The sequence below is a fragment of the Rutidosis leptorrhynchoides genome, chromosome 11, assembly GCF_046630445.1.
Source record: "Rutidosis leptorrhynchoides isolate AG116_Rl617_1_P2 chromosome 11, CSIRO_AGI_Rlap_v1, whole genome shotgun sequence".
Lineage (NCBI taxonomy): Eukaryota > Viridiplantae > Streptophyta > Magnoliopsida > Asterales > Asteraceae > Rutidosis > Rutidosis leptorrhynchoides.
Window position 1 is genome coordinate 9877682 of NC_092343.1, and position 72089 is coordinate 9949770.

Here is a 72089-nt window from a genome sequence, read left to right on the forward strand (position 1 = left end):
CAATCTCAATTAATATATATAAACATGGAAAAGTTAGGGTCACTACATAACAAGCCCCATCCAAAGTACCGGATGCTTTAGTACTTCGAAATTTATATCATGTCCGAAGGAGGATCCCGGAATGATGGGGATATTCTTATATGCATATTGTGAATGTCGGTTACCAGGTGTTCACCATATGAATGATTTTTATTTCTATGTATGGGATGCGTATTGAAATATGAAATCTTGTGGTCTATTATTATGATTTGATATATATAGGTTAAACCTATAACTCACCAACATTTTTGTTGACGTTTTAAGCATGTTTATTCTCAGGTGATTACTAAGAGCTTTTGCTGTCGCATACTTAAATAAGGACGAGATTTGGAGTCCATGCTTGTATGATATTGTGTAAAAACTGCATTCAAGAAACTTATTTTGTTGTAACATATTTGTATTGTAAACTATTATGTAATGGTCGTGTGTAAACAGGATATTTTAGATCGTCATTATTTGATAATCTACGTAAAGCTTTTTAAACCTTTATTGATGAAATAAAGGTTATGGTTTGTTTTAAAATGAATGCAGTCTTTGAAAAACGTCTCATATAGAGGTCAAAACCTCGCAACGAAATCAATTAATATGGAACGTTTTTAATCAATAAGAACGGGACATTTCAGTTGGTATCCGAGCGTTGGTCTTAGAGAACCAGAATTTTACATTAGTGTGTCTTATCGTGTTTGTTAGGATGCATTAGTGAGTCTGGACTTCGACCGTGTTTACTTGAAAAATGATTGCTTAACAAATTTTGTTGGAAACTATATATTTTTAACATGTGAATATTATGTGATATATTAATCTCTTAACGCGTTTGATATTATGTGATAGATGTCTACCTCTAGAACAAGTTCCATTGACTCACCTAATAATAATGATGAGTCAAATGTATATTGGAATGATTCGTGGACTGATTCACAAGTTCCCGAAGAGGAACCGGAAGAAGAGTCGGAACCGGAAGAAGAATCGGAACCGGAAGAAGAATCGGAACCGGATGAAGAAATAGAACCGGTGGGGGAAATAATAAAACGGTTAAGTAAAAGAAAATCCTCAACCAACCGACCAAGGTTAATTATGGTCAATGGTGTTTCTGCCAAGGAAGCAAAATATTGGGAGGATTACCAATTCTCCGATGAATCGGATTCCGACGAGAATTCCGATGATGTTATAGAAATTACCCCAACTGAATTTAAAAAGGCAAAAGAAAATAATAAGGGAAAGGGCATAAAAATAGAGAAATCTAATTCCAACCCCGATGACCTTTATATGTATCGTCAACCCCCGAAGTCCTTAAGTTGTAACAATGACCCGGGAACCTCTAAACCACCAGGTTTTTCTAAACCAATGTGGAAAACGACAGCTCGTATTAGGGGAACATCATATATCCCTAGAAACTTGGCAAAACGAACCAAAACCGAAGAAGAAGAAACAAGCGAGTCGGAATAAGATAGTTGTATTCGTGTGGTGTAATATATGTAATATAGTGTGCTTATGCTTTATGATATATGTAAAAATTGCTTGTATTAATAAGTATTTTTTTTATGAATCTAACTCTTGTCTATTTTACAGTATAAAAACATAAAATGGATAGACAACCCAATATTTTAAGAGACCTACCCGGAGACATGATTGATGAAATCTTGTCTAGAGTCGGTCAGAATTCTTCGGCACAACTATTTAAGGCAAGATCAGTTTGTAAGACATTCGAAGAACGTTCCAAGAATGCCTTGGTTTATAAAAGGCTTTCTTTCGAAAGATGGGGGATATCACATTGGGAAATCCATAAGTTACGATGTGTTTACTTTGAAGCATATATTGCGGGGAACCCAAATGCTATTTTACGCAATGGGTTAAGAAATTATTTTGACTCAATATATCTGAATATTGGACTTCATGATTTAGAAAAAGCGGCTAACATGCAACATAAAGAAGCATGTTATGCTTACGGATTAGTAATGTTCGCTTCTCACCAAAGTGAGAACAAGAACATCGGGCTACAACTATTAAACAAAATGTTCCCACAAGTGACGGAGTCGGTAATTGGGGTAAGAAATGAGGTTTTTAGATTGTTACGGGACTGTTGGACATTACGTAACCCTCATCCCTTTGACGACGTTACAACACGATGTCTTATCAATGGCCATAACGGTTATGTTCCACAAGACCAAGGATGGGAAGTAATCCTAGTAAAACCAGAATGCATGACTTGTTTCTGGACGTATGAATTACGTGTCTTTATTGCCTTTGCTGAACGACTTGTGTACTAGCTAGAATTATCTTCACAACCATCTTGTATCAAATTTATTGTGTGCTATATTTCATGCTATATGTAAAATAAGCGGTATTGTAAGTTTGTAAAATATTGTGTAAAAGTTTGAACGCGAAATATTATTATAATCAGTTTTTCATATAGAATTGTAGTAGTTGAATTGTATATTAGCTACTAAGTATGAACTTAACGGGTAGGTACTACCCGAATTTAAACTTATAAAATGCTAATATGAAGAAAAAGCTTTTATAAATGAGTTCATATTATGCTACGAAATACTATTAACTACTCTTAATATTCTGTATGATTAACTTGTTCCATTTGACTATTTTGAAGGAAATGGCACCGACTACTCGACACACCGTGAATATGAATGAAGAGGAATTCCGTACTTTTCTAGCTTCAAACATAGCCGCAGTACAGGCTGCGCTACATACCAACAATAACCTTGGATCTAGCAGTACAGGAAATCGTGTAGGATGCACCTACAAAGAATTCACTGCCTGCAAACCTTTGGAATTTGATGGAACCGAAGGACCGAACGGATTGAAACGGTGGACCGAGAAGGTCGAATCGGTGTTTGCCATAAGTAAGTGTACTGAAGAGGACAAAGTGAAGTACGCTACGCATACCTTCACAGGTTCTGCGTTAACATGGTGGAATACCTATCTAGAGCAAGTGGGACAAGATGATGCGTACGCACTACCGTGGTCAGCATTCAAGCACTTGATGAACGAGAAGTACCATCCCAGAACCGAGGTCAATAAGCTCAAGACAGAACTTAGAGGGTTACGAACCCAAGGATTTGATATTACCACGTACGAAAGACGATTCACAGAATTGTGCCTATTGTGTCCGGGAGCATTCGAAGATGAGGAAGAGAAGATTGACGCGTTTGTGAAAGGATTACCGGAAAGAATCCAAGAAGATATAAGTTCACACGAGCCCGCCTCCATACAACAGGCATGTAGAATGGCTCACAAACTAGTGAACCAGATTGAGGAAAGAATTAAAGAACAGACGGCTGAAGAGGCCAATGTGAAGCAAGTCAAAAGAAAGTGGGAGGAAAACGGTGATAAGAATCACCAATACAACAACAACAGCAATTACAATAATAATCGCAACAATTATCCCAACAATCGCAACATCAATCGCAACTACAACAAACGGCCCAACAAAAACAACAACAACAACAACAGTAGCAACTACAACAATCATCCCAACAACAATAATAACCGCAACAACAACAACAATCAGAAGCAGCTATGCCAAAGGTGTGAAAAGTATCAATCGGGGTTCTGCACCAAATTTTGCAACAAGTGTAAAAGAAATGGTCATAGCGCGGCGAAGTGTGAGGTCTACGGACCAGGGGTTAATAGAACGAAAGGAACAAATGGTGTCGGAACGAGTAATGGCGGAGCAAGTAGTGTCGGAGCAAGTTATGCCAATGTAGTTTGTTATAAATATGGAAAACCGGGCCACATTATTAGAAATTGCCCAAACCAGGAGAACACGAATGGACAAGGCCGCGGCAGAGTTTTCAATATTAATGCGGCAGAGGCACAGGAAGACCCGGAGCTTGTTACGGGTACGTTTCTTATTGACAATAAATCTGCTTACGTTTTATTTGATTCGGGTACGGATAGAAGCTATATGAGTAGAGATTTTTTTACTAAATTAAGTTGTCCATTGACGCCTTTGGATAGTAAATTTTTACTCGAATTAGCAAATGGTAAATTAATTTCAGCAGATAATATATGTCGGAATCGAGAAATTAAACTGGTTAGCGAAACATTTAAGATTGATTTGATACCAATAGAGTTAGGGAGTTTTGATGTGATAATCGATATGGACTGGTTGAAAGAAGTGAAAGCAGAGATCGTTTGTTACAAAAATGCAATTCGCATTATACGAGAAAAAGGAAAACCCTTAATGGTGTACAGAGAAAAGGGCAACACGAAGCTACATCTTATTAGTAATTTGAAGGCACAAAAACTAATAAGAAAAGGTTGCTATGCTGTTCTAGCACACGTCGAGAAAGTACAAACTGAAGAAAAGAGCATCAATGATGTTCCCATTGCAAAAGAATTTCCCGATGTATTTTCGAAAGAATTACCGGGATTACCCCCACATCGATCCGTTGAATTTCAAATAGATCTTGTACCAGGAGCTGCACCAATAGCTCGTGCTCCTTACAGACTCGCACCCAGCGAGATGAAAAAACTGCAAAGCCAATTACAAGAACTTTTAGAGCGTGGTTTCATTCGACCAAGCACATCACCGTGGGGAGCTCCTGTTTTGTTTGTCAAGAAGAAAGATGATACATTCAGGTTGTGTATCGACTACCGAGAGTTGAACAAACTTACCATCAAGAACCGCTACCCACTACCGAGAATCGATGACTTATTTGATCAACTACAAGGCTCGTCTGTTTATTCAAAGATTGACTTACGTTCTGGGTATCATCAAATGCGGGTGAAAGAAGATGATATTCCAAAGACTGCTTTCAGAACACGTTACGGTCATTACGAATTTATGGTCATGCCGTTTAGTTTAACTAATGCACCAGCTGTGTTCATGGACCTTATGAACCGAGTGTGTGGACCATACCTTGACAAGTTTGTCATTGTTTTCATTGATGACATACTTATTTACTCAAAGAATGACCAAGAACACGGTGAACATTTGAGAAAGGTGTTAGAAGTATTGAGGAAGGAAGAATTGTACGCTAAGTTTTCAAAGTGTGCATTTTGGTTGGAAGAAGTTCAATTCCTCGGTCACATAGTGAACAAAGAAGGTATTAAGGTGGATCCGGCAAAGATAGAAACTGTTGAAAAGTGGGAAACCCCGAAAACTCCGAAACACATACGCCAGTTTTTAGGACTAGCTGGTTACTACAGAAGGTTCATCCAAGAGTTTTCCAGAATAGCAAAACCCTTGACTGCATTAACGCATAAAGGGAAGAAATTTGAATGGAATGATGAACAAGAGAAAGCGTTTCAGTTATTGAAGAAAAAGCTAACTACGGCACCTATATTGTCATTGCCTGAAGGGAATGATGATTTTGTGATTTATTGTGACGCATCAAAGCAAGGTCTCGGTTGTGTATTAATGCAACGAACGAAGGTGATTGCTTATGCGTCTAGACAATTGAAGATTCACGAACAAAATTATACGACGCATGATTTGGAATTAGGTGCGGTTGTTTTTGCATTAAAGACTTGGAGGCACTACTTATATGGGGTCAAAAGTATTATATATACCGACCACAAAAGTCTTCAACACATATTTAATCAGAAACAACTGAATATGAGGCAGCGTAGGTGGATTGAATTATTGAATGATTACGACTTTGAGATTCGTTACCATCCGGGGAAGGCAAATGTGGTAGCCGATGCCTTGAGCAGGAAGGACAGAGAACCCATTCGAGTAAAATCTATGAATATAATGATTCATAATAACCTTACTACTCAAATAAAGGAGGCGCAACAAGGAGTTTTAAAAAAGGGAAATTTAAAGGATGAAATACCCAAAGGATCGGAGAAGCATCTTAATATTCGGGAAGACGGAACCCGGTATAGGGCTGAAAGGATTTGGGTACCAAAATTTGGAGATATGAGAGAAATGGTACTTAGAGAAGCTCATAAAACCAGATACTCAATACATCCTGGAACGGGGAAGATGTACAAGGATCTCAAGAAACATTTTTGGTGGCCGGGTATGAAAGCCGATGTTGCTAAATACGTAGGAGAATGTTTGACGTGTTCTAAGGTCAAAGCTGAGCATCAGAAACCATCAGGTCTACTTCAACAACCCGAAATCCCGGAATGGAAATGGGAAAACATTACCATGGATTTCATCACTAAATTGCCAAGGACTGCAAGTGGTTTTGATACTATTTGGGTAATAGTTGATCGTCTCACCAAATCAGCACACTTCCTGCCAATAAGAGAAGATGACAAGATGGAGAAATTAGCACGACTGTATTTGAAGGAAGTCATCTCCAGACATGGAATACCAATCTCTATTATCTCTGATAGGGATGACAGATTTATTTCAAGATTCTGGCAGACATTACAGCAAGCATTAGGAACTCGTCTAGACATGAGTACTGCTTATCATCCACAAACTGATGGGCAGAGCGAAAGGACGATACAAACGCTTGAAGACATGCTACGAGCATGTCTTATTGATTTCAGAAACAGTTGGGATCGACATCTACCGTTAGCAGAATTTTCCTACAACAACAGCTACCATTCAAGCATTGAGATGGCGCTGTTTGAAGCACTTTATGGTAGAAAGTGCAGGTCTCCGATTTGTTGGAGTGAAGTGGGGGATAGACAGATTACGGGTCCGGAGATTATACAAGAAACTACCGAGAAGATCATCCAAATTCAACAACGGTTGAAAACCGCCCAAAGTTGACAAAAGAGCTACGCTGACATTAAAAGAAAAGATATAGAATTTGAAATTGGAGAGATGGTCATGCTTAAAGTTGCACCTTGGAAAGGCGTTGTTCGATTTGGTAAATGAGGGAAATTAAATCCAAGGTATATTGGACCATTCAAGATTATTGATCGTGTCGGACCAGTAGCTTACCGACTTGAGTTACCTCAACAACTCGCGGCTGTACATAACACTTTCCACGTCTCGAATTTGAAGAAATGTTTTGCTAAAGAAGAACTCACTATTCCGTTAGATGAAATCCAAATCAACGAAAAACTTCAATTCATCGAAGAACCCGTCGAAATAATGGATCGTGAGGTTAAAAGACTTAAGCAAAACAAGATACCAATTGTTAAGGTTCGATGGAATGCTCGTAGAGGACCCGAGTTCACCTGGGAGCGTGAAGATCGGATGAAGAAGAAATACCCGCATCTATTTCCAGAAGATTCGTCAACACCTTCAACAGCTTAAAATTTCGGGACGAAATTTATTTAACGGGTAGGTACTGTAGTGACCCGAACTTTTCCATGTTTATATATATTAATTGAGATTGATATTTACATGATTAAATGTTTCCAACATGTTAAGCAATCAAACTTGTTAAGACTTGATTAATTGAAATATGTTTCATATAGACAATTGACCACCCAAGTTGACCGGTGATTCATGAACGTTAAAACTTGTAAAAACTATATGATGACATATATATGGATATATATATAGTTAACATGATACTATGATAAGTAAACATATTATTAAGTATATTAACAATGAACTACATATGTAAAAACAAGACTACTAACTTAATGATTTTTAAACGAGACATATATGTAACGATTATCGTTGTAAAGACATTTAATGTATATATATCATATTAAGAGATATTCATACATGATAATATCATGATAATATAATAATTTAAAATCTCATTTGATATTATAAACATTGGGTTAACAACATTTAACAAGATCGTTAACCTAAAGGTTTCAAAACAACACTTACATGTAACAACTAACGATGACTTAACGACTCAGTTAAAATGTATATACATGTAGTGTTTTAATATGTATTTATACACTTTTGAAAGACTTCAATACACTTATCAAAATACTTCTACTTAACAAAAATGCTTACAATTACATCCTCGTTCAGTTTCATCAACAATTCTACTCGTATGCACCCGTATTCGTACTCGTACAATACACAGCTTTTTGATGTATGTACTATTGGTATATACACTCCAATGATCAGCTCTTAGCAGCCCATGTGAGTTACTTAACACATGTGGGAACCATCATTTGGCAACTAGCATGAAATATCTCATAAAATTACAAAAATATGAGTAATCATTCATGACTTATTTACATAAAAACAAAATTACATATCCTTTATATCTAATCCATACACCAACGACCAAAAACACCTACAAACACTTTTATTCTTCAATTTTCTTCATCTAATTTATCTCTCTCAAGTTCTATCTTCAAGTTCTAAGTGTTCTTCATATATTCTACAAGTTCTAGTTACATAAAATCAAGAATACTTTCAAGTTTGCTAGCTCACTTCCAATCTTGTAAGGTGATCATCCAACCTCAAGAAATCTTTGTTTCTTACAGTAGGTTATCATTCTAATACAAGGTAATAATCATATTCAAACTTTGGTTCAATTTCTATAACTATAACAATCTTATTTCAAGTGATGATCTTACTTGAACTTGTTTTCGTGTCATGATTCTGCTTCAAGAACTTCAAGCCATCCAAGGATCCGTTGAAGCTAGATCCATTTTTCTCTTTTCCAGTAGGTTTATCCAAGGAACTTAAGGTAGTAATGATGTTCATAACATCATTCGATTCATACATATAAAGCTATCTTATTCGAAGGTTTAAACTTGTAATCACTAGAACATAGTTTAGTTAATTCTAAACTTGTTCGCAAACAAAAGTTAATCCTTCTAACTTGACTTTTAAAATCAACTAAACACATGTTCTATATCTATATGATATGCTAACTTAATGATTTAAAACCTGGAAACACGAAAAATACCGTAAAACCGGATTTACGCCGTCGTAGTAACACCGCGGGCTGTTTTGGGTTAGTTAATTAAAAACTATGATAAACTTTGATTTAAAAGTTGTTATTATGAGAAAATGATTTTTATTATGAACATGAAACTATATCCAAAAATTATGGTTAAACTCAAAGTGGAAGTATGTTTTCTAAAATGGTCATCTAGACGTCGTTCTTTCGACTGAAATGACTACCTTTACAAAAACGACTTGTAACTTATTTTTCCAACTATAAACCTATACTTTTTCTGTTTAGATTCATAAAATAGAGTTCAATATGAAACCATAGCAATTTGATTCACTCAAAACGGATTTAAAATGAAGAAGTTATGGGTAAAACAAGATTGGATAATTTTTCTCATTTTAGCTACGTGAAAATTGGTAACAAATCTATTCCAACCATAACTTAATCAACTTGTATTGTATATTATGTAATCTTGAGATACCATAGACACGTATACAATATTTCGACCTATCATGTCGACACATCTATATATATTTCGGAACAACCATAGACACTCTATATGTGAATGTTGGAGTTAGCTATACAGGGTTGAGGTTGATTCCAAAATATATATAGTTTGAGTTGTGATCAATACTGAGATACGTATACACTGGGTTGTGGATTGATTCAAGATAATATTTATCGATTTATTTCTGTACATCTAACTGTGGACAACTAGTTGCAGGTTACTAACGAGGACAGCTGACTTAATAAACTTAAAACATCAAAATATATTAAAAGTGTTGTAAATATATTTTGAACATACTTTGATATATATGTATATATTGTTATAGGTTCGTGAATCAACCAGTGGCCAAGTCTTACTTCCCGACGAAGTAAAAATCTGTGAAAGTGAGTAATAGTCCCACTTTTAAAATCTAATATTTTTGGGATGAGAATACATGCAGGTTTTATAAATGATTTACAAAATAGACACAAGTACGTGAAACTACATTCTATGGTTGAATTATCAAAATCGAATATGCCCCTTTTTATTAAGTCTGGTAATCTAAGAATTAGGGAACAGACACCCTAATTGACGCGAATCCTAAAGATAGATCTATTGGGCCCAACAAGCCCCATCCAAAGTACCGGATGCTTTAGTACTTCGAAATTTATATCATGTCCGAAGGAGGATCCCGGAATGATGGGGATATTCTTATATGCATATTGTGAATGTCAGTTACCAGGTGTTCACCATATGAATGATTTTTATCTCTATGTATGGGATGCGTATTGAAATATGAAATCTTGTGGTCTATTATTATGATTTGATATATATAGGTTAAACCTATAACTCACCAACATTTTGTTGACGTTTTAAGCATGTTTATTCTCAGGTGATTATTAAGAGCTTCCGCTGTCGCATACTTAAATAAGGACGAGATTTGGAGTCCATGCTTGTATGATATTGTGTAAAAAACTGCATTCAAGAAACTTATTTTGTTGTAACATATTTGTATTGTAAACCATTATGTAATGGTCGTGTGTAAACAGGATATTTTAGATTGTCATTATTTGATAATCTACGTAAAGCTTTTTAAACCTTTATTGATGAAATAAAGGTTATGGTTTGTTTTAAAATGAATGCAGTCTTTGAAAAACGTCTCATATAGAGGTCAATACCTCGCAACGAAATCAATTAATATGGAACGTTTTTAATCAATAAGAACGGGACATTTCACTTTTTACCCTTTGGCTATTCCCGACAATTCACGAACAATGGTTTGTAAATAATTATGTGTTAATATTAATTGATTATATTATTATTAATACTAATATAAATACTAATATTAATATTATTAGTATTATTATCATTACTAAAATTATTAAAATTACTATAAATACAACTTATTATTACTACCATTACTATTATTGATAATATTGAGTGTATTGTTATCATTAATTACCTATATGCATTTATTATTAATATTAATTATGAAATAAATAATTGCACACGACATAAACTGTTATACATCACTATCGGATTGCATTTTCAAACTCTATCCGTGATTTTATGTCTTTATGAGCTATAAATGAGATAAATAAAGTAGTCATCAATGATTACTCTATCATAATTCATTTACAATTATATTACAGCTATAAATCATGTACTAAATAATATATGGATATATTAATATAAAGTATTACATCCGTGACCATCAATTGTTCCTTTCCTTTTCTTTTTGTTTTCATTTGAGACTTTTCTTAAATACAACTCTAGGATCCTTATGATTAAAAAACAAATATATATCCTTCTTCCTTTACTAAATCCCTTCAAATGATCGGCTTACTTCTGTTTCTTTTGTCCGATCAAACCCATCAAACCTTTGATCACCACTCCTTGTTAACAACTAACCTCCATCACCCTACTTGACACCTCCTCAGAACCACCTTTAATCATCATCGTGAGCTCAACCATCACCATGATTAGCCATCACTTTCATTGAACCAACATGCTATCATTTGAACCCTTCGGTGTTACTGTTGTTTCTGTTAGAAGACCAACCTCCTCGGATCACTATTCAACCAACACCTTTGAGCTCTCTAAAATTCGATCATCATTTGGTTTTGGCTAACCGAGACCACCAATAAAACAAATCAACCCATCACAAAAACCATGAACAAAACTACCTGCAATTACAGCTATCGGCGGCTGTAATACTACTGCTATTATTCTTTGTTCGACTAACAACCATTGCGAAATCACTGCAACAATTGCTGTGATATTCTTTTTTCCTTCTCTCTCATTATTTTTTTTAAGTTGTGGCAATAATGGAAGTATAGGATATTACTCCGTATTATATATCACACGATTAAGAATTCAGCCAAGTGATTTTCATGTGGGACGGTTTAAAAGAGATTATGGCCAACATATAACCCTACAATCTTTTGTTTGTTGTTGCTCCTTTGATATCTCGGGATTTAGTGATTCAAAATACTTCATACCCCAACTCACACTCAATAAAAAAAATATATATATATATGGCCGATATATTAATCTTGATTGCCAACCACTTAGAAAGTATTGATATAAAAATGTGAGTGATGTGTTCTTTGTTTTCGTGACCCACCCAAGGGGTATCCAAGAAATCTTGTCACCTTTTCTTTGAAATTCCTTTTGAACCGATGAGATACATCTATTTATTTATTTTTTTTATTTTTTTTATATAGCCGTGTTTGTCTTTCAGTTAGTGGGTTTATGAATTTTCGGGCTTATAAATGAAACGGATTAAAAATGATGAATATTTGATGGGTTGGTGATCGATTAAAAATGAAGAAGAAAGAGGCACTGATATAAACACGGTTTATATAGATACAAGTCGTGGGTTAAAATAGAAATGAAAGGGTAGCAGACTGGTTAGGCGTGATTTGATTTAAGCAGGAGGTACCGGGTTCGATCCCCGGCTGAGGCATTTTTTTTTATCCGATTATTTTGAAGTACAATAAAATTTGGCCACTAATTCAGTTTCCTTATCTGGGCCGAAGAGTACTAGGCTGAGATGTTGGGTCGAACGAATTTCGGGTTAAAAGAAATTACACGGTGATTTAAAATAGAAAACATTAAATAGTCCAATGGTCAGGGGTGGTGACAAATAACGAGAGGTCGCGAGTTCGAGCCTGGGCTGAGGTGTTATTTTTTTAAGCCATTCTAAACACTTTTGAGGTAGCAATTTATTTCTATTATTAATATTATTATTATTATTATTATTATTATTATTATTATTATTATTATTATTATTATTATTATTATTAGTATATTCATCATTATGGTTATTAAGATAAATATTAGTGTTATTATTATTATTATTAGTAAAATCATTATTGTTATAGCTATTATTGTTAGTAATCATTATCACTAAAATTATCATTTTCAGTAAGGTTACCATTGTTATTATTATTATCATTATTAAAAGTATTATTAAAATTTTCATTTTTTTATCATTATTATTTTATTTTCACTAATTTTATTATTATTAACATTAATATTATTATTTTTACATTAGTATTATTATTGTCATTTTTATTATTACTAGTATCGTTGTTATGTTTATAAAAACCATATGATTATTATTATCAATATTACTACTAATATTTTTAACATTACTACAATAAGAAGTAGACATATAAAGATATACTTAACTTAACTGTTTTACAATAATTATATGTGTGAGTTTCATTTGCTCACTTTTTACTCATTACATTTTTGGGCTGAGAATACATGCAAATGCTTTATTAACTGTTTTACAATATTTATATGCGTGAGTTTCATTTGCTCCCTTTTTACTCATTACATTTTTGGGCTGAGAATACATGCAAATGCTTTATTAACTATTTTACAATATTTATATGCGTGAGTTTCATTTGCTCTCTTTTTAAATGCTTTTGCAATATATATTTTTGGGACTGAGAATACATGCGCTGCTTTTATAACTGTTTTACGAAATAGACACAAGTACTTAAAACTACATTCTATGGCTGGATTATTAAATCAAATATGCCCCTTTTTTAGTCTGGTAATCTAAGAATTAGGGAACAGATACCCTAATTGACGCGAATCCTAAAGATAGATCTATCGAGCCCAACAAGCCCCATCCAAAGTACCGGATGCTTTAGTACTTTGAAATTTATATCATGTCCGAAGGAGGATCCCGGAATGATGGGGATATTCTTATATGCATATTGTGAATGTCGGTTACCAGGTGTTCAATCCATATGAATGATATTTTTTATCTCTATGCATGGGACGTATATTTATGAGAAATAAAAATCTTGTGGTCTATTAAAATGATGGAAATGATTATTTATGTTAAACTAATGAACTCACCAACCTTTTGCTTGACACTTGAAAGCATGTTTATTCTCAGGTATTAAAGAAATCTTCCGCTGTGCATTTGCTCATATTACATGGAGTCGTTCATGGCATATAGAGGTCAGAACTTTGCAATGGGACCAACTGTTGAAGACTTCGTCCAGATGGATTAGGACGGGTCACTACATGTGGTATCAGAGCGGTGGTCTTAGCGAACCAGGTCTTGCATTAGTGTGTCTAACTGATAGTCGTTAGGATGCATTAGTGAGTCTGGACTTCGACCGTGTCTGCATGTCAAAAGTTTTGCTTATCATTTTTGTCGGAAATCATCTGCTTATCATCCTTAGGAAATTACCTGCTCATTATTCTTAGTTTAGACACGTTTTACTGCATTGACTGCATGAATAGTGTATAGACAAAATTCGTATCTTAGCATATCTGTTACTGTAGACCTTGCCTGATATCTCTCGAAAATTTCTCCGTAATTTAAGGGATCCTGGTAATATATATATCGATGCATATTATGCATTGAGAATACATCCAACTATCAATTGCTGTCACTAAACTCTTCATACAAAAAAAAATCTGTGATCGCGTAAGATGGCCTCTACGAATCGACCACGTTCCTCCGACTCCGAAGACAGCGTGACAGGAGCACACCAACCAATCAACTACCGTGATTACTGGATAAAATGGGGGTGGGTTCGCAACATACTCACCCTATGGAGAAGGGAAGAAGGTACTCCATATCATGAACCGAATCTACCACCTAACCTTGGAATACTCGACCCGCTCACCGGTGAACCTGTTCGCAACACCGTTTATACCCTTTTTGCAAGAATTTTTCGTCTTGAGGCTACCATTAACGGTACTAGAGAAGATATCCAACCTCTACCTCACACTGATAACCAACCAGGGTTAGTAGAAGAAGTTAAAGAACTCCGAGCTCGAGTGTTAACTTTAGAAAGCACGGTATACAATTTGCAAGCACCGGTAGTATCACCAACACCAGTAACATCACCAGCCTCAGCACCAACAGCACTAGTACCACCAACAACAACATTCGTGTCACCAGCTTCGACATCTCATTCTGTACCTCGAGTATAATCATCGTTCTACGTATCGTTCTACATCGATTATCTTCGTTCTTCATGGCGATTAAGTAATCTCTAAATGTTTTAGAGATTATGTATTCTTGTTCTAACGGTAAACCAAATGAGTTTAATATCATATTAACTCAATGAATCCATAATTACATCTGAAGAAAATATATATGTAAATATATTTTCATAAAGATTGTAATTAAAAATTCTTTTGTACAAACTGTTAATGGTAAAAATATTTTAACGGGTAGGTAATACCCGAGGAATATTTAGATTTCACATTAATAAGTTACACTGTACATTCTTCAAATCTGATTCAACATTCATTTACTATCCTACTTACATCTACAAAGATACGAATCCGTTCACCGCAGAATAACCATTTTCTTTCAATTTCATATTTGGATTTTGACCTATCAAAATCCAACAAGTGGCATAATGAAGAAATAATAGACAAAATAAAAATTGATTAGAAACAGACTAATTAACAATATGAAATTTTGTTAAGAATTCACGCTAACTGTTCCTAGCTAATTGTTCCTAGCTAACTAATTAATTCCATATTACATTTTATTTATTGCAATTTATTTATCGTAATTTATTTATCGCAATTTAAATTCTCGCAATTTTATTTATCGTCATTTAATTTCTGTTATTTACTTTACGCACTTTATTTATCATCATTTAATTTTCGTTATTTATTTTTACGCACTGTAAATATCGGGACATGTGTACAAGGTTTTGACATATCATATCGACGCATCTATATATATTATTTGGAATAACCATAGACACTCTATATGCAGTAATGATCGAGTTCTCTATACAGGGTTGAGGTTGATTCTATAATAATATATATAATTTGAGTTGTGATCGAGTCTGAGACATGTACACGGGTCACGATACGTATTAATTAATTCAAATATTACATATTAAACTATATATGAATTATTGAACTGCTAACTGTGGACTATCAACTGAGAACTACCAACATTGGACAATTAAAATAAATTAAAACATTGATTATGACATATGAAACTAAACATCTCTTCAAGTATGCCACTTGATTTCATCTTAAATCTCATTTATTTCTTGACGATTACAATCTGCGTTCAAACCTTTCATAATTCTTGAAAACATCTCAATCGAGATGATGAACCAACCGCACTTCATCTACGGAAGAAAAGATTTATACATATAGTTATGCACCTGAAGACTCTCGAAAACTGAGTAAACGTTTAACACGTATCTGTGCTAGCTCCTTTGGCATTGTTATTTCCGAAAATAACAATGCAAATCCTTTTCAAATTATCCAATTTTGACACAGCTCCAGCAAATCAACTTCGACTTTTCACTCGGATTAGCTTATTATAACCCTGATATATAGGTTGTCTTTCGTCATCGATACCAGGAAACCTTTTATATTCCGCCACATTAGCAGTAAACTTACCAGCAACGTCATTACTCATTGGCTTAAGTCTCTTTGAAGAACCATTATATTTGTTCATTAAAAACCTTATCATATATTCGTCTGCATCTTGTAACGAGTACTGCCATACCAATTACCGGGAATCAGCAATCAGTATTTTGAATCTCGCAACAATTCTACAACAACAGTTATAGGTATACATATAACCTTTATCTCTTAGAATTATAACCTTTCATTCTGAAATTTTGAAAAGCACCCAGTCTACGAATCAATACTCGAAATGTTGAAAAGGCTGATTGAAGCAGTAAAAACTGTAAACGATCTTAACAGCCAGAAGTTTAATAATAAGGAATAGTATTTTGGAAAAGCTCAGAAAAGTTGGAGCTGGAAAAGCGGATTATGCGAAACTATGAAGGAAGCCGTGGACAAATCACAAAGAATAAGTTTGACTTCAAAGAATCAAAATAATTCAATGCCTGCTGAAGTCTTTAGCGAATATCTTGCTCCTTACTCTAAACCCTTGCGAACAATAGCCTTCATCATCCTCTGATCTTAGATATTCCAAGATATCATCATATCTTTCATTATAAATATCCTCCATATTTCTGAAGATATTTTCATAACTATTCTTATTTGAAATAATTAATCTCTTCATGATATCAGTGTTACATCATATAGAAACTGTTAGTTTCTATATTCTGTAAATTTTCGAGCTTAAAATATGAATGTTATTGAAGTAATGTTGGGAACTGATGCATGAGTTAGTATAATATAATGACACTTGATCAACGTGATTATATTACAGTAAGTCATGTTGAGTTCTAATGGAACGTGATGATTCACAGATCATAACGTCATCATGTGCCATGTTACATAACTCTGTCATTCTGCTTAACTTCTGAACATATCAAGAAAGTATATTCTTGATAGTTCTATTCTCAGTGATTCTGGTAATTTGACAAATCAAATCGTGCTAATACATTAGTTCTTATTTAGAACACGATGTTTATCCAAAATTCTATACTTACGAATTCTGGACCGTTACTCGCTTTATTAGAGGTCGGGAGGATAATAAAAAGGCAAAGAGCTCCAAAATATAAGAGAAAATATAAAGCCCAATAACAACACGGAGGTTACAAACCATGGATATTAATACAAATATCAATATAAAGACACGGTAGAATTTAGAATAGTATCATCTCAAGGCAATATAGAAGTAACCAAATCTTTCTGGTGGAAGATTGAATAGAAGGATGATAGAAATGATAATTAGGAAAATATCAAGGATTAGAACTGGATTAAGCATTTTCACAATCCTTTGGATGTAAGAACTAAGAAAGAAAGTATTGGAATGGTGAAAATAATGGAACGGAAGAAGTTCATTTATAGTGGAAATACCTGACAGAGCAATCGAGACAAATGATCGCATTTAATTAAAAAGATCTTAATTTCCATAAATCCCGAAGAATCAGATCTTATAGATTTCATAGATTTTCTTTTAAATCTCTTGAATTCCGGAATTCAATCAAGAAAACGTCAAAAGTTAAGAAGTATCTTATTTTCTAAATTCAACCCTGACTCTGTCAAAAGTTAAGATGAATCCTTACTTTCCTATTTCACTCTTTGGTGATAGCTTCATTCGTACTCTTCGAATAATCGAATTATTTTATCCATATTAGTCAATGATGATAAAACTCAATTTATCAACTCATATTCGTCATGAACACATTTTTATTGTTAGCCATGACCACCTCACTCAAATTTCGGGACGAAATTTCTTTAACGGGTAGGTACTGTGACGACCCGGGAATTTCCGACCAAATTTAAACTTATTCTTTATATGTTTCGACAAGATAAGCAAAGTCTGTAATGTTGAAGTCTCAAAAACTTTAAACTGTTTTCATGTACACTTTTTACCCTTTGGCTATTCCCGACGATTCACGAACAATGGTTTGTAAATAATTATGTGTTAATATTAATTGATTATATTATTATTAATACTAATATAAATACTAATATTAATATTATTAGTATTATTATCATTACTAAAATTATTAAAATTACTATAAATACAACTTATTATTACTACCATTACTATTATTGATAATATTGAGTGTATTGTTATCATTAATTACCTATATGCATTTATTATTAATATTAATTATGAAATAAATAATTGCACACGACATAGACTGTTATACATCACTATCGGATTGCGTTTTCAAACTCTATCCGTGATTTTATGTCTTTATGAGCTATAAATGAGATAAATAAAGTAGTCAGTTATGATTACATAAAGGTGATTAAGAAGCCTCAATATTTACGGCTAAAATTAAGGAGCCAACCCATTCCCATTACATTATCAATGATTACTCTATCATAATTCATTTACAATTATATTACAGCTATAAATCATGTACTAAATAATATATGGATATATTAATATAAAGTATTACATCCGTGACCATCAATTGTTCCTTTCCTTTTCTTTTTGTTTTCATTTGAGACTTTTCTTAAATACAACTCTAGGATCCTTATGATAAAAAAACAAATATATATCCTTCTTCCTTTACTAAATCCCTTCAAATGATCAGCTCACTTCTGTTTCTTTTGTCCGATCAAACCCATCAAACCTTTGATCACCACTCCTTGTTAACAACTAACCTCCATCACCCTACTTGACACCTCCTCAGAACCACCTTTAATCATCATCGTGAGCTCAACCATCACCATGATTAGCCATCACTTTCATTGAACCAACATGCTATCGTTTGAACCCTTCGGTGTTACTGTTGTTTCTGTTAGAAGACCAACCTCCTCGGATCACTATTCAAACAACACCTTTGAGCTCTCTAAAATTCGATCATCATTTGGTTTTGGCTAACCGAGACCACCAACAAAACAAATCAACCCATCACAAAAACCATGAACAAAACTACCTGCAATTACAGCTATTGGCGGCTGTAATACTACTGCTATTATTCTTTGTTCGACTAACAACCATTGCGAAATCACTGCAACAATTGCTGTGATATTTTTTTTTTCCTTCTCTCTCGTTGTTTTTTTTAAGTTGTGGCAATAATGGAAGTATAGGATATTACTCCGTATTATATATCACACGATTAAGAATTCAGCCAAGTGATTTTCATGTGGGACGGTTTAAAAGAGATTATGGCCGACATATAACCCTACAATCTTTTGTTTGTTGTTGCTCCTTTGATATCTCGGGATTTAGTGATTCAAAATACTTCATACCCCAACTCACACTCAATAAAAAAATATATATATGGCCGATATATTAATCTTGATTGCCAACCACTTAGAAAGTATTGATATAAAAATGTGAGTGCTGTGTTCTTTGTTTTCGTGACCCACCCAAGGGGTATCCAAGAAATCTTGTCACCTTTTCTTTGAAATTCCTTTTGAACCGATGAGATACATCTATTTATTTATTTTTTTATTTTTTTTATATAGCCGTGTTTGTCTTTCAGTTAGTGGGTTTATGAATTTTCGGGCTTATAAATGAAACGGATTAAAAATGATGAATATTTGATGGGTTGGTGATCGATTAAAAATGAAGAAGAAAGTGGCACTGATATAAACACGGTTTATATAGATACAAGTCATGGGTTAAAACAGAAATGAAAGGGTAGCAGACTGATTAGGCGTGATTTGATTTAAGCAGGAGGTACCGGGTTCGATCCCCGGTTGAGGCATTTTTTTTTATCCGATTATTTTGAAGTACAATAAAATTTGGCCACTAATTCAGTTTCCTTATCTGGGCCGAAGAGTACTAGGCTGAGATGTTGAGTCGAACGAATTTCGGGTTAAAAGAAATTACACGGTGATTTAAAATAGAAAACATTAAATAGTCCAATGGTTAGGGGTGGTGACAAATAACGAGAGGCCGCGAGTTCGAGCCTGGGCTGAGGTGTTATTTTTTTAAGCCATTCTAAACACTTTTGAGGTAGCAATTTATTTCTATTATTATTATTATTATTATTATTATTATTATTATTATTATTATTATTATTATTATTATTATTAGTATATTCATCATTATGGTTATTAAGATAAATATTAGTATTATTTTTATTATTATTATTATTAGTAAAATCATTATTGTTATAGCTATTATTGTTAGTAATCATTATCACTAAAATTATCATTTTCAGTAAGGTTACCATTGTTATTATTATTATCATTATTAAAAGTATTATTAAAATTTTCATTTTTTTTATCATTATTATTTTATTTTCACTAATTTTATTATTATTAACATTAATATTATTATTTTTACATTAGTATTATTATTGTCATTTTTATTATTACTAGTATCGTTGTTATGTTTATAAAAACCATATGATTATTATTATCAATATTACTACTAATATTTTTAACATTACTACAATAAGAAGTAGACATATAAAGATATACTTAACTAAACTATATTAATATTTTTATTTCATTTAAAGTATAAATATATCTGATGTGTTAAGACGTAACCTTTAAAATGTAGACAATATGCTTAATAATTAACACATAATACAGGCAACTAAAACCCGATCATGTAGTAACTAGCAAGTAAATTGACCAGTTCGATCCACAGGGAGAAGTTTGTTTTAAGGACTTCAAAAACAGTTAATTATTCTAAGAAAAAAGGGAGTTTTAATTGTAGAATTGTTAAGTAACAAACGAAAAATAAAATGAGATAAATAACAAGGATGAGAACCCGGTGTTTACTTCAATGCTTGATAAATGATAAGGATTGTTCTTTTATACTTAAACCCGTTATTTTGTAGTTACAAGTAAATGGTTCATATCAATCTCACAATATCTATAAACCGAGAACTATAAACTTAGTAAATTCACATAAACCTTGTCATTAGTTCTTCTTTACCTATGTTTAATCAATAAGACTCTTCCTTGGTTGAATTCACATAAAACCTAGTTTATTAAGATCACTCTAAATAAACTACACTATTGTAAAATCTAGTTACCATTCAATTACCATCCTACACTCACATGTAGATGTCTAAATCACTAGGTGTTGAAGTACTAGCCATGAACATTGATAAACTCACATAAACCAATTCATAACTTGTATAATTTAACTACAGTAAATGGATACTTACAACAACAGATCTATGGAAGAACATAATTGATTTAGATTGATTAGATTAATTAGACCCAACTCGGTTAAACTCACGTAAAACCTAAATTACTACAATCACTTGAGGTAAATTCATGACTATGTAGTTCTAGTACTTATTCAATTACCGATCTAAACATATAGCAAAGTCGTCAATTAAGTATATGTTTACCCGTCTAGATTACTAAAAGTATTGAAGCATAGATTGTGTTCCTAGTGTCACATGTAGTTAACAATCTATGTAATCGAAGGAAAGTACCAAACTAGCATAACTATGGTTCTTTTGGTTGGACATGGTATTTTACTCAATCAAACATCATAGTAACTTAAATAACATTAAAAGATAGAACAATCCCAAACCATAAATCTTACATTAAAGTAAACACACAAGGCTTTAGCCAATCATAATAATGAAGGTTACAATAATAGAAATGAAACAATAGGAATTCATAATCGTATCACTAAAATAATTGAAACCGAGAGTACCTATCGTAGCATATGATCTGTTCTTAAATCTTGATGCTAAAAAGGGTGAAGAACCCTTTAGAATGACTGGGGGAAGCCCCCTTCTCGGACTAGAACTGATCTATATTGTGGTGTATGTTTAGAATGAGTTTAGACCCTTTAAATAGCAAGAAAAGTAGGTATTTCAGCCTCCAATGCGCCGCATCTCTTTGTGATGCGCCGCATCACCTTCTTACTTACCACCCAGCTCACGTACAGGTCATTTTCCAGCTCATTTTTGACGTTTTATGCCCAGATGCGCCGCATCTGACCTTACTGATGCGCCGTATGCCTCTGAAACGCCGCATTTAATGCTTTCGGGACTTTTTTGGCCTCAGATGCGCCGCATCTAAAGCAGATGCGCCGCATCTGGTACTATTTATAGGTAATTTTCCAATATGATATTGTATAGCTCTGAGTTACGGACGTCTGGGCTCCGGATTCACCCTTTTTCGAGTTCGTATGACCGAGTTATGGCCAAAACGGTGCAGGTGCGCAGAATCTTCTAAAATCAGCGATATTTTCCATAAATCTTCACTTCAACACTCGCAATGGATTATACACACATTTTAACTTATTATAATACACAAGTACAATAATTACATACAAAATGATACAAAATCGGATCGAAATAACGACAACAAATATGTATAATTTTGGCGTTATCAAATCCCCACACTTAAACCTTGCTTGTCCTCAAGCAAGACTTACAAAAACTAAAATATATTACAATGAATACACACATTTCTGAAAACACACACGAATCACACTCACACTTTTTATTTATTTCACAATGTAACACACGCACGCGTTTTGAGTATACACACACCTTTGGAGTACACAAGCGAATTGAAATCACACCAAAGTCGAAAGGTGGGTTTTAAAGTCCCACATTTCTTGAAAATTTGGATCCTTAGGGAAATTAGGACCTTTGTGAAAAACTTTTATGTTTTGAAAATTAGTCATGTTAGTTTTTACACTAATCAAGTTTTCCGGTTTTAACCTCAAAGTCCGGTTGAGGGTTACTGAAAACCGAAGCCTCAGTCGGCGCTTAGCAAGCTACTCTCCCCCATGATTGAAGTATCATGGAACTTGAAACCGGATGTCCTAAAAATGGTTTTACACAATATAGTTCATAAAATAGCATAAGTTTTAGAAGAAACTATTTCGTGTCCAAATATCATCGGTGAACCATGAGTTTGCACACCTCAATTTGTTATGGCATATGTATGTTGACCGCGGTCAACATAGATGTAGTTGATCTTTACAGAGATCATCCATCTGGGGATTATATTTATTAGTCTTAAAAGCTAATTTGCAATGTGCCCCCCATTGTACGAGACAGATCCATCTCATGGTTAGGATAAGTCTGACCACCAAAAACCCTGTTTGATGCTGAGGTGAGGTGGATTTCCAGCCGATGATAGAGATGACTTTTCAAGATTTTTCATCAACCTACAGCTGTTCTGGACTACATCTTCTAACATAAGTTAGCAAGTGCGTCATTTTGGAAGACTTGACTTCCTTGATTCAATGAGTATTGGATTTGATTTCCGATTCAACAAAGTACTATAGAATCCTTGCGCGAAGTATGTGATATAGCGTGTTGATCATTTCCTTAGTTGGCTATTTCTTGAGTCTTGTATACAAAATAAATTCATGCAAATGAATTTATAAAGTTAAAAATTTTCACATTTTAAGCCATTTTAAACCATATATTTTTTTTGTAAAACCCACATTTTAAGCCATTTTAAGCCATTTTAAACCATGTTTTTGTAAAACCCGAAAGAATTTACTCCTTCCCCACACTTAAGATCATGTAATGCCCTCATTACATGAAATCAGAAAAATTGTAAAATTCGAGAGGGCAGATAATATGAAAGAGATTTAATACTTTCTAGGCTTTAAGCCGAAGATCACGGGATGATGGCGCTGAATTGGCTGTCACGATAAGAACATCATCCATTCCTTAAACGCTATCACAATCCAATCATCATGCAAGTATTTTGCTGAACTTCATGCCAGTCTTTGAAAATTGCAGCACATAGCACAATACTCATTTTATATGGTGCATATTTATTAATGAGTTGTGCACCTAACTTGACCCCTTCTTTTAATACCTAATGGGGTCATTCTTCCCCACACTTATCAGACGACATGTAAAATCAGTGGAAAAAGTTCCACGAATAAGTAACGTGAGCCAGTCATTAACCCCTCGGGTGGTATACAGTATATCATATAATTCCTTTTTCAATTTCTTGAAAAAGGAATACCTAACCCGAGAGTCAACACATGACTCTCTCCAAAGTGCGGCTTGCAGCAAAAATTTTATTCTTTCAGGTGGATCATGTCCAAATGGATCATCTTTTAATATATTCCAAGTGCTAACCTCGTGAGGATATACAAATTCCACATGAGAAGGTGACTCCTCAAATGGTTCCACTATATTAGAATCCTCATCGTCGATGATCTTTGATGACTCTATTTCTTCGACCTCGGTAGTTAAAACATCATCATCATCACTATCCCATGAATACCAACCTATCGCCCGCAATTCCCCCTCATCAATTCCTGGATTAAGCATTGCAAATGTGGACATAACTGGAGTGGTAGGTGGTATAATAATGGTAGGCTCAACACTCTCCACCTCGGGTATCTGTGTATTACCCCTCGAATCAACTAGTGAATTAGTCGGAAAAGTGTCTGACTCCCTTTCTTCAATTTGCTGGAGTAGACAGCTCATGGTCCTCTGTAAACGCTCAATGGATTCTTGTTGGCCCGCTAGTGTTTCTTGCAAATTTTGGCTCCGTTCAGTCTCGTTTCTCATGAAGTCTAAAATTACATCTTCTAAATTTGACTGACTCTCCTCTCCTTGTTGAATTTGAAAGTGTTGTTGAGATGAATCCCAGGATAAGTTACCATCTTCATAATAATCCCATGGTTGGTCCATAGGGGTATAATGATACATAAGATTATCATCACACTCCTCAGGCATATAGTAACCTCCATAAGTCTCACAAATACCTTTTGGTTCAACCCTAGCTTCCCAAGAACCCATATACCAATCATCATTCATACCCATGAAAACCGATGATTCACCTGATTGTTGGACATCATACATGGCTTCCGAAATCATATAATCATACCCAGCCATATTATACCTGTAACCTAGCTGCAATCACACTACAAAAGAAAAACAAAACAAACAAAAGCAAAAATAAAGCAGGTAACTTTCGTGAAAATAATTTCCCACGAAAGGATCGAATAACTAAAAGTCTATTAAAATCTTTTAAACAAAACCACTCCCCGGCAGCGGCGCCAAAAAGTTGATGTGTTAAGACGTAACCTTTAAAATGTAGACAATATGCTTAATAATTAACACATAATACAGGCAACTAAAACCCGATCATGTAGTAACTAGCAAGTAAATTGACCAGTTCGATCCACAGGGAGAAATTTGTTTTAAGGACTTCAAAAACAGTTAATTATTCTAAGAAAAAAGGGAGTTTTAATTGTAGAATTGTTAAGTAACAAACGGAAAATAAAATGAGATAAATAACAAGGATGAGAAGGCGGTGTTTACTTCAATGCTTGATAAATGATAAGGATTGTTCTTTTATACTTAAACCCGTTATTTTGTAGTTACAAGTAAATGGTTCATATCAATCTCACAATATCTATAAACCGAGAACTATAAACTTAGTAAATTCACATAAACCTTGTCATTAGTTCTTCTTTACCTATGTTTAATCAATAAGACTCTTCCTTGGTTGAATTCACATAAAACCTAGTTTATTAAGATCACTCTAAATAAACTACACTATTGTAAAATCTAGTTACCATTCAATTACCATCCTACACTCACATGTAGATGTCTAAATCACTAGGTGTTGAAGTACTAGCAATGAACATTGATAAACTCACATAAACCAATTCATAACTTGTATAATTGAACTAGAGTAAATGGATACTTACAACAACAGATCTATGGAAGAACATAATTGATTTAGATTGATTAGATTAATTAGACCCAACTCGGTTAAACTCACGTAAAACCTAAATTACTACAATCACTTGAGGTAAATTCATGACTATGTAGTTCTAGTACTTATTCAATTACCGATCTAAACATATAGCAAAGTCGTCAATTAAGTATATGTTTACCCGTCTAGATTACTAAAAGTATTGAAGCATAGATTGTGTTCCTAGTGTCACATGTAGTTAACAATCTATGTAATCGAAGGAAAGTACCAAACTAGCATAACTATGGTTCTTTTGGTTGGACATGGTAATGTACTCAATCAAACATCATAGTAACTTAAATAACATTAAAAGATAGAACAATCCCAAACCATAAATCTTACATTAAAGTAAACACACAAGGCTTTAGCCAATCATAATAATGAAGGTTACAATAATAGAAATGAAACAATAGGAATTCATAATCGTATCACTAAAATAATTGAAACCGAGAGTACCTATCGTAGCATATGATCCGTTCTTAAATCTTGATGCTAAAAAGGGTGAAGAACCCTTTAGAATGGCTGGGGGAAGCCCCCTTCTCGGACTAGAACTGATCTATATTGTGGTGTATGTTTAGAATGAGTTTAGACCCTTTAAATAGCAAGAAAAGTAGGTATTTCAGCCTCCAATGCGCCGCATCTCTTTGTGATGCGCCGCATCACCTTCTTACTTACCACCCAGCTCACGTACAGGTCATTTTCCAGCTCATTTTTGACGTTTTATGCCCAGATGCACCGCATCTAAAAGAGATGCGCCGCATCTGACCTTACTGATGCGCCGTATGCCTCTGAGACTTTTTTGGCCTCAGATGCGCCGTATATAAAGCAGATGCGCCGCATCTGGTACTATTTATAGGTAATTTTCCAATATGATGTTGTATAGCTCTGAGTTACGGACGTCTAGGCTCCGGATTCACCCTTTTTCGAGTTCGTATGACCGAGTTATGGCCAAAACGGTGCAGGTGCGCAGAATCTTCTAAAATCAGCGATATTTTCCATAAGTCTTCACTTCAACACTCGCAATGGATTATACACACATTTTAACTTATTATAATACACAAGTATAACAATTACATACAAAATGATACAAAATTGGATCGAAATAACGACAACAAATATGTATAATTTTGGCGTTATCAATATCTAATTAAGTTATCAATAAAACACATAATATAAAATAACAAATAAAATCACTAATAATATATTTTTGTCTGATTACCATTACACGTATTAATATACAAGATTGAATATAGGTTCGTGAATCCAAGGCCAACCCTGCATTGTGCATTTGTTCAATATCGTCATATGTATTTTTACTACAAAATACAGTATGGTGAGTTTCATTTGCTCCCTTTTACTCTTTACATTTTTGGGCTGAGAATACATGCAAATGCTTTATTAACTGTTTTACAATAATTATATGTGTGAGTTTCATTTGCTCCCTTTTTACTCATTACATTTTTGAGCTGAGAATACATGCAAATGCTTTATTAACTGTTTTACAATATTTATATGCGTGAGTTTCATTTGCTCCCTTTTTACTCATTACATTTTTGGGCTGAGAATACATGCAAATGCTTTATTAACTATTTTACAATATTTATATGCGTGAGTTTCATTTGCTCTCTTTTTAAATGCTTTTGCAATATATATATTTTTGGGACTGAGAATACATGCGCTGCTTTTATAACTGTTTTACGAAATAGACACAAGTACTTAAAACTACATTCTATGGCTGGATTATTAAATCGAATATGCCCCCTTTTAGTCTGGTAATCTAAGAATTAGGGAACAGACACCCTAATTGACGCGAATCCTAAAGATAGATCTATCGGGCCCAACAAGCCCCATCCAAAGTACCGGATGCTTTAGTACTTCGAAATTTATATCATGTCCGAAGGAGGATCCCAGAATGATGGGGATATTCTTATATGCATATTGTGAATGTCGGTTACCAGGTGTTCAATCTATATGAATGATATTTTTTATCTCTATGCATGGGACGTATATTTATGAGAAATAAAAATTTTGTGGTCTATTAAAATGATGGAAATGATTATTTATGTTAAACTAATGAACTCACCAACCTTTTGGTTGACACTTGAAAGCATGTTTATTCTCAGATATTAAAGAAATCTTCCGCTGTGCATTTGCTCATATTACATGGAGTCGTTCATGGCATATAGAGGTCAGAACTTCGAAATGGGACCAACTGTTGAAGACTTCGTCCAGATGGATTAGGACGGGTCACTACACAAGCTCCATCGTACCTGATTGCAACAACATTAACAGAAGGAGAAAAGGAAAATCGAATCTTCTACCGCCAAAATCTGGCCACAATCCCCTCGAAAATACCGACATTCACAACTCACTGAAAAAGTTGGAAACTTCAGGTAAGAAATATGAGTATGTCTTTATGTTTAAAGTTTGTGTCTTTATTATTATACTAAATAAATGTTAATAATGTTATGTGATGTGAAGTGGGTATTATATATGAATTGTTTGATTTGATGAAACAGGTCTAGTATCCAAAACAAATAAACTTTCACTGTTAAGAGTCAGAGTCAGGTTAGGTCTAGCTGCAAGAGTTTTTGACTCCAACTTCTTTGAGGTTTTGGGTATAATTCTGTGTTCTTTCAACACCTATTTATAATTCTGAAAATAATGATTATAAATAAAACTTATTGTTACTCTTTCTTCACATTAATAGATTACATGCATTTAGCAATGCAAAATACAAAATAAAATAAAAAATTAAAAAAAACCTTTGCATGTGAAGCAATCTTATACCATACGAAAGAACTTATCTCTAGCTCAATATTTACCCTTAATATGAGCTACTACAACATCATTCATATAGAGTACTAAATCAATCATTCACACAAATAACTTTTTAATAAATGATTAATGATTAATACAGTGCCTTCATTGCTTTTGATTATGTATAGGGTTATTAATATTACATCATATTTCATATTGATTAATTAAAATATTTAAAAATTGTTTGTTTTTGGACTAATCTGATGTGTGTAGTGTTTCTTAAGCAACACCTCTACTTTATTCACCACCCTTATATTCAATTCAATAGATTTGCGAAGCTTTTTTGGTTATTAAAAATAAAATCAATTATGAATTCTGACGTATTGCATTGTAGGGGGGTTTACTATTTATCATCATCATAAAAAACAAAAAACCCAACCGGTGTTATATCGACAAAAAATAAAATTATGGGTGGTGAAGAGTTGCCGGTTGACAGCATATACAACATCTTGTCTAGATTGCCTCTAAATTCTTTGGCTCGTTTTCAATGTGTAAGCAAGGTATGGTGCAAGTATATTAACGATCCGTACCTTGAAATCATGCATGCCAAACGAGCTATGAAAGATCCCACGATTCTGATCATGTTCCAATTAAATTATGTTATTGCAAATCTAAAATTTTGGCGTAATGCATCTACATCTACATCACTCAGTATGTTGGTAACTAAAGAAGAAAAAAATAGTAGTACTCAAGTGGTGATCACAACAAAGAATAATAATCCACCATATATGGAGTTTCCTTCTAAAGACTCGGATTCAAGATTTATGGTAGAAGATAGTATAATTTTAGGTTCGTGCAAGGGTTTGATGATATCATCACAAGACCCTCCTCGCAAAAACAACAACAACAACAACAACAAAACCGTTTTACTTGTGATCAATCCTTTAAAGAAAGAATGTTATAAGCTGCCACCCATCAAAATTTGGTCATGTACATCAGTGTTTTATGAACGCGAAGTATGCGGGCTTGGTTTTGATGATTCTACCAATACTTACAAAATGGTGTGTGTTGTGCTTCGAAATCAAAACAAGATTAGGTCGTATGTTGACGACGATGATGATGTGGTGAAGGACGATTTATGCACCATGGTGCATGTATTGGGTGGTGGCACGGGTGACTCGTCATCATCATGGCGGGAGATACCCCAAGTTCCACCTTATCCCATAAGTGGTGAAGCTGTATTTGCTAATGGATGTTTGCACTGGTTGGTTAGTTATCAACTTAAATATTGGCCGTCCGGTGTACCAAGGAAAGTAATATGTTTTGACATGACGAAACAGGAATTTGGGTTGATAGATCCTCCTAGGACACTTGCTGTTTGGGCTAAGGAGCATTTGGTTGATCTAGATGGTCAACTTGGACTTGTGTACGATGATGTCTCGGGCCGCAAACACTGCATTGAGGTGTGGTTACTGAATCCTGAAACAAAATGTTGGGTCATCCATTGCCGGTTCAACAAAAAACCGCCTTTTCCTCGTAATCAATTTATGAAGGTTATAGGATATTGGAACAAGGATGCAGGCGACTTATTAATAACAGACGGTTGTCGTGCACGCTTGTTTATTTACCGCTTAAAACAGGGCGTCTTGCATGAAGCCAACCTTTTTTATGAGAATAATAATGCACGTAGAGCAGATTTTCGACTGTTTCAAACTACGTTTTCTTCGACCCTCCGTCGCGGTTCAATCAAGAATACATGATTGATTGATTGATTGATGTCGAAAGCTGCTTTCAGTTTATCTTTTACCAACTAAAAAACTGGATGCAAAATTCACAACACACACACACACACACCAGCTCTCCATTTTAACTATATTTTTTTTGTCACTATTTATATATATTTGTAATTCATATTTGCTTGATACCTTATAATAATAATAATCTTAACTTAATGTGAATGATTGAGTTTTTTTTTTTTTTTTCCCCAAGAGATCATGTAGACGTTCTAAGTTAAGTTCAGAATGTTGATAGGTACTTTGCTATATATAAATAAATCACGTTTTTCTTGCTTTAATTTTGGCTTTCTAAAGAGACTTAAATTAAGAAATCAAATCCAAAATTCCATAATTTGTGGCTTAAGTTTATTCCTTTTTCAATCAAGAAAAAATATTACATTTCACAATACTTCTTTCATATGTAAAGTTTGCATTGGTACGTTCCTCCTAGTGTAAAATTTTAACTATTAATATTATCGAATTGTGATCGTTTAGTACGATGATAGTCTCCCTGAAACTATAAAAATATCTCACAAATAAAAATCATATTAAATTAAATTTGTATTTTGCGCGATAAATAAATGGTAATTAAATGAAACATGATAATTGAGTTTCTATATATTATGGACATACCTTTAATACGTTTATATGGTAATAACTTGCGAAAATAAATACCTACAACTGATTATATATCTAGTTGAGGCCCTAATACACTACAGGAAATATCACCTTTAGCGGCGCTAAAATAGCGCCACTTTTGGGTATGAAAGCGCTGCTGTAGATCTATTGTGGTGCTTTTTTGGCGCTTTTGCGAACACTACTTAAACCTCGCCGCTTTAGATGGCGCCGCTAAAGAGTTTAAAAAAAAATTGGCAGCATTTTGCTGTATTTGCTACTGCCAGCCCAGAATTCCGGGCTTACATCCCTCAAAATCAAAACCTGTTTAACATTTTAAATAATCGCAATATTAACATAATATAACATCAACAAAAAGTTTAAAGCGTTAAATAGATGTCAAACGCTAACATACAATATAAGTTCAAGAGTTAACACTAATTGTTCAAAAGATGACTTAAAGAGTTAACACTAATTGTTCAAAAGATTCCAATCGCCACAAACATTTCCAATTTTCAGTTTTCATCTTCCTCCTCGTAGCCAACATCTTCCTCCTCGTTGCCAATATCTTCCTCCTCCTCGTCATCTTCCTCCTTACTATCTTCTATCACAATTGGTTTTTTCCCCAATAGTTTGTATAGTGGTGTAGTTGATTTAAATATCCTCTTTTGCATTTTAGCTTCTGAACGAGCTAACATTTTATCAACTTGCAATTGAGTGTATATACGTGTAAGAGGTTACAGATTCAAATTTTGTGATGATCAGCGATGTTAATTAGCTATAAATCTGCTCAAAATATCGATTTGCGACCAAATGTGTATTTTTTCGAATGATTCACTCACTAACAATGTTAGCGATGAATATTACTAAATTGTGATCTTTTAGTATGATGTTACTTTTTCTAGAATTATAAAAACATGTCACATGAAAAAAAAATCAATGTCTATGAGTATTTTGCATGATAAATCAAATGTGGATTAAATGATACATGACAATTAAGTTGCTACCACATACATATATTTTTATTATTTTACTATGTTTTTATATTAATAGTTCACGGAAATGTCTACCTACTACGACAAATTATTTATCTATATTAGTTACTTAGCTATTTAGCTACTACAAACTTCGAATTAGAGATTGTAATTGCCATCACTTTATTGAAATGGTATAACAAATCAGCTAATTAATAAAGAAAACGTATGAAAAATCCATCATTATTCATTATATCATATTATTTAAGAATCGAGTGTTAATTGATATATGTGTATTACGTGACATATATCTACTATAATTCCTCTAAACAATAAAGTGACAATAGAAACAAGCATTTTAATGATTATACCATCTCTTCAATTAACCTTAATGTAACAATAATTTGTTGCAAAAAGCGGACAAAACCATCGTTGATCATACCACTGCCCGTTATAAATGAATGATGACTTCAGATAAAGATGATGTCAAAACCAATGAATACACAAAAGTAATGGATGATGAATTTAAATTAGAAATATTTGAAATTATTTCTATTTTATTATAAAGATTAATGGTTCTCACGCAAACTTGCATGAATAATAAGTTTGCGATGAACAAGAAACAAATAAGGGGAGCTTCTGTTGGTTTTCAAGGTGTTAAAGTTTCTCACTTATTTTACGCCGATGATGTGATTGTTATCTCGGATTGGGATAAAAACTCTCTAGATTGTATCATAGAGGTTTTTAACAGCTTCTATAGTTATCCGGGATTGAGAATCAATGTTAATAAATCCAACTTGTACGGTTTGGGCGTGACAGATACCGAAGTGGACAATTATGCTAGAGATATTGGTTGTTTACGGGGGACTTTTCCTTTTAATTATTTGGGCCTTCCTATGGGCGTTAGTATGAATCGTAAGTCTAATTGGAAGGCGTTGATTGAGAAATTTATCAACCGATTATCGACAAGGAAAGCAAACCTCCTCTCATTTGGAGGTCGTTTAACGCTAATTAAATCGGTTCTTGGTAGCATTGGCATCTACCTTCTTTCTTTATTTAAATGCCCAGAAGGTATTCTTAACCAATTAGAAGTCATGCGCTCTAATTTTTTTTGGGGTGCAATGGAAGGGAGTCGAAAGATGCATTGGGTGAGTTGGGATCAAACACTTTCCTCTCTTGATAATGGGGGGTTAAATATTGGTAGCTTACGAGCTCTCAACTACGCTTTAATGTTTAAATGTGTTTGGAGATATGTCATGTATCCGCAAGCAAAGTGGGCGGAAATAGTAACGTCAATATATGGTGTAGGAGCTGGAATTGATGGGTCATTGATTCGGGGACCCGGCATTTGGTACGATATTGTTAAATTCTTCCGTAAGTCAATCGATAATGGCCATTTACCTTCTAATGTGCTTCGAAGAAAGTTGGGTGATGGGCATAATACCTTTTTTTGGTTAGATAATTGGGTTGGTTGTGGAAGTTTGAAGGATAAATTCAATAGATTGTACCACTTGGATACGAGCAAAGAATGCAAGCTAGCAAATAGATTTGTTAACGGATCGTGGAGATGGGCATGGTCACGCGCTGATATTGGAGTATTTGAGCACTAGATGGTGCAAATTTATCCCTCGCAAAATAAACATTTTTATTTAGAGAGTGGCGTTAAATCGTCTACCAACGAGATTAAATCTATCAAGTAGAGGCATTGACATACAAGACATAGGTTGCGTGATATGTAGTGGTCAAGTTGAATCCCTCGATCACGTTCTATTTGGATGTAATTTGGCTATCGATCTATGGAACAAGTTACGTTTATGGACCGTAATTAATATGTCTGTTTGTTCGTCTTGGCAAGATTGGTTGTTGTGGTTTAACGCCTGGCAAGCAAAAATAGAAGATAAGCAAAGGTTGTATGTGATTGTCACAACTTTACTTTGGTACACTTGGAGATTCAGAAACATCACCGTGTTTGGAGATGACCCCCCGAAGAAGAGCTCGTTGTTTGATAGTATTCGCCTTACGTCCTTTAATTGGTTTTGTAATAGAGGCAAATTTAATTTTAGTTAGAACGATTGGCTTATAAAGCCGTTGTAATTCCTTTGTTTTCGTGTTTGGCTTTCTCTAGCTTCTTGCTAGAGTGTCGTGCTTTATAAAATTTTGCTGTTCTAAAAAAAAAAAAAAAAACCTTCATAATTGCTTTGTACAGTATAATGATTAAGGAAGTCAAAGTTTTTAAGAGAAATAAGTATTTAAGGAAGTCTTAAAGTTGTAAATAACCTTCATAATTTTGCTGGTCTTCACGAGTTTTTTAAGAGAAATAAGTATTTAAGGAAGTCTTAAAGTTGTAAAATTATTTAAAAAAGTCTAGTGGTGTTTTAGGAGATGCTGATATTTTTTTTTCAAGAAATCATTTTCAACACCAAGTCTTTTATCTAACCGGAGTTATTACATAGATCTTTTTTTTAAATTTGTTTAAAGATCGAACACTACAAGAGCAAATTATACGCGCCTTGAGATATTCTCTTTTGACGATGTCATTCAGTAGCTTCCAGCTCCAATGGATATTATTAGGCTAATTCTAACGCGGCGTCAAATTTCTTCCGTCATCCTACTTGGCAACGTCTTTGACGCCCTTGACGCCCCTAACGCGGCGTCGCGTCAGTCGAAAATGTGACGGAAGAGTAAAGGTGTGTCAAATTTGATTCAGCCAATCAGATTTTGCCACATATATTTATATATTATTAATTATTATATTTTATAGTTAACTACTAATAATATTTTAACACATCACCCACCACAATATTTAACCCTCAAATTTGACACTCGCCTTTATTTAACTTCATCTCTTGACCATGCCACATCACCAAAAAGTACATCACTTGACTCTGACATCATCGTCAGGGTTAAAAATAGTGGTGTATGGGGGGATGTGAGATGTATACAATCCTTCATCTATCCTTGAATAAGGAGAAGTCATTTTACACCCAAAGTGAAACACTCTCAAGAGTAGAGAAAGTCATCCCTTTCTTTATTCGACGGATAAAGAAATTTCTTTCAAGAGGACCTCCGGCCTTTAAGTAGAAAAAAGGCTTGAAAACAATATCAAAAATATAAAAATAATTATCTGAAAAGGCTTGAAAGATTTTAAGCAATTAGAGCACATAAATTGTTTTTTATAAAGAAATATGAAATTACAAGTGATTAGCATATATGTTAAATTTATATTATCCAAGTATTAGTATAGCAATCGGTGTTGGAACAGAGCTATGGCTACATACTGCGATTAAGATTTACGAGCTCGACAACTTTTAGGTTTGATTGTTATAACAATACTTCAATTGTGAGCTCAAAGGAATAATTGCTTAAATTTTGTTTATGTTTATTTTGTGAACATAAATAAAAAGTTATTGTTGATCAGAATGATATGGGATGCTAGGATGTTCAGTAAAGATAGATGCGATATGAAAGACTTGATTTTTTCTTGATTATCTTTAGTTTACATCTACAACTTTGGCTAAAAAACTATAGTTAAGTTTTAAATATTTTTAAAAGTACAAGTAGTCCTTAAATATTTTTTAAAAGCACTATGCTCTCTTAAAAAACTCGGTCTTCACAGTTCGATTTGTCTTGATCATTAATTGCGTTATTGACTTTTTTTTTTCATTACGAAAGAAACAACCTTCATAATTGCTATAAACATATGAATCAATAATCAATAATTTGCCAACATTTCATGAAACATCTAGGCTTCGCTTACTCTAGAAAGAAACGTGTCACTGCTATACACACTAAAATAATGAGGTTTTTTTTTTTTTTTTTTCTTTCCCAAAATTGTGTTCAAAGTTTAAACACAAAAAAAATAAAAAAAAAGGCAATTATTGTTTTGGTTTTTAAGTTGATAGCTAAATGTTGAGTATCTCATAATTCATATGCTAGTTAATCAAATATGGACTCATATTCATAATAAACGTATACACGATCATAACTCTGCTTAATTTTTGAGGTGCCAGGGAAAATGTCAAAAATGTTCACGGGGTAACCAAGTTAAGCTGCATATATCTAACTAAAAATAAACATCCTCTCTGGTAGCATGAACAGAAAAAACCTTATTGTTTATGATTTTTTTGCACTTGATTGTTCATACAGTTCCCCTAAATGCAAAGATTATTATAAACTATAATGTTTTTCATATATGAATATTATCCCTTCATTAAGGAAAAAAAAAGCTAGATTTGATATTCAGTGTTTCACATGAATAGAAAATATGGAGACAGACTTATTTTTGAGTTATGACATACATTTTGTTACAAGCAGAATATTTTTTATTTGCTATATGGTTTTATAATGAGTAACATCAAGTGTACATCAAGATTGCTACGAATTACCTTATACGTTAGATCATCTAGACCTTTCACTCCTAAAATAGGATACTATTATTAAAAACGACATCTACAAAATTGGATAACATTTATGGATTACTCTTTAAAAATGGGGCCCACACGAATAACGATATTATATATTACTCTGGATATCATATATGAGTGGAGGCGGGAGTGGTGGGACCGCCAATATATTTGAATCTGTACGTGTATCGGCTGCTTGTAACAGACTCCTACGGGCCATTCGAGATTCGTTCTTAATTTTTCTGTTAGAAAAATGAGAAGAATTTCGAATAATCTCGTTGGATGACAAAAATGTGTCCTTTGATAGACTTGATTCAATCAATGAACTGAACACTCCAGCTTCTTTTAATCCTTGCATTATCACCTGTTCATATGGTTAAATTCACGATTCAAATCAATTAGTGTGAGTTGGATTGACCCGAACAGTTTTTATTCAAGAAAAAGTAACTTTATTATAGTAAAAATTTTAGTGTCAATATATATGAAAATCAATCTTTTTATTTGCAGTCCTTTGGACATATTTTGTTTAGTTACATTTGTTTATGGGTTTGACCCCGTAACCCAAATTGACCCATTCATAAGTAAATGGGTCAAACAAAGAGCAAAAACTGGGGAATAGGAAGATGTAGAAGTTTGAAATTTGTATATTACCATAGGAGCGTAAACGCGAATTAAAATTCCCCTTTTCATAAGTTTCTTGATTAGATCTTTGTTCGTCCAAACAACATGCTCGCGGTACCTGAAGTTTAATTAGATCAATAGTATCCTAACTGAGAAACTTTTATTAGTAATCAAACAAATTTACTGATGTGAGTTTTAAGGGACTACAAATGAATAATCAGAACCAGAGTTTGAATAACTCGAATCTTGACAGAACTTTTAATTTTTTTAATCCTTTTTCACACTGAAATTACATACTAATGAGTTACCGAGTATTATGCAAGAAAACTGAGTTATAAATCTTACCAGTTTAGCATTTCGTCCTCTGTTGCCGTTGATGCAATTATAAAAGCCTGCAGAAAATGACAGTGATTCGTTTGTAGAACGTAATAGATGTTGTGGCCATATGTAACTTGGTATTGTAAATTGTTCATATTTATGTTAATCTCATAATTGAACCAAAATGACATCAAATAGAGGCGAAACTAGGATTTGTTTCACCGGGGGCAAAAAAAAAAAAATTTAAACCGTAGCAATTTTTTTTGACAAAATTTGAAGATTTTGGGACAAAAGTTTGAGATTTTGGGGCAAAATTTGAAGATTTTGCGGCAAAAGTTGAAGGTTTTGGGGCATAATATGTAGGTTTGGGGGCAAAAAAAAAATCCACCCGGGGCAAAGTCGAAAAACCCAAAATTTTTACACTGAAAAAAAAATCCACTGGGGCGGCCGCCCCCTGCCCCCACACACTTTCGCTCCTGTTTATGGGTCACAAATGGCTAACATGTGTATGGGTCAAAATGCCTTGGTCGAGCTGGATTAACCCATATCACGTTTTTTTCTAACTTTGATTGCAAAGACTTTATTTGTATAATGTAACTTGATGATTCTAATCAAGTATGAAGTTTGTCCCTTAAAAGCATACATAACAGATGGGTCGGGTGGAGCTGGGTTGGGTCGAGATAAAAACGGGATTGGATCGAAACGGGTCATGGGTCAAATGGGTCAGATCTTAAAGGACCATAAAGGAGAAACGTCGATACTCACAGCTCTGTCAAATTCTAACATGAAGCATCTTTTAACTTCTTCTTTTGTAGGCTTGCAGCCACAACGATCACGCCTTGATGTCAAATCTGAAAACTTTGTGTACGTGTAATGCAGAATCGCAGCTTCATCAAATTTGATCTCACTATATACATATATACATCAAATAAACTTATTAATATATGCAATAAGTAGTAATAATAATACATTCGATTTGAAAATAAGATAAAGTTATATACTTTGGAGTCTTGGCATAGTTATGCCATCTATGTGCCCCATTAGGACGTAAATGTTGTTGAACACGAGCAGCTGATTTACCGTTTCCGTATGTCAAGAAGTAGTTTGGATTACCACGAGTTGATTCTTTGTACATTCTAAAATACGTCTCTTTCATAAGATGATCAAAATTCTTTTTAAACAATGAAACCTGCATAAAATAGTTGTACATTTTAAGAGTCTTTTGTAAGATATAAATCAGGCATTCGTTAATACCTCACTGAAAGGTTCTTGTATGTCATCTCGTTCAACGCTGCTCTCCTGAAACAATAAGGGTTAATTGAATAACAGGTTATAGTGAAAGTAGCTCATACAACGTGTTTACACTAAAAAAAGGAGTTTGCTAATGAAACAGCCCTAAAAGTTGTTGTTAATGTGCATTAAAAGCTTGTAAAAATCAATAACCATCAAAAGTCAAATGTAACCGTGTACAACCTATTTATGCATACTAAGTTACTAACGACTGCCCTAAGAGCTGTCGTTAAAAAATCCTAAAAAAAATAAAAAATTAATTGAAAACTTACATAGTTTGGAAATACAACCATGTCCACATTATTAGGCACGTCTGATAAAAGTTGTCTTAAAGAGTATTCACGAGTGCCTGCCGGATGAATTAGCTCATCTGTATCGAGATGAATAATCCAATCCATATGAGCTTCCTTGAAATAAAACGAACAACATCAATAAGTTCGTAGTGTCGTTTATTTGAATAAATTTAATGAAAAGAAAATTACATCTACCTTTGCCATAACAATAGCCATTTCCATATTTAGGGATTGTTTGACAAATAACTCATAGTTGCATGGTTTGTAAAAGAAGCTTGATAACCATGTTTCATTCCATATTCGACTGAAGATTGAAATTAGCCAAATAGGGATCTGTTAGACTTTTGCAGAAGATTTAAACTAAAGAACAAGCATTCGTGTTACTTATAAAAAACAACAACTCGTCGAACCTTCTGGCTTGTTGTTCCTCGAGTTCTTTTGTTCTATGTATCAATTTCACCTTCTGTAACAAGATGAGCAGAAATTAAATTTTGAGAAGTGATACATAACAAAATACAATTGTTAAAACAGCAGGACAGTTTAACAGAACAGATATGAAATTTACAGGAATCGATTCTAGAACTTTAGATACGCCAGGGGTTGCAGCTTTTCCTTCCACAAACAAGAAAAAGTTTGTAACACCGATAACTTTATGATAATAGATCCATGGTACTATTTGCTCCAAGCCGGCCGAAGTGCTTGTGGTAATACATATCTGGCATTTGATAAAAAAAAAAAGTACTAATAACATCAATCTTGTGAAGCATTAACATTACTATGTATAAACGAATAAGATTCTCACTTTTCATGCTACCTAGTAAGGATGAGTATATTTAGTTAGATGTATGTGGTCTAAGTGAGTTATCTGATGACCGCTTTTGACCATTTCACTGGCCACTCAAGTTATGCTGGCAGTGAGGTTTATAATAAATACTGGACTCTAACAACTAGGATATCTTGGGACTACCACTACAAAATTTCAAACCTAGGATCTTTTGTAAGGATGTCAAACAACTATTGTGAGCTATCATACTCTACCTTGTGATGATATTTCTTAGGATTCGGTAAATGGAAATTTTTATGGTTCATATTTTGATACTACTAAAACATTCATAACTAATAAGATGTTCTAGGATATATTTGTTATTTTTTTTTTCTTTTTTTTTTTTTTTTTTAAGGCAAGCCCCCCAAAGTGTAGGGGTGATTTTGTTATCTTTACTACATTTATATATATAAATACATTGTGTATGCATGAGTTAAAGTGTTGGCAATTTGATCTATGAAACACATACATTAACATCATGAATTACCATAATAATGAATCAAATTTCCAAATCACGACATAAATATAACCAATAGATTATAGATACTATATAACTATCAATTAACATAAAATACCTTCGGTTTTAGATCGGATTCATAATTGAATTTCCAGTCTCTAAAATAAGGAAACGAAATAGACCGACTTTGTCCCAATATATCAACACAACTGGCTGACGTTCGAATGGTGACTTTCGACGATGAGATGCTATCCATTCCTGGAAACTCGAACCGATTCAAAGCAGACCAACGGATCTTGGGATCACCTATTTCTCCACGCCATTGAAGAACAAATGCAAATGTAGCTAGCAAGAGTGGAAGGAGTGTGAGTAAAAGTATGATTCTGGAAGTGAAATTTTGTGATGATTGTGATAATGATGATGAAGATGGACTGTGTTTCATAGATGTATAATTATAATTATAGAAACCTGCCATTGATTTATGTACGTGTTTTTGTATTTGTGAATATCTTTATGAATAAAAAAATTAGATCGGAGTTTATTTTGATTTTTTTTTAACCTTTTGTTTGAAAGGAGAGAGTTACAACTTGGTAATTACTCCTACTAAAGAACCGTTATGGCGTTATATCAGTGGCGATTCTAGGATCAAAATTCAATGGTGTCCTATACAATTTGAGTGTTACTTTTTATTTTATTTTTTTTCAAAAGAACGGCTATTTTATTCCATAAAAACCATTAAATTTAAAATTATATAGGGTCATATTTATAAATTTAGTGGTGTCCTATACAATTTTAATAGTATTTTGTCAATATAAGAAATTAATTAATGGGGTCCTTTGACCCCACTTCACTATACATACAATCGCCACTGAATTATAGTTATGATAACTTATCATCAATAATCATGATAACATAATAATATAAAATAAAATATAAATATAAAAGTATATTTAAAGAAGCTAAACAAGTAGCTACGTTTGAGCATTTATTATAAAGTGTTAACTTTTCATATTGTAACGTACTTTCTTTAGTTAGATTCAGGGTATAGAAATACGTTATTTTATACTAAAAATATTAACTTTGCGAATAATATTTAACCATAACCCTTAAAGTCATGGTTAGTATTTTCCATATTTAAATAAATATACATGCATACTAAGTAATAATTTTATACCACTCCTAACAATTACACATTTCCTCAACAAAATAGATAAACAAATCGCGTTAGTATTCTTCCCTATAACATAGTAATGACATAGTCACTCTTAACCATTACAATCATCTAAACATAATTGTATATATTAACTAAATAAACTAATCTACAACTACTAATTGGTTAATTTCATAATTTTAACGACAATTGCACAATAAAAGAGAATCTATAATTGATTTTAATTTGTTGCTTTCATATTATTAGCGGCAATTGCATTAAAAACCAATCGCTCTAGCAAGATGATAGAAGAGACCTATAATACTTTAAAGTTGATTGTCTTGAAAGTGTATGTTACGAGCTCTAGAATGAAGACAATTAAACGAAAAAGAATGTATATGATCGAAAATAACACTCTTCTTCAAAAAATGTGCTAAAAATGTTTCACTGTTGCAATATCGCCACAAGATCTACGTCAAGGTCACTACAATTGCATAAACTCTATCTTAAAGTATTAATTTTCACAACCCGAAACTAGATAAAACACATGAAAAAATACGGACTGTTAGTGCATAATTTGTAATCCCTAGTTTCATGAACGTTAATGTATTATTCGATCATGTAGTAACCTGTAATATTGTTAAACGTTGATTGTCGATTGCTACTTTATATATATGTAAACGTTTAAATGTAATGTGTAATGTTACTCGACAGTCGGTCGACTGACATAGTCAGTCGACCTACTGTCAACCACAGTCGACCGACATAAGATCTGGGATATTTAAGCCAAGTTAATCTCCACTAATTTGATTAATCACTTAATTAATTTTACACACACAAACAGTTCCAGGTCCGGTCTCTCTCAAACCTTCATGTCCAAATACCACAGAATGTCAGTCTAGGCTTCGTGTTTATCAAGATCTAATCTTGGTTTGACTCGTACGAACCCGAAAACCCATAGATATTCGTTTAAGCTCGTTCTAGTGTTATTCCGCCTCTAGATCGTGTTAGGTTAATTCTAAGGTCCCTTTTCAGCGTCTACAAAGTGGTATCAGAGCCATGGCTTGCTGAATCAATTGTTTTAAACGAGTTCTTGTTATATTTCTGGGTCAAAAATTTGGTTTTGGATTGAATTTTGCATACTTTTACGTTAAACTTTTGGTTTTAATTGCTTTAGAGTGTTTACAGAAGTCATTCTAAGTTGTTTAAGGTGTTGTTCAGTGTTTTTAGTTCGAAAATTGAGCTTGAAATCGTTTAGAAAGCAAAAAACCTGATTTTTGGATTCTAGACCTGACAGAAACGACTGTCGACCGACTTACGTGTCAATCGACCGAGTTATGATACAAATCGACCGATTGTAGTTTATTTTGACCGATTGTCATTAGTTCGACCGATTGTCCTATAACCGACCGACTTTAGTTCTAAACCGACCGAGTTAAACTCTAAACCGACCGACGGAAATTCTAAATTGACCGATTAAATGAACATCGACCGATTGAGAAAAGTAATACCAATTGACTTAATAAAAACAGAACTTCGACCGATTAACCTTTGACAGTCGACCGACTGTAATTGTTCATCGACCGACTGTCATTCAATCGACCGAAGTTGGATCAGATTAAACCTTAATTAATTTTAACGATGTCTGATCAGGCAATGGCAATTACTTTCGGCGTTCAAAATATTTTACTATCTGATAGTGAATCAGGCAGTGCCAATCGTGCTCCTAGACTTGATAATACAAATGATTACATTAGATGGAGGTCTAGGTTTATGAATTACATTAGAGGCCTTGATCCTAGAATATGGGATTTGATACAACATGAATATAAAGAGCCTTTAGGTACTGATGGTACTAGTAAAAAGTATGAAGATTATAGCGTGACCAAAAAAGAAACATATGCCTTAGAATGTAGATGTTATGCTCAATTGACTCAGGGTTTAGATGGTGATATTTATCATCAATATCAGATGCACTTAACATCATATTCTCTTTGGAATGCTATAAGGATAGGTGTAGAAGGAAATAAGGCGTATCGTGAAAAGAAAGCTAAAGTAATCAAAAGTGAATGGAAAAGGTTTGCTGCTCTAAGTCATGAAACTTTAGAGGAGACAATCATTTGTTATCGTCATCTTGTCTCTGAATTGGGTAACTTGGGTGTAGATGTTACAAAACAGAAAGCTATCAAACAATTAAAAGATGGTTTACCACACAAGTGGGATGTGTTTATTGAATAGGTAGAAGACAGAGCTTTGTCTGCTGGTGAATCACTTACCCTAGATAAATTCACATCAAAGTTGATGGTAAAGGACTTGGATATGGAAACCAAGAAGAAACGCCTTGAGGGTCAGCAGAGTCCTATAATCTACAAAGCTGGTGCTTCTGGATTGAGTAATGTTCATGCTCCCTTGCAAACAACTTTTGTTTCTAGTGATAGTGCTGTAAATAGATCACAACCTGCTCAAAATGTGACGTTTCAAACCCAATTAAATAAGCCTATTAGCACAGGTCAGTCCACTATTAGACAGGAACCAAAAACTGTAGTTCTCAACACTGAGAATCTAAGAACTAGGCCCCTTGCAGTTGTAGAGGAAGATATGGCTTTTGTTGCTTTGGTAGTTAATTCTTATAATGGAATGGTTGGTGGTCAAATTGGTAATGCTCATTTAGAAGCAGAAGATTATGAGCAGATTGACGAGGATGAACTTGAAAAGATGGATATCCTCTGGGCTATGGGTAGTGTGATTAGAAGAGCGAAGAAGTTTCTGAAAAGGACGGGTCAACAGAGCTTAGGTGTTACTAGAGATACTAAGTTAGGTTTTGATATGTCAAAAGTGAGATGTTTTAATTGCAATGAGTTAGGACACTTCAAAAAAACATGTACCAGGCCACAGAAAACTGGTTTTCACAATCCATTTCACAATCAGCATAATAAGACAAAAGTTAATGTGCCAGTTGAAGCAACGAGCAGTGATACTGCCAGAAATGATAAAGCAAAAGGCTTAATTGCAACATATTCAGATGAAGGTTGTGATTGGACAGTATTTGCTGATGATGAAAATCATGCTAATGTTGTTAGAATGCCTAAGACCGAAGAAGAAACTGAAAGTGAGAAACAAGAGAGAGAGAAAACTGGTTGTGTTGGTACTGCGAATGAATGCATGTGTTACGTCTGCAATATGGAAGCAAGAATTGAGCGAACTTATGCAATGATTAGATATGATAGAAGAGGTGTTCTTAACAAGAGAGTGTATGAGAAGTTCAAATACGCAATGCACAATGACGGCGATGTATGGACTGATTACAGTAGTTCGTCTTCATCCGATGGCGAAACTATTGTGAAAGATGATGTCAAGACTTCAGTTGAGTTGAGTAATTCTGACTGTTCCAGTTCTAGTTCAGAATCTGAACCTGAATCAGAGACTGAAGAAAAGGAATATGCGTTCATGGTAAACACATCAAGTGACTCTAAGGTACAAACTGAACTTCCTTTGGTATGTAACGATTGTGCTGATCATAAGTTAGAAATTGCTAAACTTGAATGCATAGTTTCTAAACTGAATGATATCCCCTTAGGATGTATTTATTGTCCTGAAGTAAAACAGGAACTTAGGATTGTTAAAGCAGCTTATCTTGAGGTAAAAGACCTATATGAGACTAACTTAACTCAGTTTAACAATAAAAAGGAATTCAGGGAGACAATCAAAACTCTAGAAAATCAAGTTCATGATTTAAGAGCTACAATTTCAGGTGATCAAAAGGCCATAATGATGTACTTAAATCAACTTGAATGTGCTAAGAGAGAAAAGGAAGAGTTTAAGATTAAGTATGAGTCAGAAAATTCTAGAAATGACACTTGGCGGCGAATGTCATATGTCATTGACTATACTGTCTACAACAAGAATGATGGTAAAAAGGGTTTAGGTTATAAAGAGTGTCCTCCTCCTCTTAAGAATGAGTACATTAATAAACCTTCAGATTCTTGCCTTAGTGAAATCCTAAGTGTTCAGCCTGTAGAGAATGAAAAATCAGACAGTACTAAGCCTGTTGTTGAAGGCTTAGTGAAGGACAATAAATCTGACTCTAAAAATGAAAAAGTTTCTGAGATTGTAACACCAAAATCCAAACCTATCACTATCCTGAAAAATCCATTGAATGCTAGTAAGGCTAGTGAAAGCAGAGGACCCACACCTAGAAAACAAGTAAACTCTAGGAACTCTAATGGAAAGAAAACATTTCAGACACCTGTTAAGTATCAGCAAGGAATCAAACTAGATAAAGAATATGTTCTTACACAAGCACCTGAAGAACTATTTAATAAGAGGAGCCCTAATACTAACAATGTGCCTAAATATGTGCACCCTAACCATCGACCGGGTTTGAAACATCAAGTTGAGAAGCCTATGTCACCCAAGAAACAGTCTTTGCCCAATAATAATCTGAGCTCAAAAGCACCTACTCAAGGAACTCAAAACTGTAATAAATGTGGGAAAAAGGGTCATTGTGCTGTTAACTGTCAACAGGGTTGGAAAACACCAACTAGAAAATCTGACACTGATACAAAAACTAAACACTATGCTTCTAGTACCAGTTCCAAAGGTACTTCAAGTAATAGTTCAAAAAGTTTTTATAGACCAAAGTCAAATTCTGTTGCTAATTCATCTCCAAAGGTACAATCAAAGGTGAACACCAATTTTCAAACGAATGACTATTATAATAAATCTGTTGGTAAACGTACCATTTGGAAACCTAAAACCGAGACAAAGGTTGTTTACAAGTCCAAAGATCCATCAGGATCAAAGGGTCAATGGATGGATGTGCACGTTATTGGTGTCGATGGGAAACCCACTGCCATTCGGGCATGAGTGTCCATCTCAAACTAACTTCTTTTCTTGTTGTGCAGGTCGCCTATGATCCGAGTAGAAATACCTGGATTGTTGACAGTGGGGCGTCCCGGCACATTACAGGAAACATGTCCTTACTTTCTAACGTCAAGTCAGTAAATGGAGGATCTGTTTCTTTTGCAGGAGATGAAAGAGGTTTTATTACAGCTCAGGGTGTGATTTCTAATGCTATTGTTAGTTTTGATAAAGTGAATTTTGTGAAGCAGATGTCAAATAATCTGCTGTCAGTTTCTCAAGTAGCAGATAAAAAGCATAAGGTTGCTTTTGATGATCAAAGATGCTACATTTTGAAGAAAGAGTACGTAATACCGGAAGATATGATTCTTATGATAGCTCCCAAAAATAAAGATTTGTATATTTTAGATATGTCCACAGCCATGTTAAAGCTGCAACAGGTCATCAAGCTTTCATATCCAAAGCTACAGAACAAGAGTCAATTTCATGGCACAAGCGTATGGGTTATTTGAGCTTGAGAAAGATGAACAATCTTGTTCATAATAATCTGGTCGAGGGAGTAAATGTTAAGAGTTTTCAAATTCCTGAAGGATGTCTTCCGTGTAAGAAAGGCAAATAGACTAAAAAGTCACATGTAACAAAGAAACATCATTCAATTGTTGTTCCTCTAGAGTTGTTACATATGGATCTTTTTGGTCCGATTAATCGAACAAGCATCTATGGAGATTCATATTGTTTGGTAGTGACTGATGGATACTCACGATACTCTTGGGTAGTGATGTTAAAGAAGAAGTCTGACACGTTTGAAAAGATAAAGTTGTTGATTTTGAAGCTGGAATCTTTGTACAAGTTAAAGGTTAGGAAGACTCGAACAGATAATGGTACTGAATTCAAGAATCAGCAGATGGAGAGTTTCTGCAACGAGAAAGGCATTCAACAACAGTTCAGTCCAGCTTATACTCCACAATCAAATGGTGTTGTTGAAAGACGTAACAGAACGTTAATTGAAACTGCGCGAACAATGTTAGCCGACTCAAGTTTACCGGTTAACTTCTGGAGTGAAGCTGTTGCTACAGCATGTTATACAATGAACCGATTGTTAGTAGTCAAGAGGCATGGAAAGACTTGCTATGAACTGCTACATAAAAGGAAGCCTAACATTAAACATTTCGAACCCTTTGGTGCACCGTGTTCAATCATGATACGAGATACTGGAGGAAAATTTAATCCTAAGGCTGTTTCTGGTATGTTTCTTGGTTATGGAAATCCAAACAAAAGAGTTTTCAACACTGTATCTAACGTGTTGAAGAACATTTCAAAGTAGATGTTCAAAGAAATGCTGCTATTCCTGCTGGGAAAGGTTTTTCATGGCAGTTTGATTATGAAGATTTGTTTGATTCTTTTGGTCTTCCGTCTGTTGATACTGATGATGAAGTTATTGCAAAATTGATGAATGAAATGCATACGTCTCCATCACAAATGGTTCCGCAATCACAAATGGCACCACAACCACACACAGTGCCGCAACAACAAATTGTTCAAGATGATGAAGAATCCGATGATTATCAAGATGATCCATCTTATGATGGATCTGATTCTGAAGAGGAGTCACAACCTATAGATAGTGGCGAAAGTGTTCATAATTTGCCACAAATTGTAGAAGTTCAGGAAGAACAACCAGAACCTGAAGGTGTTCGTAGATCATCACGAATAGTTGTACTACCTCGACACTTAGATGATTTTATTGTTGATTTGAAAGGAGTTTCTGGAGCACCATCAAATGATGCCTCAACGTCTGAAAATCAGAAAGCTTCAAGTGAAAATATTATGCAAGATTTCTATTCTTCGCTAAATAGGTTAGGCAAACTCTTTTTACATGCACATTCATGCTTTGTGTGTCAAATTGAACCAGGCTCTGTTGAGGAAGCTCTACTATATGATGATTGAGTAAATGTTATGCAAGAAGAGCTTTTGTAATTCAAGCATTTAGGTGTATGGAAACTGGTGAATCCGCCTCATGGTTGCAAACCTTATGGGCTTCGATGGGTATGGAAGAATAAAAAAGATAAGCAAGGCATTGTAATCCGAAATAAAGCTAGACTGGTTGTGAAGGGATATCAACAGATCCCTGATATAGATTATGATGAAGTATTTGCACCAGTTGCTAGAATTGAGGCAATTCGAATATTTTTGGCATTCGCATCATTTAAAGGCTTCAAGGTCTATCAAATGGATGTCAAAAGCGCTTTTTTGTACGGGACTCTCAATGAGACCGCGTTTGTTAAGCAACCACCTGGTTTTATAGATCCACACTCTCTAAAAAGGGTATATCGTCTAGAAAAAGCACTGTATGGGCTTCATCAAGCTCCAAGAGCGTGGTATGGTACGTTGTCCAACTATATTATTGATAATGTTTTTAGAAGAGGTGTCATCGATCAGACACTTTTCATCAAAGAAAAGGGCAAGCATATTACGCTAGTACAGGTGTACGTGGATGATATTATCTTTGGATCTACAGATAAGACGATGGTGGATGATTTTGAGGAGGTAATGCAGAAACGGTTCAAGATGAGTTCAATGGGAACTATCAACTTCTTCCTTGGTATTCAGGTTGTACAAACAAATTAGGGTATCTTTTTACATCAGACGAATTATGTATCAGATATTCTGAAAAGATTCAAAATGGAAGATGAACGTCCTGCAAGGACTCCGATATCGGTGAATCACGGGATTACACCGGATAAGGAAGGTGCTAAGGTTGATCAAACCTTATATAGGGCCATCATTGGTTCTTTGATGTATTCGACAGCGTCTCGCCCTGATATCATGTTCGCAGTTTGTTTATGTGCTCGCTATCAAGCAAATCCGAATCTACATCATTTATTTGTGGTGAAAAAGATAATGTGTTATTTAAAGCAAACTCCGAATTTGGGCCTATGGTATCCTTGTGATAATGATTTTGAACTGACTGCTTATAGTGATTCCGACTATGGTGGATGCAAGAAAGATTTTAAATCAACATCAGGAGGTTGTCAATTCCTTGGAAACAGACTAGTTACATGGCTGTGCAAGAAGCAGACAGTAGTAGCCTTGTCCACTTGTGAAGCTGAATACATTGCTGCAGCAAGTTGTGCATCTCAGGTTGTGTGGATACAACAGCAGCTTCGTGACTACAGTTTGAATATTTCTAACACTCCTGTTTTTGTTGATAATACTGCTGCCATAGCTGTTACGAAAAATCCTGTGAATCACTCTAAGACCAAATACATAGGGATTAAATACCATTTTATTCAGACTGTTATGAGAAAAGACTAATCGATGTTGTCCAAATTGGCACAACTACGCAAAGGGCTGATCTTTTCACAAAAGCTTTTGATAAACCACGTTTTGATTTCTTGTTAACTGAGTTAAGTGTCAAAATATTGTCAGATGTCGTTCGTGAAGAAGAGACCAAAGAGTAACCTAATTTTATGTGTTCTGCATGTATAGCTGTATATACTGTGTGATTATATTTTTCTGTTTGTTTCTGTGTGTTTAAAATTCAAAAAGCCAAAAATATTTTAGGTTTTTAGTATTTTAGGGGGAGTAAATGATGCAACATCAGAAATTCAGAAAATTAAAAATTAGAAAGGTTTAAATATGTTTCTAAATTAAAAAACGAGTTTGATCTAAATGTGAAAAAATGAGATACGAACTTAATCATAGAATGAGATGATCATAATCACAATCATGTAAATATCTTGATAAGGAATTCATGGAAAGGTTTATAGCGGTTGAGGGTAGTCACTTAACTACCACATGTGCATAATTTAAAGAAAATTGTTGAGGAAATCAACAAAAGGTGAGGGTATCCCCTATCATGACGTATAATTTAGAAACACATGATGTAGAATATCCCCAAGCAAATTCCAAATTTCTGCACCATTGAGTCTCACGACTAATTGGGATATTCAAGCGATCAATAAGTGCTGAGAATGTTCTGATTGACTGTGCATACTGTAGTGACCCGAACTTTTCCATGTTTATATATATTAATTGAGATTGATATTTACATGATTAAATGTTTCCAACATGTTAAGCAATCAAACTTGTTAAGACTTGATTAATTGAAATATGTTTCATATAGACAATTGACCACCCAAGTTGACCGGTGATTCACGAACATTAAAACTTGTAAAAACTATATGATGACATATATATGGATATATATATATATATATATATATATATATATATATATATATATATATATATATATATATATATATATATATATATATATATAGTTAACATGATACTATGATAAGTAAACATATCATTAAGTATATTAACAATGAACTACATATGTAAAAACAAGACTACTAACTTAATGATTTTTAAACGAGACATATATGTAACGATTATCGTTGTAAAGACATTTAATGTATATATATATCATATTAAGAGATATTCATACATGATAATATCATGATAATATAATAATTTAAAATCTCATTTGATATTATAAACATTGGGTTAACAACATTTAACAAGATCGTTAACCTAAAGGTTTCAAAACAACACTTACATGTAACGACTAACGATGACTTAACGACTCGGTTAAAATGTATATACATGTAGTGTTTTAATATGTATTTATACACTTTTGAAAGACTTCAATACACTTATCAAAATACATCTACTTAACAAAAATGCTTACAATTACATCCTCGTTCAGTTTCATTAACAATTCTACTCGTATGCACCCGTATTCGTACTCGTACAATACACAGCTTTTAGATGTATGTACTATTGGTATATACACTCCAATGATCATCTATTAGCAGCCCATGTGAGTCACCTAACACATGTGGGAACCATCATTTGGCAACTAGCATGAAATATCTCATAAAATTACAAAAATATGAGTAATCATTCATGACTTATTTACATGAAAACAAAATTACATATCCTTTATATCTAATCCATACACCAACGACCAAAAACACCTACAAACACTTTCATTCTTCAATTTTCTTCATCTAATTGATCTCTCTCAAGTTCTATCTTCAAGTTCTAAGTGTTCTTCATAAATTCCAAAAGTTCAATATGAAACCATAGCAATTTGATTCACTTTAGCTACGTGAAAATTGGTAACAAATCTATTCCAACCATAACTTAATCAACTTGTATTGTATATTATGTAATCTTGAGATACCATAGACACGTATACAATGTTTCGACCTATCATCTCGACACATCTATATATATTTCGGAACAACCATAGACACTCTATATGTGAATGTTGGAGTTAGCTATACAGGGTTGAGGTTGATTCCAAAATATATATAGTTTGAGTTGTGATCAATACTGAGATACGTATACACTGGGTCGTGGATTGATTCAAGATAATATTTATCGATTTATTTCTGTACATCTAACTGTGGACAACTAGTTGTAGGTTACTAACGAGGACAGCTGACTTAATAAACTTAAAACATCAAAATATATTAAAAGTGTTGTAAATATATTCTGAACATACTTTGATATATATGTATATATTGTTATAGGTTCGTGAATCAACCAGTGGCCAAGTCTTACTTCCCGACGAAGTAAAAATCTGTGAAAGTGAGTTATAGTCCCACTTTTAAAATCTAATATTTTTGGGATGAGAATACATGCAGGTTTTATAAATGATTTACAAAATAGACACAAGTACGTGAAACTACATTCTATGGTTGAATTATCGAAATCGAATATGCCCCTTTTTATTAAGTCTGGTAATCTAAGAATTAGGGAACAGACACCCTAATTGACGCGAATCCTAAAGATAGATCTATCGGGCCTAACAAAACCCATCCAAAGTACCGGATGCTTTAGTACTTCGAAATTTATATCATATCCGAAGGGTGTCCCGGAATGATGGGGATATTCTTATATATGCATCTTGTTAATGTCGGTTACCAGGTGTTCACCATATGAATGATTTTTATCTCTATGTATGGGATGTATATTGAAATATGAAATCTTGTGGTCTATTGTTACGATTTGATATATATAGGTTAAACCTATAACTCACCAACATTTTTGTTGACGTTTTAAGCATGTTTATTCTCAGGTGATTATTAAGAGCTTCCACTGTCGCATACTTAAATAAGGACGAGATTTAGAGTCCATGCTTGTATGATATTGTGTAAAAACTTCATTCAAGAAACTTATTTTGTTGTAACATATTTGTATTGTAAACCATTATGTAATGGTCGTGTGTAAACAGGATATTTTAGATTATCATTATTTGATAATCTACGTAAAGCTTTTTAAACCTTTATTGATGAAATAAAGGTTATGGTTTGTTTTGAAATGAATGCAGTCTTTGAAAAACATCTCATATAGAGGTCAAAACCTCGCAACGAAATCAATTAATATGGAACGTTTTTAATCAATAAGAACGGGACATTTCAGTTGGTATCCGAGCGTTGGTATTAGAGAACCAGAATTTTGCATTAGTGTGTCTTATCGAGTTTGTTAGGATGCATTAGTGAGTCTGGACTTCGACCGTGTTTACTTGAAAAATGATTGATTAACAAATTTTGTTGGAAACTATATATTTTTATAATGTGAATATTATGTGATATATTAATCTCTTAACGCGTTTGATATTATGTGATAGATGTCTACCTCTAGAACAAGTCCCATTGACTCACCTAATAATAATTAAGAGTCAAATGTAAATTGGAATGATTCGTGGACTGATTCACAAGTTCCCGAAGAGGAACCAGAAGAAGAGTCGGAACCGGAAGAAGAATCGGAACCGGAAGAAGAATCAGAACCGGATGAAGAAATATAACCGGTGGGGGAAATAATAAAACGGTTAAGTAAAAGAAAATCCTCAACCAACCGACCAAGGTTAATTATGGTCAATGGTGTTTCCGCCAAGGAAGCAAAATATTGGGAGGATTACCAATTCTCCGATGAATCGGATTCCGACGAGAATTCCGATGATGTTATAGAAATTACCCCAACTGAATTTAAAAAGGCAAAAGAAAATAATAAGGGAAAGGGCATAAAAATAGAGAAATCTAATTCCAACCCCGATGAACTTTATATGTATCGTCAACCCCCGAAGTCCTTAAGTTGTAACAATGACCCGGGAACCTCTAAACCACCAGGTTTTTCTAAACCAATGTGGAAAACGACGGCTCGTATTAGGGGAACATCATATATCCCTAGAAACTTGGCAAAACGAACCAAAACCGAAGAAGAAGAAACAAGCGAGTCGGAATAAGATAGTTCTATTCGTGTGGTGTAATATATGTAATATAGTGTGCTTATGCTTTATGATATATGTAAAAATTGCTTGTATTAATAAGTATTTTTTTTTTATGAATCTAACTCTTGTCTATTTTACAGTATAAAAACACAAAATGGATAGACAACCCAATATTTTAAGAGACCTACCCGGAGACATGATTGATGAAATCTTGTCTAGAGTCGGTCAGAATTCTTCGGCACAACTATTTAAGGCGAGATCAGTTTGTAAGACATTCGAAGAACGTTCCAAGAATGCCTTGGTTTATAAAAGGCTTTCGTTCGAAAGATGGGGGATATCACATTGGGAAATCCATAAGTTACGATGTGTTTACTTTGACGCATATATTGCGGGGAACCCAAATGCTATTTTACGCAATGGGTTAAGAAATTATTTTGACTCAATATATCCGAATATTGGACTTCGTGATTTAGAAAAAGCGGCTAACATGCAACATAAAGAAGCATGTTATGCTTACGGATTAGTAATGTTCGCTTCTCACCAAAGTGAGAACAAGAATATCGGGCTACAACTATTAAACAAAACGTTCCCACAAGTGACGGAGTCGGTAATTGGGGTAAGAAATGAGGTTTTTAGATCGTTACGGGACTGTTGGACATTACGTAACCCTCGTCCCTTTGACGACGTTACAACACGCTGTCTTATCAACGGCCATAACGGTTATGTTCCACAAGACCAAGGATGGGAAGTAATCCTAGTAAAACCATAATGCATGACTTGTTTCTGGACGTATGAATTACGTGTCTTTATTGCCTTTGCTGAACGACTTGTGTACTAGCTAGAATTATCTTCACAACCATCTTGTATCAAATTTATTGTGTGTTATATTTCATGCTATATGTAAAATAAGCGGTATTGTAAGTTTGTAAAATATTGTGTAAAAGTTTGAACGCGAAATATTATTATAATCAGTTTTTCATATAGAATTGTAGTAGTTGAATTGCATATTAGCTACTAAGTATGAACTTAACGGGTAGGTACTACCCGAATTTAAACTTATAAAATGCTAATATGAAGAAAAAGCTTTTATAAATGAGTTCATATTATGCTACGAAATACTATTAACTACTCTTAATATTCTGTATGATTAACTTATTCCATTTGACTATTTTGAAGGAAATGGCACCGACTACTCGACACATCGTGAATATGAATGAAGAGGAATTCCGTACTTTTCTAGCTTCAAACATAGCCGCAGTACAGGCTGCGCTACATACCAACAATAACCTTGGATCTAGCAGTACAGAAAATCTTGTAGGATGCACCTACAAAGAATTCACTGCCTGCAAACCTTTGAAATTTGATGGAACCGAAGGATCGATCGGATTGAAACGGTGGACCGAGAAGGTCGAATCGGTGTTTGCCATAAGTAAGTGTACTGAAGAGGACAAAGTGAAGTACGCTACGCATACCTTCACAGGTTCTGCGTTAACATGGTGGAATACCTATCTAGAGCAAGTGGGATAAGACGATGCGTACGCACTACCGTGGTCAGCATTCAAGCACTTGATGAACGAGAAGTACCGTCCCAGAACCGAGGTCAATAAGCTCAAGACAGAACTTAGAGGGTTACGAACCCAAGGATTTGATATTACCACGTACGAATGACGATTCACAGAATTTTGCCTATTGTGTCCGGGAGCATTCGAAGATGAGGAAGAGAAGATCGACGCGTTTGTGAAAGGATTACCGGAAAGAATCCAAGAAGATATAAGTTCACACGAGCCCGCCTCCATACAACAGGCATGTAGAATGGTTCACAAACTAGTGAACTAGATTGAAGAAAGAATTAAAGAACAGACTGCTGAAGAGGCCAATGTGAAGCAAGTCAAAAGAAAGTGAGAGGAAAACGGTGATAAGAATCACCAATACAACAACAACAGCAATTACAACAATAATCGCAACAATTATCCCAACAATCGCAATATCAATCGCAACTACAACAAACGGCCCAACAGCAACAACAACAACAACAACAACAACAACAACAACAACAGCAACTACAACAATCATCCCAACAACAATAATAACCGCAACAACAACAACAATCAGAAGCAGCTATGCCAAAGGTGTGAAAATTATCACTCGGGGTTCTGCACCAAATTTTGCAACAAGTGTAAAAGAAATGGTCATAGCGCGGCGAAGTGTGAGGTCTACGGACCAGGGGTTAATAGAACGAAAGGAACAAATGGTGTCGGAATGAGTAATAGCGGAGCAAGTAGTGTCGGAGCAAGTTATGCCAATGTAGTTTGTTATAAATGTGGAAAACCGGGCCACATTATTAGAAATTGCCCGAACCAGGAGAACATGAATGGACAAGGCCGCGGAAGATTTTTCAATATTAATGCGGCAGAGGCACAGGAAGACCCGGAGCTTGTTACGGGTACGTTTCTTATTGACAATAAATCTGCTTACATTTTATTTGATTCGGGTGCGGATAAAAGCTATATGAGTAGAGATTTTTGTGCTAAATTAAGTTGTCCATTGACGCCTTTGGATAGTAAATTTTTACTCGAATTAGCAAATGGTAAATTAATTTCAGCAGATAATATATGTCGGAATCGAGAAATTAAACTGGTTAGCGAAACATTTAAGATTGATTTGATACCAGTAGAGTTAGGGAGTTTTGATGTGATAATCGGTATGGACTGGTTGAAAGAAGTGAAAGCAGAGATCGTTTGTTACAAAAATGCAATTCGCATTATACGAGAAAAAGGATAACCCTTAATGGTGTACGGAGAAAAGGGCAACACGAAGCTACATCTTATTAGTAATTTGAAGGCACAAAAACTAATAATAAAAGGTTGCTATGCTGTTCTAGCACACGTCGAGAAAGTACAAACTAAAGAAAAGAGCATCAATGATGTTCCCATTGCAAAAGAATTTCCCGATGTATTTCCGAAAGAATTACCGGGATTACCCCCACATCGATCCGTTGAATTTCAAATAGATCTTGTACCAGGAGCTGCACCAATAGCTCGTGCTCCTTACAGACTCGCACCCAGCGAGATGAAAGAACTGCAAAGCCAATTACAAGAACTTTTAGAGCGTGGTTTCATTCGACCCAGCACATCACCGTGGGGAGCTCCTGTTTTGTTTGTCAAGAAGAAAGATGGTACATTCAGGTTGTGTATCGACTACCGAGAGTTGAACAAACTTACCATCAAGAACCGCTACCCACTACCGAGAATCGACAACTTATTTGATCAACTACAAGGCTCGTCTATTTATTCAAAGATTGACTTACGTTCCGGGTATCATCAAATGCGGGTGAAAGAAGATGATATTCCAAAGACTGCTTTCAGAACACGTTACAGTCATTACGAGTTTATGGTCATGCCGTTTGGTTTAACTAATGCACCAGCTGTGTTCATGGACCTTATGAACCGAGTGTGTGGACCATACCTTGACAAGTTTGTCATTGTTTTCATTGATGACATACTTATTTACTCAAAGAATGACCAAGAACACGGTGAACATTTGAGAAAGGTGTTAGAAGTATTGAGGAAGGAAGAATTGTACGCTAAGTTTTCAAAGTGTGCATTTTGGTTGGAAGAAGTTCAATTCCTCGGTCACATAGTGAACAAAGAAGGTATTAAGGTGGATCCGGCAAAGATAGAAACTGTTGAAAAGTGGGAAACCCCGAAAACTCCGAAACACATACGCCAGTTTTTAGGACTAGCTGGTTACTACAGAAGGTTCATCCAAGACTTCTCCAGAATAGCAAAACCCTTGACTGCATTAACGCATAAAGGGAAGAAATTTGAATGGAATGATGAACAAGAGAAAGCGTTTCAGTTATTGAAGAAAAAGCTAACTACGGCACCTATATTGTCATTGCCTGAAGGGAATGATGATTTTGTGATTTATTGTGACGCATCAAAGCAAGGTCTCGGTTGTGTATTAATACAACGAACGAAGGTGATTGCTTATGCGTCTAGACAATTGAAGATTCACGAAAAAAATTATACGACGCATGATTTGGAATTAGGCGCGGTTGTTTTTGCATTAAAGACTTGGAGGTACTACTTATATGGGGTCAAAAGTATTATATATACCGACCACAAAAGTCTTCAACACATATTTAATCAGAAACAACTGAATATGAGGCAGCGTAGGTGGATTGAATTGTTGAATGATTACGACTTTGAGATTCGTTACCACCCGGGGAAGGCAAATGTGGTAGCCGATGCCTTGAGCAGGAAGGACAGAGAACCTATTCGAGTAAAATCTATGAATATAGTGATTCATAATAACCTTACTACTCAAATAAAGGAGGCGCAACAAGGAGTTTTAAAAGAGGGAATTTAAAGGATGAAATACCCAAAGGATCGGAGAAGCATCTTAATATTCGGGAAGACGGAACCCGGTATAGGGCTGAAAGGATTTGGGTACCAAAATTTGGAGATATGAGAGAAATGGTGCTTAGAGAAGCTCATAAAACCAGATACTCAATACATCCTGGAACGGGGAAGATGTACAAGGATCTCAAGAAACATTTTTGGTGGCCGGGTATGAAAGCCGATGTTGCTAAATACGTAGGAGAATGTTTGACGTGTTCTAAGGTCAAAGCTGAGCATCAGAAACCATCAGGTCTACTTCAACAACCCGAAATCCCGGAATGGAAATGGGAAAACATTACCATGGATTTCATCACTAAATTGCCAAGGACTGCAAGTGGTTTTGATACTATTTGGGTAATAGTTGATCGTCTCACCAAATCAGCACATTTCCTGCCAATAAGAGAAGATGACAAGATGGAGAAGTTAGCACGACTGTATTTGAAGGAAGTCGTCTCCAGACATGGAATACCAATCTCTATTATCTCTGATAGGGATGGCAGATTTATTTCAAGATTCTGGCAGACATTACAGCAAGCATTAGGAACTCGTCTAGACATGAGTACTGCCTATCATCCACAAACTGATGGGCAGAGCGAAAGGACGATACAAACGCTTGAAGACATGCTACGAGCATGTGTTATTGATTTCGGAAACAGTTGGGATCGACATCTACCGTTAGCAGAATTTTCCTACAACAACAGCTACCATTCAAGCATTGAGATGGCGCCGTTTGAAGCACTTTATGGTAGAAAGTGCAGGTCTCCGATTTTTTGGAGTGAAGTGGGGGATAGACAGATTACGGGTCCGGAGATTATACAAGAAACTACCGAGAAGATCATCCAAATTCAACAACGGGTGAAAACTGCCCAAAGTCAACAAAAAAGCTACGCTGACATTAAAAGAAAAGATATAGAATTTGAAATTGGAGAGATGGTCATGCTTAAAGTTGCACCTTGGAAAGGCGTTGTTCGATTTGGTAAACGAGGGAAATTAAATCCAAGGTATATTGGACCATTCAAGATTATTGATCGTGTCGGACCAGTAGCTTACCGACTTGAGTTACCTCAACAACTCGCGGCTGTACATAATGAAATGTCCCGTTCTTATTGATTAAAAACGTTCCATATTAATTGATTTCGTTGCGAGGTTTTGACCTCTATATGAGACGTTTTTCAAAGACTGCATTCATTTTTAAAACAAACCATAACCTTTATTTCATAAATAAAGGTTTAAAAAGCTTTACGTAGATTATCAAATAATGATAATCTAAAATATCCTGTTTACACACGACCATTACATAATGGTTTACAATACAAATATGTTACATCGAAATCAGTTTCTTGAATGCAGTTTTTACACAATATCATACAAACATGGACTCCAAATCTTGTCCTTATTTTGGTATGCAACAGCGGAAGCTCTTAGTATTCACCTGAGAATAAACATGCTTTAAACGTCAACAAAAATGTTGGTGAGTTATAGGTTTAACCTATATATATCAAATCGTAACAATAGACCACAAGATTTCATATTTCAATACACATCCCATACATAGAGATAAAAATCATTCATATGGTGAACACCTGGTAACCGACATTAACAAGATGCATATATATAAGAATATCCCCATCATTCCGGGACACCCTTCGGATATGATATAAATTTCGAAGTACTAAAGCATCCGGTACTTTGGATGGGGCTTGTTAGGCCCAATAGATCTATCTTTAGGATTCGCGTCAATTAGGGTGTCTGTTCCCTAATTCTTAGATTACCAGACTTAATAAAAAGGGGCATATTCGATTTTGATAATTCAACCATAGAATGTAGTTTCACGTACTTGTGTCTATTTTGTAAATCATTTATAAAACCTGCATGTATTCTCATCCCAAAAATATTAGATTTTAAAAGTGGGACTATAACTCACTTTCACAGATTTTTACTTCGTCGGGAAGTAAGACTTGGCCACTGGTTGATTCACGAACCTATAACAATATATACATATATATCAAAGTATGTTCAAAAATATATTTACAACACTTTTAATATATTTTGATGTTTTAAGTTTATTAAGTCAGCTGTCCTCGTTAGTAACCTACAACTAGTTGTCCACAGTTAGATGTACAGAAATAAATTGATAAATATTATCTTGAATCAATCCACGACCCAGTGTATACGTATCTCAGTATTGATCACAACTCAAACTATATATATTTTGGAATCAACCTCAACCCTGTATAGCTAACTCCAACATTCACATATAGAGTGTCTATGGTTGTTCCGAAATATATATAGATGTGTCGACATGATAGGTCGAAACATTGTATACGTGTCTATGGTATCTCAAGATTACATAATATACAATACAAGTTGATTAAGTTATGGTTGGAATAGATTTGTTACCAATTTTCACGTAGCTAAAATGAGAAAAATTATCCAATCTTGTTTTACCCATAACTTCTTCATTTTAAATCCGTTTTGAGTGAATCAAATTGCTATGGTTTCATATTGAACTCTATTTTATGAATCTAAACAGAAAAAGTATAGGTTTATAGTCGAAAAAATAAGTTACAAGTCATTTTTGTAAAGGTAGTCATTTCAGTCGAAAGAACGACGTCTAGATGACCATTTTAGAAAACATACTTCCACTTTGAGTTTAACCATAATTTTTGGATATAGTTTCATGTTCATAATAAAAATCATTTTCTCAGAATAACAACTTTTAAATCAAAGTTTATCATAGTTTTTAATTAACTAACCCAAAACAGCCCGCGGTGTTACTACGACGGCGTAAATCCGGTTTTACGGTGTTTTTCGTGTTTCCAGGTTTTAAATCATTAAGTTAGCATATCATATAGATATAGAACATGTGTTTAGTTGATTTTAAAAGTCAAGTTAGAAGGATTAACTTTTGTTTGCGAACAAGTTTAGAATTAACTAAACTATGTTCTAGTGATTACAAGTTTAAACCTTCGAATAAGATAGCTTTATATGTATGAATCGAATGATGTTATGAACATCATTACTACCTTAAGTTCCTTGGATAAACCTACTGGAAAATAGAAAAATGGATCTAGCTTCAATGGATCCTTGGATGGCTCGAAGTTCTTGAAGCAGAATCATGACACGAAAACAAGTTCAAGTAAGATCATCACTTGAAATAAGATTGTTATAGTTATAGAAATTGAACCAAAGTTTGAATATGATTATTACCTTGTATTAGAATGATAACCTACTGTAAGAAACAAAGATTTCTTGAGGTTGGATGATCACCTTACAAGATTGGAAGTGAGCTAGCAAAACTTGAAAGTATTCTTGATTTTATGAAACTAGAACTTTTGGAATTTATGAAGAACACTTAGAACTTGAAGATAGAACTTGAGAGAGATCAATTAGATGAAGAAAATTGAAGAATGAAAGTGTTTGTAGGTGTTTTTGGTCGTTGGTGTATGGATTAGATATAAAGGATATGTAATTTTGTTTTCATGTAAATAAGTCATGAATGATTACTCATATTTTTGTAATTTTATGAGATATTTCATGCTAGTTGCCAAATGATGGTTCCCACATGTGTTAGGTGACTCACATGGGCTGCTAAGAGCTGATCATTGGAGTGTATATACCAATAGTACATACATCTAAAAGCTGTGTATTGTACGAGTACGAATACGGGTGCATACGAGTAGAATTGTTGATGAAACTGAACGAGGATGTAATTGTAAGCATTTTTGTTAAGTAGAAGTATTTTGATAAGTGTATTGAAGTCTTTCAAAAGTGTATAAATACATATTAAAACACTACATGTATATACATTTTAACTGAGTCGTTAAGTCATCGTTAGTCGTTACATGTAAGTGTTGTTTTGAAACCTTTAGGTTAACGATCTTGTTAAATGTTGTTAACCCAATGTTTATAATATCAAATGAGATTTTAAATTATTATATTATCATGATATTATCATGTATGAATATCTCTTAATATGATATATATACATTAAATGTCTTTACAACGATAATCGTTACATATATGTCTCGTTTAAAAATCATTAAGTTAGTAGTCTTGTTTTTACATATGTAGTTCATTGTTAATATACTTAATGATATGTTTACTTATCATAGTATCATGTTAACTATATATATATATCCATATATATGTCATCATATAGTTTTTACAAGTTTTAACGTTCGTGAATCACCGGTCAACTTGGGTGGTCAATTGTCTATATGAAACATATTTCAATTAATCAAGTCTTAACAAGTTTGATTGCTTAACATGTTGGAAACATTTAATCATGTAAATATCAATCTCAATTAATATATATAAACATGGAAAAGTTCGGGTCACTACAGTACCTACCCGTTAAATAAATTTCGTCCCGAAATTTTAAGCTGTTGAAGGTGTTGACGAATCTTCTGGAAATAGATGCGGGTATTTCTTCTTCATCTGATCTTCACGCTCCCAGGTGAACTCGGGTCCTCTACGAGCATTCCATCGAACCTTAACAATTGGTATCTTGTTTTGCTTAAGTCTTTTAACCTCACGATCCATTATTTCGACGGGTTCTTCGATGAATTGAAGTTTTTCGTTGATTTGGATTTCATCTAACGGAATAGTGAGATCTTCTTTAGCAAAACATTTCTTTAAATTCGAGACGTGGAAAGTGTTATGTACAGCCGCGAGTTGTTGAGGTAACTCTAGTCGGTAAGCTACTGGTCCGATACGATCAATAATCTTGAATGGTCCAATATACCTTGGATTTAATTTCCCTCGTTTACCAAATCGAACAACGCCTTTCCAAGGTGCAACTTTAAGCATGACCATCTCTCCAATTTCAAATTCTATATCTTTTCTTTTAATGTCAGCGTAGCTCTTTTGTCGACTTTGGGCGGTTTTCAACCGTTGTTGAATTTGGATGATCTTCTCGGTAGTTTCTTGTATAATCTCCGGACCCGTAATCTGTCTATCCCCCACTTCACTCCAACAAATCGGAGACCTGCACTTTCTACCATAAAGTGCTTCAAACGGCGCCATCTCAATGCTTGAATGGTAGCTGTTGTTGTAGGAAAATTCTGCTAACGGTAGATGTCGATCCCAACTGTTTCCGAAATCAATAACACATGCTCGTAGCATGTCTTCAAGCGTTTGTATCGTCCTTTCGCTCTGCCCATCAGTTTGTGGATGATAGGCAGTACTCATGTCTAAACGAGTTCCTAATGCTTGCTGTAATGTCTGCCAGAATCTTGAAATAAATCTACCATCCCTATCAGAGATAATAGAGATTGGTATTCCATGTCTGGAGACGACTTCCTTCAAATACAGTCGTGCTAACTTCTCCATCTTGTCATCTTCTCTTATTGGCAGGAAGTGTGCTGATTTGGTGAGACGATCAACTATTACCCAAATCGTATCAAAACCACTTGCAGTCCTTGGCAATTTAGTGATGAAATCCATGGTAATGTTTTCCCATTTCCATTCCGGGATTTCGGGTTGTTGAAGTAGACCTGATGGTTTCTGATGCTCAGCTTTGACCTTAGAACACGTCAAACATTCTCCTACGTATTTAGCAACATCGGCTTTCATACCCGGCCACCAAAAATGTTTCTTGAGATCCTTGTACATCTTCCCCATTCCAGGATGTATTGAGTATCTGGTTTTATGAGCTTCTCTAAGTACCATTTCTCTCTTATCTCCAAATTTTGGTACCCAAATCCTTTCAGCCCTATACCGGGTTCCGTCTTCCCGAATATTAAGATGCTTCTCCGATCCTTTGGGTATTTCATCCTTTAAATTTCCCTCTTTTAAAACTCCTTGTTGCGCCTCCTTTATTTGAGTAGTAAGGTTATTATGAATCATTATATTCATAGATTTTACTCGAATGGGTTCTCTGTCCTTCCTGCTCAAGGCATCGGCTACCACAATTGCCTTCCCCGGGTGGTAACGAATCTCAAAGTCGTAATCATTCAATAATTCAATCCACCTACGCTGCCTCATATTCAGTTGTTTCTGATTAAATATGTGTTGAAGACTTTTGTGGTCGGTATATATAATACTTTTGACCCCATATAAGTAGTGCCTCCAAGTCTTTAATGCAAAAACAACCGCGCCTAATTCCAAATCATGCGTCGTATAATTTTGTTCGTGAATCTTCAATTGTCTAGACGCATAAGCAATCACCTTCGTTCGTTGCATTAATACACAACCGAGACCTTACTTTGATGCATCACAATAAATCACAAAATCATCATTCCCTTCAGGCAATGACAATACAGGTGCCGTAGTTAGCTTTTTCTTCAATAACTGAAACGCTTTCTCTTGTTCATCATTCCATTCAAATTTCTTCCCTTTATGTGTTAATGCAGTCAAGGGTTTTGCTATTCTGGAAAAGTCTTGGATGAACCTTCTGTAGTAACCAGCTAGTCCTAAAAACTGGCGTATGTGTTTCGGAGTTTTCGGGGTTTCCCACTTTTCAACAGTTTCTATCTTTGCCGGATCCACCTTAATACCTTCTTTGTTCACTATGTGACCGAGGAATTGAACTTCTTCCAACCAAAATGCACACTTTGAAAGCTTAGCGTACAATTCTTCCTTCCTCAATACTTCTAACACCTTTCTCAAATGTTCACCGTGTTCTTGGTCATTCTTTGAGTAAATAAGTATGTCATCAATGAAAACAATGACAAACTTGTCAAGGTATGGTCCACACACTCGGTTCATAAGGTCCATGAACACAGCTGGTGCATTAGTTAAACCAAACGGCATGACCATAAACTCGTAATGACCGTAACGTGTTCTGAAAGCAGTCTTTGGAATATCATCTTCTTTCACCCGCATTTGATGATACCCGGAACGTAAGTCAATCTTTGAATAAACAGACGAGCCTTTTAGTTGATCAAATAAGTCATCGATTCTCGGTAGTGGGTAGCGGTTCTTGATGGTAAGTTTGTTCAACTCTCGGTAGTCGATACACAACCTGAATGTACCATCTTTCTTCTTGACAAACAAAACAGGAGCTCCCCACGGTGATGTGCTTGGTCGAATGAAACCACGCTCTAAAAGTTCTTGTAATTGGCTTTGTAGTTCTTTCATCTCGCTGGGTGCGAGTCTGTAAGGAGCACGAGCTATTGGTGCAGCTCCTGGTACAAGATCTATTTGAAATTCAACGGATCGATGTGGGGGTAATCCCGGTAATTCTTTCGGAAATACATCGGGAAATTCTTTTGCGACGGGAACATCATTGATGCTCTTTTCTTCAGTTTGTACTTTCTCGACGTGTGCTAGAACAGCATAGCAACCTTTTCTTATTAGTTTTTGTGCCTTCAAATTACTAATAAGATGTAGCTTCGTGTTGCCCTTTTCTCCGTACACCATTAAGGGTTTTCCTTTTTCTCGTATAATGCGAATTGCATTTTTATAACAAACAATCTCTGCTTTCACTTCTTTCAACCAGTCCATACCGATTATCACATCAAAACTCCCTAACTCTACTGGTATCAAATCAATCTTAAATGTTTCGCTAACCAGTTTAATTTCTCGATTTCGACATATATTATCTGCTGAAATTAATTTACCATTTGCTAATTCGAGTAAAAATTTACTATCCAAAGGCGTCAATGGACAACTTAATTTAGCACAAAAATCTCTACTCATATAGCTTCTATCCGCACCCGAATCAAATAAAACGTAAGCAGATTTATTGTCAATAAGAAACGTACCCGTAACAAGCTCCGGGTCTTCTTGTGCCTCTGCCGCATTAATATTGAAAACTCTTCCGCGGCCTTGTCCATTCGTGTTCTCCTGGTTCGGGCAATTTCTAATAATGTGGCCCGGTTTTCCACATTTATAACAAACTACATTGGCATAACTTGCTCCGACACTACTTGCTCCACCATTACTCGTTCCGACACCATTTGTTCCTTTCGTTCTATTAACCCCTGGTCCGTAGACCTCACACTTCGCCGCGCTATGACCATTTCTTTTACACTTGTTGCAAAATTTGGTGCAGAACCCCGAGTGATTCTTTTCACACCTTTGGCATAGCTGCTTCTGATTGTTGTTGTTGTTGCGGTTATTATTGTTGTTGGGATGATTGTTGTAGTTGCTGTTGTTGTTGTTGTTGTTGTTGTTGTTGGGCCGTTTGTTGTAGTTGCGATTGATGTTGCGATTGTTGGGATAATTGTTGCGATTATTGTTGTAATTGCTGTTGTTGTTGTATTGGTGATTCTTATCACCGTTTTCCTCCCACTTTCTTTTGACTTGCTTCACATTGGCCTCTTCAGCAGTCTGTTCTTTAATTCTTTCTTTAATCTGGTTCACTAGTTTGTGAGCCATTCTACATGCCTGTTGTATGGAGGCGGGCTCGTGTGAACTTATATCTTCTTGGATTCTTTCCGGTAATCCTTTCACAAACGCGTCGATCTTCTCTTCCTCATCTTCGAATGCTCCCGGACACAATAGGCACAATTCTGTGAATCGTCTTTCGTACGTGGTAATATCAAATCCTTGGGTTCGTAACCCTCTAAGTTCTGTCTTGAGCTTATTGACCTCGGTTCTGGGACGGTACTTCTCGTTCATCAAGTGCTTGAATGCTGACCACGGTAGTGCGTACGCATCGTCTTGTCCCACTTGCTCTAGATAGGTATTCCACCATGTTAACGCAGAACCTGTGAAGGTATGCGTAGCGTACTTCACTTTGTCCTCTTCAATACACTTACTTATGGCAAACACCGATTCGACCTTCTCGGTCCACCGTTTCAATCCGATCGGTCCTTCGGTTCCATCAAATTCCAAAGGTTTGCAGGCAGTGAATTCTTTGTAGGTGCATCCTACACGATTTCCTGTACTGCTAGATCCAAGGTTATTGTTGGTATGTAGCGCAGCCTGTACTGCGGCTATGTTTGAAGCTAGAAAAGTACGGAATTCCTCTTCATTCATATTCACGGTGTGTCGAGTAGTCGGTGCCATTTCCTTCAAAATAGTTAAATGGAACAAGTTAATCATACAGAATATTAAGAGTAGTTAATAGTATTTCGTAGCATAATATGAACTCATTTATAAAAGCTTTTTCTTCATATTAGCGTTTTATAAGTTTAAATTCGGGTAGTACCTACCCATTAAGTTCATACTTAGTAGCTAATATACAATTCAACTACTACAATTCTATATGAAAAACTGATTATAATAATATTTCGCGTTCAAACTTTTATACAATATTTTACAAACTTACAATACCGCTTATTTTACATAAAGCATGAAATATAGCACACAATAACTTTGATACAAGATAGTTGTGAAGATAATTCTAGCTAGTACACAAGTCGTTCAGCAAAGGCAATAAAGACACGTAATTCATACGTCCAGAAACAAGTCATGCATTCTGGTTTTACTAGGACTACTTCCCATCCTTGGTCTTGTGCAACATAACCGTTATGGCCGTTGATAAGACAGCGTGTTGTAACGTCGTCAAAGGGACGAGGGTTACGTAATGTCCAACAGTCCCGTAATAATCTAAAAACCTCATTTCTTACCCCAATTACCGACTCCGTCACTTGTGGAAACGTTTTGTTTAATAGTTGTAGCCCGATGTTCTTGTTCTCACTTTGGTGAGAAGCGAACATTACTAATCCGTAAGCATAACATGCTTCTTTATGTTGCATGTTAGCCGCTTTTTCTAAATCACGAAGTCCAATATTCGGATATAATGAGTCAAAATAATTTCTTAACCCGTTGCGTAAAATAGCATTTGGGTTCCCCGCAATATATGCGTCAAAGTAAACACATCGTAACTTATGGGTTTCCCAATGTGATATCCCCCATCTTTCAAACGAAAGTCTCTTATAAACCAAGGCATTCTTGGAACGTTCTTCGAATGTCTTACAAACTGATCTTGCCTTAAATAGTTGTGCCGAGGAATTCTGGCCGACTCTAGACAAGATTTCATCAATCATGTCTCCGGGTAGGTCTCTTAAAATATTGGGTTGTCTATCCATTTTGTGTTTTTAAACTGTAAAATAGACAAGAGTTAGATTCATAAAAAAATGCTTATTAATACAAGCAATTTTTACATATATCATAAAGCATAAGAACACTATATTACATATATTACACCACACGAATACAACTATCTTATTCCGACTCGCTCGTTTCTTCTTCTTCGGTTTTGGTTCGTTTTGCCAAGTTTCTAGGGATATATGATGTTCCCCTAATACGAGCCGTCGTTGTCCACATTGGTTTAGAAAAACCTGGTGGTTTAGAGGTTCCCGGGTCATTGTTACAACTTAAGGACTTCGGGCGTTGACGATACATATAAAGTTCATCGGGGTTGGAATTAGATTTCTCTATTTTTATGCCCTTTCCCTTATTATTTTCTTTTGCCTTTTTAAATTCAGTTGGGGTAATTTCTATTACATCATCGGAATTCTCGTCGGAATCCGATTCATCGGAGAATTGGTAATCCTCCCAATATTTTGCTTCCTTGGCGGAAACACCATTGACCATAATTAACCTTGGTCGGTTGGTTGAGGATTTTCTTTTACTTAACCGTTTTATTATTTCCCCCACCGGTTCTATTTCTTCATTCGGTTCCGATTCTTCTTCCGGTTCCGACTCTTCTTCCGGTTCCTCTTCAGGAACTTGTGAATCAGTCCACGAATCATTCCAATTTACATTTGACTCTTCATTATTATTAGGTGAGTCAATGGGACTTGTTCTAGAGGTAGACATCTATCACATAATATCAAACGCGTTAAGAGATTAATATATCACATAATATTCACATGTTAAAAATATATAGTTTCCAACAAAATTTGTTAAGCAATCATTTTTCAAGTAAACACGGTCGAAGTCCAGACTCACTAATGCATCCTAACAAACTCGATAAGACACACTAATGAAAAATTCTGGTTCTCTAAGACCAACGCTCGGATACCAACTGAAATGTCCCGTTCTTATTGATTAAAAACGTTCCATATTAATTGATTTCGTTGCGAGGTTTTGACCTCTATATGAGACGTTTTTCAAAGACTGCATTCATTTTTAAAACAAACCATAACCTTTATTTCATAAATAAAGGTTTAAAAAGCTTTACGTAGATTATCAAATAATGATAATCTAAAATATCCTGTTTACACACGACCATTACATAATGGTTTACAATACAAATATGTTACATCGAAATCAGTTTCTTGAATGCAGTTTTTACACAATATCATACAAACATGGACTCCAAATCTTGTCCTTATTTTAGTATGCAACAGCGGAAGCTCTTAGTATTCACCTGAGAATAAACATGCTTTAAACGTCAACAAAAATGTTGGTGAGTTATAGGTTTAACCTATATATATCAAATCGTAACAATAGACCACAAGATTTCATATTTCAATACACATCCCATACATAGAGATAAAAATCATTCATATGGTGAACACCTGGTAACCGACATTAACAAGATGCATATATATAAGAATATCCCCATCATTCCGGGACACCCTTCGGATATGATATAAATTTCGAAGTACTAAAGCATCCGGTACTTTGGATGGGGCTTGTTAGGCCCAATAGATCTATCTTTAGGATTCGCGTCAATTAGGGTGCCTGTTCCCTAATTCTTAGATTACCAGACTTAATAAAAAGGGGCATATTCGATTTTGATAATTCAACCATAGAATGTAGTTTCACGTACTTGTGTCTATTTTGTAAATCATTTATAAAACCTGCATGTATTCTCATCCCAAAAATATTAGATTTTAAAAGTGGGACTATAACTCACTTTCACAGATTTTTACTTCGTCGGGAAGTAAGACTTGGCCACTGGTTGATTCACGAACCTATAACAATATATACATATATATCAAAGTATGTTCAAAAATATATTTACAACACTTTTAATATATTTTGATGTTTTAAGTTTATTAAGTCAGCTGTCCTCGTTAGTAACCTACAACTAGTTGTCCACAGTTAGATGTACAGAAATAAATTGATAAATATTATCTTGAATCAATCCACGACCCAGTGTATACGCATCTCAGTATTGATCACAACTCAAACTATATATATTTTGGAATCAACCTCAACCCTGTATAGCTAACTCCAACATTCACATATAGAGTGTCTATGGTTGTTCCGAAATATATATAGATGTGTCGACATGATAGGTCGAAACATTGTATACATGTCTATGGTATCTCAAGATTACATAATATACAATACAAGTTGATTAAGTTATGGTTGGAATAGATTTGTTACCAATTTTCACGTAGCTAAAATGAGAAAAATTATCCAATCTTGTTTTACCCATAACTTCTTCATTTTAAATCCGTTTTGAGTGAATCAAATTGCTATGGTTTCATATTGAACTCTATTTTATGAATCTAAACAGAAAAAGTATAGGTTTATAGTCGAAAAAATAAGTTACAAGTCGTTTTTGTAAAGGTAGTCATTTCAGTCGAAAGAACGACGTCTAGATGACCATTTTAGAAAACATACTTCCACTTTGAGTTTAACCATAATTTTTGGATATAGTTTCATGTTCATAATAAAAATCATTTTCTCAGAATAACAACTTTTAAATCAAAGTTTATCATAGTTTTTAATTAACTAACCCAAAACAGCCCGCGGTGTTACTACGACGGCGTAAATCCGGTTTTACGGTGTTTTTCGTGTTTCCAGGTTTTAAATCATTAAGTTAGCATATCATATAGATTTAGAACATGTGTTTAGTTGATTTTAAAAGTCAAGTTAGAAGGATTAACTTTTGTTTGCGAACAAGTTTAGAATTAACTAAACTATGTTCTAGTGATTACAAGTTTAAACCTTCGAATAAGATAGCTTTATATGTATGAATCGAATGATGTTATGAACATCATTACTACCTTAAGTTCCTTGGATAAACCTACTGGAAAAGAGAAAAATGGATCTAGCTTCAATGGATCCTTGGATGGCTCGAAGTTCTTGAAGCAGAATCATGACACGAAAACAAGTTCAAGTAAGATCATCACTTGAAATAAGATTGTTATAGTTATAGAAATTGAACCAAAGTTTGAATATGATTATTACCTTGTATTAGAATGATAACCTAATGTAAGAAACAAAGATTTCTTGAGGTTGGATGATCACCTTACAAGATTGGAAGTGAGCTAGCAAAACTTGAAAGTATTCTTGATTTTATGAAACTAGAACTTTTGGAATTTATGAAGAACACTTAGAACTTGAAGATAGAACTTGAGAGAGATCAATTAGATGAAGAAAATTGAAGAATGAAAGTGTTTGTAGGTGTTTTTGGTCGTTGGTGTATGGATTAGATATAAAGGATATGTAATTTTGTTTTCATGTAAATAAGTCATGAATGATTACTCATATTTTTGTAATTTTATGAGATATTTCATGCTAGTTGCCAAATGATGGTTCCCGCATGTGTTAGGTGACTCACATGGGCTGCTAAGAGCTGATCATTGGAGTGTATATACCAATAGTACATACATCTAAAAGCTGTGTATTGTACGAGTACGAATACGGGTGCATACGAGTAGAATTGTTGATGAAACTGAACGAGGATGTAATTGTAAGCATTTTTGTTAAGTAGAAGTATTTTGATAAGTGTATTGAAGTCTTTCAAAAGTGTATAAATACATATTAAAACACTACATGTATATACATTTTAACTGAGTCGTTAAGTCATCGTTAGTCGTTACATGTAAGTGTTGTTTTGAAACCTTTAGGTTAACGATCTTGTTAAATGTTGTTAACCCAATGTTTATAATATCAAATGAGATTTTAAATTATTATATTATCATGATATTATCATGTATGAATATCTCTTAATATGATATATATACATTAAATGTCTTTACAACGATAATCGTTACATATATGTCTCGTTTAAAAATCATTAAGTTAGTAGTCTTGTTTTTACATATGTAGTTCATTGTTAATATACTTAATGATATGTTTACTTATCATAGTATCATGTTAACTATATATATATCCATATATATGTCATCATATAGTTTTTACAAGTTTTAACGTTCGTGAATCACCGGTCAACTTGGGTGGTCAATTGTCTATATGAAACATATTTCAATTAATCAAGTCTTAACAAGTTTGATTGCTTAACATGTTGGAAACATTTAATCATGTAAATATCAATCTCAATTAATATATATAAACATGGAAAAGTTCGGGTCACTACACATAACACTTTCCACGTCTCGAATTTGAAGAAATGTTTTGCTAAAGAAGATCTCACTATTCCGTTAGATG

The 72089-nt window shown here is 34.5% G+C and overlaps 2 protein-coding genes across 2 annotated transcripts; one reads left to right on the plus strand and one right to left on the minus strand.

Moving 5' to 3' along the window:
• The first annotated feature begins 29075 nt into the window (after positions 1 to 29075).
• LOC139874290 (F-box protein At2g23160-like) lies at positions 29076 to 30368 on the plus strand. Its single transcript, XM_071861736.1, has one exon. It carries the CDS (start codon positions 29076 to 29078, stop codon positions 30366 to 30368), a length of 1293 nt encoding a protein of 430 aa, XP_071717837.1.
• Positions 30369 to 33732: 3364 nt separating this feature from the next.
• LOC139874291 (glycosyltransferase-like At2g41451) lies at positions 33733 to 40652 on the minus strand. The gene is made up of 13 exons (XM_071861738.1): positions 40296 to 40652; positions 39463 to 39612; positions 39308 to 39360; positions 39093 to 39201; positions 38877 to 39011; positions 38569 to 38613; positions 38316 to 38503; positions 38080 to 38221; positions 37342 to 37388; positions 37027 to 37114; positions 36496 to 36739; positions 36358 to 36389; positions 33733 to 33849 (listed from the first exon to the last, which is right to left on the minus strand). The coding sequence occupies exons 1-13, from the start codon at positions 40650 to 40652 to the stop codon at positions 33733 to 33735; spliced, it is 1707 nt and encodes a 568-aa protein (XP_071717839.1).
• Between the last annotated feature and the right edge of the window lie 31437 nt (positions 40653 to 72089).

What these genes read in the sequence shown, in the direction of transcription:
- LOC139874290 (XM_071861736.1), top strand. Translation starts at nt 29,076, where the DNA reads ATGGGTGGTGAAGAGTTGCCGGTTGACAGCATATACAACATCTTGTCT.
- LOC139874291 (XM_071861738.1), bottom strand. Translation starts at nt 40,652, where the DNA reads ATGGCAGGTTTCTATAATTATAATTATACATCTATGAAACACAGTCCA. An exon ending in AATCCGATCTAAAACCGAAG is followed by an intron (nt 39,613 to 40,295) that starts GTATTTTATGTT and finishes ATCAAATGCCAG; the next exon opens with ATATGTATTACCACAAGCAC. An exon ending in TGTTAGAATTTGACAGAGCT is followed by an intron (nt 37,389 to 38,079) that starts GTGAGTATCGAC and finishes CATTTTCTGCAG; the next exon opens with GCTTTTATAATTGCATCAAC.